The sequence below is a fragment of the Aristolochia californica genome, unplaced genomic scaffold, assembly GCF_029961685.1.
Source record: "Aristolochia californica isolate CCGP_79_NKW_82.1479 unplaced genomic scaffold, dmAriCali1.0.hap1 SCAF_8, whole genome shotgun sequence".
Classification (NCBI taxonomy): domain Eukaryota; kingdom Viridiplantae; phylum Streptophyta; class Magnoliopsida; order Piperales; family Aristolochiaceae; genus Aristolochia; species Aristolochia californica.
In genome coordinates, this window is record NW_027182279.1 from 4404873 (window position 1) to 4466115 (window position 61243).

Genomic DNA, 61243 nt, shown 5'->3' on the forward strand with positions numbered 1-61243 from the left:
TCCCAGTTACACCCAATGTTAAATAGTAAAAGATAAGTCCTAAACATTTGTTCCAGAAAATAAACTAACTTTGGAGTTTCACTTTGGAATATTTTTGAATGATGATATTTGTTGGAAGATATGATGTAAATAGGGTGGCACTGATATAATTAGTTTTCGTTTTCTGTCTCTTATTCACTCTTACTAGAGTGAAGGGTATTTTTTTAATTTTGGTACTTTTAATATCTATAAATAAAACGGGTTTGGATAAGTCCAAGACCCTATTATTCCCCTTCTCTTTTCTTTCCCCTCACGTGTTCTCTTGTCTCCTCTTTCTTGGACATGCACTCATCTTCTTCTCCCTTCTCTCTTTTTCTTCTCTCCTCTCTTCTTTCTTCTTCTTCTGCCTTCTCTCCTTTGCCTAACGATGTTATCTATGGAATCCTAAAAATCAATAATATTAAAGAAGAAATATATAGGCATCAACCACCTAGCTTTGTAGTTGAGAAGGAGTTAATATGGAAAGGAGTTAATATGCAAATTGAGGAAGTCTTTAAATGGCAAAAAACAGTCTCCTCGGCTTGGTTTGACAAATCTAGCCAAACAATGTTGCATTTCGTATTCAATAGATACTCAATAGATCATTCTATCTTTGTCAAGAATTCCTTGAAGGGAAGAGTATTATTGGTGGTTTATGTGGATGATATTGTCTTAAGTAGTAATGATGAAGATAGTATAAAAGAAGTCAAAGAGAAGATATGCAAAGAATTCAAAACGAAGGATCTGGGACTTCTAAAATATTTCTTGGGTATTGAGGTCTTCCAGTCAAAGCACAGGATTATATTATCTCAGAGAAAATATGTTTTTGATCTACTTGAGGACACATGAATGATGGGATGTCCACCAACAGACACTCCTATGGATGCTAACACAAAGCTATATGCAAGCTCTAGAGAACATGTTGATATAGGAAAGTATGAGAGACTTGTGGGAAAACTTATTTACCTCATAGTAACCAAACCAGATATATCATATGCTATAAGTGTGGTTAGTTAGTATATGCATAAACCACAACTTACACATTGGCAAGCTCTGGAAACAATACTGATGCATTTAAAAGGAGCTCTCTGGAAATGACTTCTCTATAAAAATCATAGTCACTTCAACATTGAAGGTTATGAGGATGCAGATTGGGCTGGATCACCTGATGACCAGAAGTCCACTTCTAGGTATTGGATTTTAGTTGGAGGTAACCTGGTTACATAGAGAAGTAAGAAGTAAAATGTTGTTGTGAGGTCTAGTACAGAAGCAAAATTCAGAGTTATGGCCCATGCAGTCAGTGAGCTTCTATGGATTAAATCTCTTCTTACTGAATTGGGGTTCTATAAGAAAGCCTCTATGAAATTATATTGTGACAACCAGGCAGCCATTCATATTTCTTCAAATTCATTTTTTCACTAAAGAAAAAAAACACATTGAGGTAGATTACCATTTTATACGAGAAAAAATTCTAGAGGGAATTTTATCTCTCAGGCATATTTCATCTCATAGATAGATGGCAAATATTTTTATAAAGTTGGTGACATGCAAGATACAAATCACTATTTGCAACAAGTTAGGCATCTATAATGTTTTCTCGCCCCCAACTTGAGGGGGGTGGGGGTGGGGGGTTCAAAGACGCATGTTAATTGGCACAAATGTAAATTAAGAGAGAACTTTTCTCCCATGTCAAGAGGTGGCAAATGAGGTAAAAAAATGGTTTTTCACTAGGATACACAAGAGTGTAATTAAGTAAGATGATGGTTGTCTACTTATGTTCTTTTCTTTATAAAGCTTGTAGCCCTAAGGGCATTGTAGTCATTGTAAACCTCCTGTACAACTGTAAATGAGAGACTCAAAGGTATGGGGTAGAGCATTAAGTCTCTCCTCTTCTCATAAATTCATCCCTAGACAATTCTCTCTTTTCCCAAGCTCTCTCTCCACCTCTCTCTCTCTAGTCGTCTCTCTCCTTCTCCTCTTTTCTTCTTTCTTCCTTCCTTTCCTTCTCCTCTTCTTCCTCCTCTCTTCCTTCACCACCTTGATCGAGTTTCTTTATCATGAGATCCTAAATCCAACAATTCGTTCTAGAGAGATAGAATGTAACATCTTGGAAATGGACTTTTATGTTTTATGCCCCACTTTGGAGATGCATAAGAAAGCCTGGAGCTTTCAATCCTTTGAAGAAAATGGCATAATGGAGTTGTCAAAGACCATATTGAAATCGAATCTTAATAGTAGGAATCTCCCTTGCAACATTACCTATGGAGATCACCTGGTATTGTCATCCCCATAAAATCACAATCCTAAAAGGAGTCAAGAAGCTTTTTTTGTTTGTCTTTCTGAATCATCGTTGTCTTCACTATCAAGAGAAAATAGGATTGATTGGGATTGCTAGGGTTTGGCCTTTGGCAACCGCCCCAAATAATAAGTTAAGGGTTTGATGTTGCAGAGTGACTTTGGTGGAAGATTGAATAGTTGTAAAGAATTGAATAGCTATATGTGGGTGGCCATCAAGTTTTGACTTTTGGTGATTTTTTAGGGAAAGATTAGAGTAGCCTAAGAAACTCACAAATGCGGAAAAAAATTTACATTCCAAAATCTTAGAGGGTATTATTTCAAGAACGTTGATGAATTATGATGGTTCGAGTATAAGCGAGACCAAGATAACAGTGGAAGACATTTTCACACATATTAACAGGGAAAAAAATAAGAATGAATAATCAATTTAAACAAAGTTAATGGGCTAACAAATAAACAATTGACCAAGAAAATTAGAGAAGAGAGACAAACAAGGACAAACATAGACATTCGGAAGTGCAATTCCAAGAAAAAACTAAAAACTAAAAGGAACCAACAAAAGAAAGCCTACCAGGATAAGAGGAAAATCATTGTCTTTGTAGGTTGACTATGTCAACTCACAAAACCTACTATGATACCATGTAGAAATTTTAGGGGAGAGAATAACTCATTCATTCTTTTGAGTTAAACAAAGTCTAATGGTTCTATATTTATCAGAGAGAAAACCATAGCATCATAGTAAACTTAAACTACCCATATCCTAGTTACAATCAGAATAGAATGCCTAATAAAAAACATAGTAACACAACTTATAGAGAACATATAAAACTAAAACACCTCCTTGTATGAAACTCTTTGTTGTGAGACTCATGTAAGACTCCCACATTAATTCTGCCTCTATGAGATTTCTTTATATGTGAGTCACATGAGACTTACATATTTATTTTTCAACATCATCCCCGTCATTGAACAATGGGCATCCTATCCCATTATATTCCTAAGGAAAAATTCTTCTTTGTCATTTGTTGATTTTATTTCAAGGCTATTGCTTCTCCTAGAGAGAGAAAGGGAGAGAGACATTGGAAGATGGAATAAGGTCCATAGAAGTTGTAACTTGGAATACAGTTGCACAAGGGAGAAGTGTCTGATCTAAGGCTTTTGCCTTCTCTCTATATGAACCAAGTCCCATTAAGGGGGCTAGTAAGTTGATTTTGGAGTATAGGATTTGATTTTGCATATGAGTTTTTAAAACAATTACAATCCAACTAGTCCTATGAATTAGTTTGTCCTATGATCTTGAAAGTGCAACATCTGGATAGGTTTGTATTTCAAAAAATCAGGTCTTATTTCCCTAATGTTTAAATTTTATAGCCACTTCCAAAAATTCTAGTCAAAGTTCATGGTTGAATTTGTGGCCTATCTTCTGATTGATTTGTGGTAGGTTTCAATGGTCAAATTATCAATTATCATGGTTAATTTGATGTCTGCCTTTGATATCTCATATCCTTGTGCACCTTGCATTAGTTATGATTCAAGCACTTATGCAATATTTATCCACTCCATAATTTTTGTCATATTGTGTGCAAACTCAGATCTATCAAGCTCTCATGCCATCTTGTATTTTGAAGACTTTCTTATCTCATAAGACTAATTCCTTGTAATTCTGTTTTGGAACTCTTTATTTCTATTTGGACTTTTAACTTGCATGGTTCGAATTTTGTGAGAATTTTTTTTTCCTTTTGCGTTGAGAATTAAGCAAGTTATAAATCCATATGTTTGAGTTATTTGGGTTGGCCTTCTTATTTTTCTCTATATGGGTATTTTGTCCTAGGTGACCTGTTTTTGCTCTTAAGTGGGTTTGTGTTGCCATCCAGAGTGACTAGTTTTCTTGCTTAGTGATTGTTATTACTATTTTTTGTTTGAACCATCTTTGTATTGATTTCAAATTTTCTTATATCTTTGAGTCACCTATATTTTTTCTACCCTTTTTTGGGTTTTATCCTCCAATTATGATTATGAGAGTCCTTGTCGGCTTTAGCATTTATTTCTAGTACATCTCAAGGTGGTTTTGTTAGTTAGGGAGAGATAGATAATATGAATGTTGTAGTATCTTGAGTTTTATTTTGTTCAATCTCAATTCATTCTTTGGTGGAGTAAAGTTTGAGCTCTTTTGGTAGATGAGTTTTCTTGTCTTCCATATAGTTGAGATGTATGCTTGCCCTATTAGTTTGGCTACTAACGACTTTTGGTCAATGAGTAGAACCCTTATGGTGGGAAGTGCTCAAGGTCAATGCACGTTGTGCCTGTAGGTGTGTGCATTGTGCAATTTGGCAACAATTGCTCACAGCCTAGGTTAAAAACATAGACAAAAAGTTGCAATATATATTAACCAAGATCCACTTGATTGATGCATGTTTCCCCCAGTTTATGGGAAAGAAAGAATGTAGTTATGTTATTGCTAAGTACAAGTTCAAAAGACAAAGACCATCAGGGTCTGTTTGGAACACCATGGAAAAGAAAAGAAAAGAAAAGAAAAATGATAATTTGACAATTATTATTCCCCAAAATAGTTAATGAAAATGAGAATTTGATCATTATTTCATATTCACTAACTATTGTTGGGAATAATAATTCTCATTTTTTTCTTTCTTTTCCAAGGGCTCCAAACATACCTAAAAGCCACAATTTCTTGAAGATAATTTTAAGTCACATAAACCATGGATTTTTAAGATCAATTTAGCTTTGAAGATTAAATTTATGTTTTATGCTTAAAATAGAGAACTATGAGACATTTTGTAACAAACTGAGGTTATATGCTCCAACTTGGGGGAGAGCATTAGAAAGTATAATTAGGTTTAGTTTCTCGTTTACTTTATTTTCTTGGAAATTTGTTTCATATAAAAAATAGTTTCCTAGGTGGTTTATAGGGAGCAAGGACGGTTATAATTTTTAATATTATTTAAGTTATATATAAGGGAGAAGTGGCTATAAACCCAAATTTCTCTCATATTTTCTCGTTGCAAATTTGAATATCATCAAAATATTGAACTTCAATACAATATCCTGTTAACCGTTTTATCATGAGAAACGGTTTCTCATTAAGTATGGTATCAAACTGCTACCAGCTCCCTCGGTAACACGATGCCATTAATACCTTGATGGGAGGTTGGCACAGTTACGTTTTTTGGATTCAGTTTGGTCCCCTGTCTCGTCACTCAAACCCCTTCAGTTGAGCCATCGCCGAGAGTGTTTAGAGATCGGAAGCGCCGAACAGAGAACAGAGAGAAGGAATCTGAAGTGTATGGAAGGAGGCATGATCTATGCTTCCATTTAAATTTATATGATGAATTTCATGTCGTTAGAAATTCATGTTTAGACTTACATATCCTTGACACACACCATGTCTAAGAACTGTATCAATGTATACTTATTACTCGATATACCATACATATAGAGGTACCTTTGGCAAAATCAAGCAAGAAATTCATAAGACCATTTGAGGAGAAAAAACAGCCTCGAGTTTTTGATATTACAGTCCAATAGGCCCTGGTTTTGATTTTCTCACGAGACACCTCATAATTGATATGAGCTGAGGAAAGCACACCATGTGCTAACAAGTGACAAAGAAACAGGTTCATCACTTCCAGTATAAGAAAACGACTAACTGCCATGTTCTTTTCCTTCTTTTCTGCCTCATATACTGTTGAAGTAGCCAAAACTCTTCAGCATTTCCCATGCACCGTTCTCTTTCATCTTTTTGGACTCTTTGCCCTGTGTAAAGCTGCTGAAAACTTATCAGATACAGAAGAGAGATGATAAATAATGTGGCTTTTAGTTCTTGGATTGTTAGTTATCTTTCTTGAGAAGCTACTTTGAATCCTTTTATATAAATTAAAAGCTTTGTCTTCTTTATCGAACGACCCCCACATGGGAGCTCTATCGACGTCGTCACTGGTTCCTGGCTTTCAGGCACTCCTCAACTAACTCAAAACTACCAATCACTTGCTGTATCTTCCATCACCAACGATCATTCCAGCAACAGACTACCAAAAGCAGAACTAAATTTGGCGATTCCCTCCAACTGCAGGCCTCCTCTCCTGCATGATTTCTTGCCCATGTGAGAAGCTTTTCTCACCGCACATTTCCTATATAAATGACACCCACTCACAGCTCTACTCAACCCACGAAACTGTTCAATCCTTCACCGTTCCAATTTCCAATGGCCAACTCTGCTAGGATAAGCTGCATCTTTGGGATCTTCTCCCTTTTTCTTCTCCATTGTGGGGCTCGGAATGCACCATTTGGTGGATTTGTTAGAACAAGAGGCACCCAGTTCATGCTTAATGATTCCCTGTTTCTCTTTAATGGGTTTAATTCATACTGGATGATGCATGTAGCAGCAGACCCTGCAGAGAGGCCAAAGGTATCTACCGTCTTCCGGGATGCTGCCGCTGCCGGTCTTACAGTATGCCGGACATGGGCATTCAGTGATGGAGGCGATGGTGCACTACAAATTTCTCCAGGAGTTTATGATGAAAGAGTCTTCCAGGTTTGTCATCTCATATTTTAGGGTTTCAGCTTCTTATGAAAGTATTATAGTTTCATTGCTAATGTTAAGGATGGCCAATTGCAGGCACTGGATTTTGTGGTTTCAGAAGCTCAGAAGCATGGCATTCGTCTCATTTTGAGCTTAGTGAACAATTTTGGTGACTATGGAGGAAGGCCACAATATGTAAAATGGGCACAAAACGCTGGAGTACAAATCAAAGGTGATGATGATTTCTACACTAATCCTGTTGTCAAGGGTCACTACAAGAACCACATCAAGGTAAAACTAGTATTATGAGCTTCTAAGCTTGAATTATTATGCATTTAAGAGGCATATTGTACTAACAGGCCTACATATATTTTTTTGGTGCAGAGGGTTGTAACAAGGTTCAATACCATCACAAAAACCATATACAAAGATGACCCAACCATCATGGCATGGGAGCTGATCAATGAACCTAGGTGCCAGGCTGACTACTCTGGTAATATAGTTAATGTAAGTCCATTTCATCCTCTACTTGAGATTGGTATAAGAGATGGCTTCTTCTTCTCTAACTTCTTTTACCACTAAACAGGGCTGGGTTAAGGAGATGGCTTCTTACACAAAGTCTCTAGATCAGAAACACTTACTTGAGATTGGTATGGAAGGTTTTTATGGTGATTCGGTGCCTGAGAGAAAGCGATTTAATCCGGGTTACCAAGTTGGAACTGATTTCATTAAAAGCAATCTATTGCAGGAAATCGATTTTACCACGATACATGCATATCCTGATATATGGTCAGTTAAAAACTGTTTCACTCTTTGAGTACTCATTACATCGTTCTAGATTTATCAAGTCCTTCCTACTTAATTCTCACAGGCTATCTGGACAAAGTGATGAATCCCAACTCGAGTTTATGCAAAGGTGGATGATGAGCCATTCCACAGATTCGAGGACACTCATAAAGAAGCCACTGGTTTTCACCGAATTTGGGAAATCGAAGAAAGACCCTGGGTTCAGCATCAATGGCAGGGATCACTACCTGGGTGCAGTTTATAGGAACATTTATAATGCTGCTAGAAGTAGCGGAGCAGTGGGTGGTGGCTTGGTCTGGCATCTAATGGCGGAGGGAATGGAGTCATATTATGATGGTTACGAGATTATTTTGTCACAACAACCGTCAACAGATGGTGTAATTGCCCAACAGTCTCACCAAATGTCAACATTGAGTCATACATTGAGCAAGCCTCATGTGGACGAGCTCAAGACCTAAATTATACTTGGTCCAATGGTCATAGATTGGGGATTATTGTAGTTGTTTATGTAATCCCTCACAAAGAGGTGATAGTTTAGGTGATCTCTGTTTCCATCATAAAATAAGTCTGCCAACATTATCGTTTTCGTTCTTCTTAGGATTGTAGTCTAAAGAAGCTTTAGCTTGAGTTCAATGGAAACAAAGACTAGCACCAAGTTGTTCCAATTTGATGTGGTTTTCACGTAAAAATTCAAATGCAAAGATAAAATGGTACGAACACTTATTAGAGTTTTGGACGCATAACTCTTTGTTCATTCATTGTGGATATGGGTGGTATCGAGTTGAGCCAAACTCGAACCTGAATATATTTGAGTTTGGCTTGATCCGAATACTTTCAATTCGAATTCAAACTTGAGCTTAACCTCAAACCTAATGCAAAAAAAAATTTATAAATTTTTTTTTGTAAAAGAATTATTGAAAAAATTGATAGTGTATGCCTATTTGATACTCTTCATTCAAAAAACATTATGCAAAGAAGAATTTGTTCAGACTAGACTGAATTCAAATAAAATTATCGTATGGTAGAAAGTTTCCCTGTAAATTTTTTTCTTCCAAAAATAATTATGGTGGAAAGTTCCACCATAATTATAATTTTTATTTTATTAAAAAATATTTTATGATAAAAATTCACCTAGAATTATTTTTTATTTTTCTGAAAATATTTTAAATAGAATGTTCCATTAAGACATATAACCGAGAGTTTTTTAATTTTTAATATTTATTGATTTAAAACATCTAAACATATACAATAAATAAAAATAATACAGAATAAAATATAAGAAAAAATTATTTAGGTACTAAATGTGAATGAATATATAATATATAATAAAAAATTCAAATAAAAAAATTACATAAAAATAAAATCCAACAATAAAAAGGGTCATCATGAGATTTGGGAAGTTGGAGGGCACCAAGACTCATCTTCTTCTCATAGCCAATCCTTAGACCCAATACCTGGTTAAACACCTGCTACCTGAGTTGCTACGACCATATTTTGCATGTCTTCCTATTAAAGTTGGATATAATATTAACAATTTGTATAAATTTATTTCAAACAAGAAATAAAGCAAGGAGTTGATCATCCTCTTGTTTATTCTATTCTTCTCCATGTTCATCCTCCTATTCCTCTTTTTTTTCTTCTTCTTCTTTTTCATCTTCGTCTTCAATATAATTATGATCAGATTCTACTTGCATTCAAGGCGAATACTCCCTAAAGTGGCTATTATGTGTGCTCAAGTGGAATATCAATCCTGACCAATATGCTTTCTACAACATCCTTTTGCACACTATGAAGCCACTTGGAAGTCAAGTCATTCTTGGTAGGTATCTATTTCCTTAATGGCAGTATTTTGTTGCTCCAAAATATCAAACACATTTTAGTTAACCATATTTTGCATGACACACCATGGAAGACCATATTTAGAGCATCTATGTAGAAAACTTAAGTCACTTAATAAACTAACACAAAAGGGTCATCATGGCACCATGGGCGAAGAAATGTTGATACTCGGGAACCAGTCATCCATTTTGATGCATGCATTTTATTAATTACATCTAACTACTTACATTTTAGCAAATAAAAAAATTCTTTTGCCAATAGCACAACTCTATTATATCAATCACCACCGCATAATAAAAAAGATCATTATCATCATAGTACCCCTATACAACAACACCATTGTTATGAATTCTATAGTATGGTTTGTGCTACTCAATATGGATTGACATATTGTTTATTATGCAACTTGAGTAGCAATAATGATCGATGGGCAAACATAAAGGTTGTGGATGTCATTGTGTCTATCAAGACGACCTTCATATTATTATATCTTGACCTATGGTAGAGAAGATCATCAATACGATTACAGAGATGAAGGATTGCATTTTATTTGTTAAACCATAATAATAGTACTTTATTAACCTTATCTTTGAGCCACTCAACAAACTCTTCTCATGTCCTTAGTCCACCTTTTTCACACCTTCAAGAATAATAAGCTCTTTATATTCACTATTCATCAGATATCTTATAATAATGATGCTCATTTTGAATATAAAAGCAAGTGCATGTAAAATGAACGTGATAAATTACTTATATGAAATATACTTTGATCTCATCACAATTATTCGCTACAACCCAAAGAATCTTCTTGTATGTAGTTGGGCCAAGCTCAATTTGCTAGTTGTATGTGAGAAAAAAACTTTTTTCCTTTATGTACTTAGAATCCGCATATAGTTTCTATTGGTCAAGTTGAATCTCATTTTCACTCCATCCAATTACATTGTATAGAATGTCAAAGTTTCATTATCAATATATGTCACAGTAAAGATCCTTTTGGTTGATATTTATTCCATAATATATTTTTTAACTTATAAAAACCTATTAAAGTAGGAGAAATTATTAGAATGATAAGATAATGTTGATTACCTCTCTATTAGGTACATCAACCGATACTGCACTAGACCACACCACAATACTTCTTGTGGTAGGTGACCTTTAGATGCACCATAATATCAATGAATGCAAACGATAAAGTAATTTCTAGCTTACATAAAATGGAAAGATGCCACTTTGTAACTTGTTCAACTCATCAACCCTTAGCGTCTTTGAGCACAATTCAAAAAATAAATCCCAACTTAATAATTGGAGATGCCATGTTCATCGACAAATCAATACCTGATATGAAAAGAAACAACCATTGCAATGTTATATGTCATGACTCTTCATTCTTGATAGATGGTGGATGTCGACATTTACACATCAAGTTATGTTTGAAGCATACCCATCTAGGAAGTTAATAATCCAAAGCCAAGCACAAACCTTCTTCTTCTAATCAAAGGACAATGGGTATGTTTCAGTAGGCATGCGTGTCTTATCAATATCTTTAATCAAGTGGAACTATTTTGTAATCCACATTTCTTCCATATCAAGTTTGGCATTGGGAGAGTCATTTAATTTTCCAGTCATGACTCTTCATGCCTAATAGATGGTGGGAGACGATATTTATGCAATACATTATGTTCAAAGCATACTCATAAGGGAACTTAATAATCCAGAGCCAAGCACAAGTTTTTTTTTTCTTCTCCCCTTCTCATCTTGCTCGAGGTTCTAAGCATGGGGTCCTAAATTCAACATCAATCATCTTTTCAAGATCAAATATCAGTAAAACTTCTCATCAAAGAAGGGGGAGAAAAACTTGCCTTTGAACAATACGAATCCTTGCTTCACCAACAAGAGTCCCATGTGAAGCTTGATAAAAAAATTCAATCTAACACCCTCTTAACTTCGGGATCCTAAACCCATTACTCTGATACTGTGTTAGTTTTTGAATCCCATGATAAATAACATGAACTAATCAGTCAAAGGAGAGAAGGAACTGAAGATAAGGAAGAAGAAAAAGAAAAAGAGAGGAGAGAAAGAGAGAGAGAGAGAGAGAGAGAGAGACGACTTGAGAGAGTTTGCGAAAGAGGGAAGGAGGTTTAGGGATTGAGTGATGTGCCAAATCCTCCCCCTCATCATCTATTTATAATAATAAAAAGTTACATATTCACAACTATATCCTCTAAGAAGGGAAGAAAGGGACAATAAATAAAAACATTTTACATCATTGCCACTATACTCGAGTTACGTCTTTCAACACTTTGAAAATATAGTTTTGAAAGAGTATGCATGTCATATGCTCAAAAACAAATTCATTCCAAAAGGTTGGACATCTGATGACTATCCTCTTATGAAAACTAGAGTTCATGAGATTTTTTTTACTTTTACGTAGACTATGGGCTTCAACTCTTCATTCTTCTTCAAGATGCTTCTTCAATATGATTATTTTGGCTCGAGGTCTTCTGTTGGATTCATTGGTTCTTCCTCATAAACTTTTTAATTAAATCACTTGAAGGAAACCCATGAAATATTGTGAATTTCAAATTATCAACAAACGTAGTTTAAGTTTTGTTATCATCAATATCTAGGAATAAGTCAACCTTGGTCAACAATTCAAATCAAAATTACACAATTGATGTTGCCTAAATGCAAACCATGCTCTTTTCTCTGCCACACTAAATCATATCTTTTGGATCCCAATTTATTTCTATTAGTCTTAATTAGTTTACCAAAAGTTCTTTTTAATCCAAAATTTGACCATGGTCCATAGAAATTTTGAACTTACAAATTACTTGATCATGTGTGAATGGCCCCTTAAGTGTAAGATTCCAATGACACTTGACCATGTGATTACTAGGGTGTCTATTTAACCTATTAACCTGATTGTTTGTCTGTTAGTGCCATTTATAAATAGATTTACAACAAAAAGCGTTCTTGATTAAAGATTTAGGTAATTATACTGGTTTATCCATTTTACCATTTAGGCTTTTTACGAAAATAACCAATTTCAAAAACATTTTGAGAAACAACGACACCATGAACTTATTTTAAAAAATACCCAACTTTGATCGGTCCATTGCACATGCGTACAATCAAAGGTGACACATAAGCTTTCACTGCTTACGTGTTGCCACGTCAGTAGTACAATGAGAGTAGATGAACACATCGACTGCCACGTCATTAAATGATAAACTTTCTTTTTGCCTTGTCATCACAGGAATGGAGATTGTCTACACTTGCGACCCCCAGGATGTCGAGTACATGATGAAACGAATTTCACTAACTTCGTCAAAGGCCCCAACTTTGTTGAGATATTTGACTTCCTGCGTGTTGGGATATTTAACGCCGATGGGGAGTGTTGGTTCATGCAGAGGAAGATGGCGATCTCACGGTTCATGTCCAAGAGGTTTCAGAGCTTCTATGCGGAGAAGAACCATGAGGTGTTGAGGGAAGGCCTCTTGCCTGTGCTGCAAAATGTTGTCTCAGGGGTTTGACGCTGGATTTGCAGGAAGTGTTCAAGAGGCTTTATTTTGATTCTATTTGTGCCTCTGTATTAAGAACGAATCCTGGCTTTCTATTTGTGACTTTCATGGAGAATGGATTTTCAATGGCACTAGATACAGCGACTCGAGTTACTTTCTTGCGGCGCTCCGTACCAAGCTTCTTGTGGAAGACGATGCGGTTACTGGGATTTGGATGGGAGAGGAAATACGAAAACAAGATCTAGCTGACGGACAAGCAAGTGATGATCTGCTATCGGCGAAAAGGAGGAGAGGTGTTAAATAAGTAAGAGTTAATATTTTAATTTTTATTAGATTTTTTAATAATTTATTATTTTAGATATAATGTAATAAAAAGTGTATTCATAAATTTGATTTTTAAAATAAAATAAAAATTATTCAATTTTTTATTATTTAATGACCTGGCAGCTTACGTGGCATACGACGTATCAGAATAGTGAGATGGCAGTCGTTGTGTTCACTTACTCACATTGTACTGATGACATGGTAGCTTATGTGTCACTTTTGATTGTACACATGTACAGTGGACCGGTGAAAGTTGGGTATTTTTCAAAATAAGTTCATGGCGTGGTTGTTTCTCAAAATATGTTTTTGAAATTGGGTATTTTGGTAAAAAACCCTACCATTTATTATATGGAACATGTACCCATATAAAAAGCTATCAAAACCATATAATTGCTATGTGATTAGTAGGAGTATTTTTAGCTAGACCTAAGGGTGTCAATTTCACTCATTAACCTATTTTTTGTCTTTTTTTTGCTATTTATAAATAAATTTAAAATAAAAAGCCTTCTTGATTAAAATTTAGGTATTTCTACTTGTTTATCTATTTAGAATTTGGTTTTGGAGGAGGAAAAAATGTTAGATGGCCGATTGGTAGGAAGCAGAATAGTACAAGGCACACCTCCATTAATGCTCTCTATAAGTTCTTAAGCAATCCATGTGGTCTGAGCTTCTCCTACTACACACTAAGGACTCCTTTCATACTTTGTTTTCACAATGGTAAAGATTAATTAGGTTTACTATGAAGATAGAAAATTAAGGATGAAAAAAGAAGTTTTTTTTAACTCCCCTCTAAAGATTTTCTATGGACTGAAAGTTTTGGGAGTTGACAGAAGTTCTGATAGACACAAAAGGAGTCTTCTTTAGTAATCTGTTTGTATCGTTTTTAAATGAGGATGAGACTTCCTCAAAACAAGTATTGTCCACCTCAAACCGTGAACAATCACAATAAACCTTCCCAATAAATGACTTTTCTTTCTTTCTAACAGTTCCTCGTAAAATCATCCCTGCTCTTGGTTCTCTCTTCCACAAAACTTCCCACATACGAAGAAACTTAATCAGAAATTCTGCAGAAAAGGAGTAGTATAAGAACCACTTCATTACCTCTTCCCGTTTATTATTACCATAAAACTTTTTTTTTTTTTCAAACAGAATTGGTTTCATTGGAAAATGCATCCAATTTTCCACTGGTTTCCTTTCACACACTACAATGATATTTCTAGTTGACGGGAACACGGATCACATACCAGACAAAACCCAGAAACACAACATGCAACAAATATAACAACCACATTAAAGAATGAAGTCTGAGATAAACTGTTCATTTGGAAACAAGATTCTGAGGCATAAAGATGTCACACGACATTTACAGCAAGCAACTTCCTCACTACATTGGAAGCTGCCGAAAGTGAGTTTGTTGTTTGCCAGAGGCAGGAGATGGAAACTATCTACTCAAAGAGCAGCAGCATCCATCCTCCCCATCTTCTTCACCTTTTAGCAACTGCAGATCTTCGTCATATCTAACATAAGAGTAGTTACCATGACACACTGAGTTCAGCACCTCTCTTCCCTCCACACTTCATCCATATACATAGTAAGTTAGATTTACATATATAGATGTTAGATGCTGGTTGACTAGTGCAAGAGAAATGCATTGGTTTTTTTTTTACTTCCTAGACACTAACGGTTAGAGTCTTGCGTCCAAGAGAAACTGTGCAGGTTCAGCTTTTGCTGCATAACCAAAATTAAATGTGTTATATTTCCTGTGAACACCAGTTAGTTTCCCAGTTGCTGCCTTCTGATGAAAATCCACCATCAATCTTGAGCACTCTCTGCAATCCAGAAGGTAGACGAGACAAGAAAAAAAAAGAAACTAACCAAATTAGTCAGAGGAAGAAATTTGCACAACTCGTGACTCAACCAAGTATATCCAACTGGAACACCCTGCCCTAAAGATGCTTGTCCTAGTGGGTCACTGGCAAGAAGAAATAAAACATAATCAAATAAGCTAAGAAAGGAAAACTCACAGAAGCTGATCTTCGGCATAATTAGAATGCCACTCACTAACCCTAGACCAAGTTCTGTACCGGCTAAGAGTACACTGAGCAGTGTACACTGCTGCTGCAGCTAACAATGAGGGAGGATACTTGAGCATTTCATACTCAACTAAAGAAAGTTCCACCATGAAGAATGAAAGGAGTTCCAACTGTCGAAAAATCACTCTTAAGTCAATGTTCAAGGTAGCTGTAAATGAGTCATGAAAATATAGTTCTATTTACCTTTCTATCAGATTGGGCAGCCTTCAGGAATCTCTTCATGAACACATATGGGGTTGGTACTGACATGTTAAATTGAAGGGTATTAATCATTAGCTTCTCCTGCAAGAACCAAGTTACAAACATATAATGACTTCCAAGGAAGGGACCTTTTAACTCTTTATAAGGGGAAAAAAGTGAGAAATTACCATTGCTAGTACTTCTTCCCGGGTGTAAGCCCTATCCGAAATAAGAATTAGATCCTCAACAACTGGCACAGTTACTTCCTCATATTTGCAAGCCAAAAGCATAGCTGTCACTCCTACCAATTGAAGCTTCTTTCTCACAACAGACTGGCGTTCCAAGAATCTATCTATGAGATTCATCGTTAAAAACAAGGTCTCATCCAAAAGTTCAAACTTGTAGTGGACCTGTAAAAAAAACATGAAATAATTCAAAATTCTATTTGTCTGAAAACCATTAAGAAACAATTCATTAGAAACAAACAAGGAACCTCAATTAGCCAATCGATCAAAATGGCCCTCATCTTTTCATTTATGTCAGATTGCTGTGACATGTAGTTTGGACTAACGCAGCTCAAACCCTGCATAGAAGGAAGTTTGTCATTAGTGTAGTTCACTCTTACAATGTTACAGGATCCAAAACTAAAGAAAAAAAACAGACACCCAAAAAGTCTTGAGAATGATATTAAAGAGTGAATGAGAATCAAGAATAAGGCACACAGGCTCTCAAAGCTCCTTGAATACAATACTGAAGAAGAGTGAGCTTTTGAAAATAGGCCACTGGTAGAACGAAAACTGATAAACATGTAGATAAACTTTCCCCCAGTCTAATATAGATCTGTAGGAATTAAACCAAGATGTGAAAGAGACCAGTATCTCTGAGACCATCTCTAATCGTGTGCACTGAAGTCAGGCTTGTTTCTCTAAACCAATATTTCTTCCCATATATTTTCAAGTCTAGTCCAAGGGGCTTGGAATTCTTATCTAGGTGCTCTATTACAGTCATGAATTCTTGATGTCTCTCAGGTTTTTGCACTGCTTGGGAAAAATGGCACATATCTATTATCATCATGCTATCCAATTTGAAATTTGTAGGATTAAAATTCACCTCAGTTTTTCTGTAGTAATTATAAATATCTTCAACGTACTCAACAACATCAAGCGGGTTCTTTTTGTCACAACTGTCTATATCAGGGATAGCTTCAGCCTCTAAATCCTCCATCTCCACCTCCTCTAGGTCACAGTTATCCTGTAAAAAATAACGGCAAAAGTAAAAAACTCAAATCTCAAATTATCCCCTATAAAGAGAACATCTTGTACTGTCCGGCTGCACATACCATTGCATCCATCTCTTCCAACATAGCTTCGGTGTGTTTCACATAAGAGGGCAATGCCGAGTCACTGGTCTCCATATCTTCATCGAGATCATTAACTGTAATACTCTCAAACCGGTTCTGCGATGAGTCTGAGGATATTGTTTCTTTATGTCTCTCATTTTCAAGTACTAGAGGGCTTGGATTAGGAACCTAAGAATAATGAAGTAATCGAAAACATTAAACCATTCCGTTGATTGGCAAGCTGCTTCTTACAAAAAAAAAAAAGACTTTTACCTCGTGTCGAGGATGCTTGTTTGCAAGTGAAGCAGCAAACCTCCTAAACAGTAAAAGAAAAGAAGATCAGTCCTCTGCCTCTGAGATGAATATAGACGTAATTGATATCAATTGCAAGCACTAAAAGTAAAACACATGCTGACCTAGTAATCGGCCGATGTCCTACAAGTTGCTTAGTCTTTTCCTCAATGCATGGCTTTCTGAGAGGAATAGAAGACAGGAAATCAAATTTAGAATTAAAAAAAGAAAAAAAAGAAGAAGTTTCCATCCTCTAGAAGTAAGAATTTAGTTTCAGTATATTACTCTGGCAATCCCCTTTTATTGACTGCAGGAGGAAAAGGTGGAGCCCCCACGATGTTCTTGATATCCCTTAGCGCTCTTCGGCCGTTTCCAGTATTTGTGGTGAACTTGGAAACCCCCATTCCATTACCTTTCAAATAAAAAAAAAAAATTGTTAAAAGATAAGAGTATGGAGTTTTTCTCAGCTAACGCGGTCGCCTCAATTTGATTCTAAAATTGACTCAGCCGAATAGAACACAATGAGATCTACGTACTTCTTAAATTTGAAGGTATCATCACGGCCGGGTTGTTCTCACTATACCCATCCATTCCTATACTGCAGTAATCCACAAGAATTATTCAATCAAGATAAAATATCAACGAAAACTTTGTATTGGCAGAAGATCTAATCAAACAGTCCCATGGGAGCTCAAATTAGTCAGCATTGCTATCAGAGTAAAAGAAACGCATAAACTATGGAACTCCAAATCTAAAAAAATAAAAAAGACGAAAGCGAAAGTTTCTTCAGCAAAAATGCCATCAAAAGTTAATCACAAAGGGCATCCGAATTCATCAATTTTAAAAGAATCGATAAAGCATGGAAACAAAACCACTCCGAAGACCGATCGATCAGCTATCAAAGAATAATCTAGAACCCGACATCAACAAACAATTCAAACGCAAAATTCTACAAAACCACGAGCCAATAGAACACAAGACCCACATCTGATTCAATGACTAAAACTGACGATTACCCAAAACCCAGCCCCCCAAAATCTACGAAGTAAAAGGAACTGAATCTAATCGACCACCAAAAGAATCAAAAGAATGAACTACCTCCACTGAGAGAGCCTCTTCTGATCGTCGTGATCGGGTCCGACCTCCAGGGCCAAATTCCGATCAGTGGCCTCCAGAAAGTGAGGGAGAGCTAGGACAAGAGCCCCAATGCGGGACTGACCGGACGCATTTTATCTTTCTCTTTCTCTCTCTTTCTTCTTCGATTTTTGGTTACGGTTAGTTCAAAAAAAGAAAAAAAAAGAAAAAAAAATATTTGCAATAAAAGTCAGAAGAAGCTCGAAAGGCAATCGGAAACAACGGATATATGTCCGCACATGCAGTGTTTAAACCCAACGGCTAGTGAATCATGGCCGTTGGATGGAGGCTTTTAAGAGACACGCCTGTCGCTGTTGGTCTCAACGGTAACCTGACCATGTGCTTTCAAAATTTTGAGTTCCTCACCGGTCTTCAAAAGGGGAATTCTATTACGTACTCTTAGGGTTTTATTTTACGCATGGCCGGATTCTTTGACACGTGTCATATTATTTTCTTAGAATCTTCTTGTGGGCCCGTTTCTTCTTGAAATTTGGGCTCGGCCCATTATTTAAAAATAAAAAATACAAGTCAGTTCACTGGACTTAGGCAGAAACTACCATGGGGAGTGGTAGGACCCTTTGATAGCTCTTTATCAAAGTGGCATCTTTATATGATATGTGTCGCATCTTGATTCATATCCAATATGCTTTGTGAAAATATTTCTACCTATTATTAAAGTAAATGTTTTTTTTTTTTTATCTACGTTTTCTTTCTAAAAAATTTTTTTTTAGTTTTGTATTTACGTCTATCATTAATTAAAATTAATTAAAATGTACGCTATTGAAGAGCAGATATGAAAGAGTTTTATATGACTCTCACAGTAAGAAGTCTCACAGATCCAAAATTAATATGGTAGAGTCTTATAGGAGTACCTAAGGTCGTGTGGTCTGATGGTATTCTCTTTACAACCAGGAGCGTCCGATCGTGACTTCGAATCACACTACACCCTCTAAAAAAAAATAAAAAAAAAGAAGTTTCAGTTAAAAGTGTTTTAGTTAAGTTACTTTTCTATTTATGTTCAATTGTTTAATTATACTAAGACTGATCTTTAAGGATTAGACTTTGGGTGTAGTTCGGACAAGGGTAGTTTAATTATAATCGGATTTTACTTGTTTCCTCTATTATAAACAGAAACTCATTGTACTCAAATTATAATCCAGTCAATAAAGTTTTTCACTTTTTTCATAAATTCAACACATCAAGAGATTTTGAAAGAATAGCCATTTTTCTATTACATAATACACTATTAAGTTTTAAGAAGTAGGCTTATATGCATCTACTAATGTTTGATTGACCCCGCAATATCAAGGGATCAGTTACTTTGATAAAATATTAATTCAAGATTATTATCTAATATTTCTTTATATGCAAACCTGTACAAAGAATAGAGCTAAAAATAATATTTTTTGTAAAATTTCTACCCTTATTTGTTACAACTTATGTTACAATATACTTCCAAAAAAGCAATAATAAACAACAAATCATAACTCCTAAATTAGCCATTGCAAATTTTTTGGTTTAGTACTTATTGATATAAAAATAAATTCTTATCTTAAAAATAAAAAATCAAATTATTTCATTTTTATTTTTATTTTATTACTATATATGGACTATTATAAATTATTATAATTTTTTTTATAGGATAAATATAATAAATTAGATAAAAATAAATTAAATATATTTAAAAAGTGACTTATCCTAAATCAGTCATTACAGATTTTAGGGTTTAATACATTTTAATTATCGGATGATTAATATCTTCATCGACTCTGTAGGAGGGTGATTGCCAAATTTACTTTGCATGGGTAGGAAAGCAGATTTGAATTGTAATAAGCAAATTCACAACACTTTTAGTTGCACCAAAATCAACAAGATGTAAGAGTACTTATGCCTAGGTTCATTTCAAGGATGAGAATCAAAATCACAAGATTCATGCAAAATGAGATTTTACTACAAAGTGCAATTGATTCATTTGGCCATGAGATGCAATCCTCAACGTTTTGAATGAGAATGAAAACATAAGGACCTTTGGTCCCAAATATGGCTATCCAATGATGTAGATGCCTACCATGCTTATTAGCATCTTTTGACTCATGGATTCATCCAAACCATTAGCTTTCACCAACAATGTGAAGCTAAGAAACATGCTGGCCTATTTTGCTTATTCCAAGCATTCATAAGACACTAAGGTTGGTTTGTGTGATAACATATGTATCTCTTAGACCAAAGGCAAGAGGCTTCTTGAAAAATCACATATCACTCCCGTTGCCTTTCTTAGGTGCTCATGGTTATAAAACCTATGAATTTCAATTTTTTGCTCAAAGTTAAGTCCTAAACACTTTTAATAGCTTTAGGCAAGTTACATTTGTTTAAAGGGTCATATTGAACATCTTTCCTCTAATCCTCAATGTGCAACTATGGGAGAAAAACTATTTTCCTATTCTCATTTTGAGTTAGATAATCAACTTGAACTCATTTTTGGCTTAGGTGACTTCTCAAAAGGAGGTGAATTCAGATTTAAAATTAAAACTCTAACGTTCGTACAAGGTTCAATCAAAATCAATGATAAGAAAAATTAAATCATATGCTCACAACCATATGAGACAATGATTTTTTGTTCTTGTTGTTCCCCTATTGGTAGTCACTATCCAAGAACCATTGTTTGAGAAAATTCCACTAATGGCTATATTAGCTGGAATATACAAAAAACTTTTAGGCTCCCTTTAAGCCACATGTTATCCCCAATTACACAATTGATCTCTCCCAAAGAGATTCAATACAACTAGATTCCGACTCTAGTGGGTCACCCTCTCTGGATTTCGGGCTCTAGAATGCCAATTGTTCTAGCTTTAAGGTACTAGAAAACCTCTAAAAATAGTATAAAAATTAAAATCAAACTTACAAAACCTCTAAAAATAGTATAAAAATTAAAATCAAACTTACAATCTTTCTTATGGAGAGATAGCCTTTCTACACCTCCAAAACTTTAAACATGTGAGACAAGTTGTTGGGAGCTTGATGGAACTATTGAATACAAAGAAAGTGAAGAGAAAAAAAAGACTTTGGGTAATTTAGATGTTTTTCTCTTCTAAAGGGTAACATGAGAATTTGATGCTCAAAAATAAACTTTGGGTATGCCAATATAAGCTCAACTCTTGATCATGGGGTCCTATTTATAACTTTCCCAACCAAACTAGCCGTTTTTTGTACGTTACCAAAAAGCTAAAAAAAATGTTGATCAATCCCTTAAAAGGTATGATCAATCAACCATGTATGATGACTATGTTTTTTATGTTCCTTAAGCTTATTGATCGATCAGGGCATCAATCGACATGTTCTCAATCGTTCAAAAAACTCATTGATTGATCAACCCAATTCGATTGATTGATCATGTTGTATAGAACCAGTTATGCAAAATATTGTATAAAATAGGGGATAATCAACCATGATTTATAATGGGGGGGGGGGGGGGGGGGGGGTTAGTTCCCCAAATGGATACATGAAGATCAAGTTCATGTCCAACATGAAGATCATGTCAGTCATGTACATGAACATCATCTTCGCACTTGGTGTTAGTGTTGACGATTTCATGTGCACTGGAAAACAGTTTCCAATGTTAGTGCCCCAACATGAGAAAAACATAAAAAACAAGAGAATCTCTAAACCTTTACATTACACTTAATTACAACATAATCCTTAAACCCCAAATTAGGTAAAACAACCATTATTACTACACGAATAAGTTATTTAATGTATAATTAAATATATTAATATATTTATTAATTGAATTAGATATTTTATTGTGCATTAATATGGTAATTACATGAGCCAATGAAATACGCACATGATTAATTACAAATAATAAACAAATAACGTTATAAATAACAAAAATGAAAGTAATACGTTGAGTTATTAATTTATTAATAACATATGATATACTTTAACCTAAAAATGAATAATTTAAGAGAAACAATTGATCTAATCATAAATTTAACACACTATATATTTGTACATAATATATTTTATGTATCATTAATTAATAATATATTATCACAAAATTTAAAACCATTGGTTTAATTAACTATAGCAATTGGATAATTATGCCAAAATAATTTATCAAATATTTATTTAACAATATTTTAATTATGACTATTAAATCACTATTTTAATATAGTAATTATAAAATAAATATATTAAATAAATAAAAATAATTATTTTATAAATAAAATTTATAAATTTATGATTTTGATGACGATAGTTTAATTTTTTCTCAACTTAGGAAAAATTAAACCATCGTCGTCTTCCTCAGTGGCGAGCCGGCGGGCAACGGCGACGGCGATAGGCCAGTGGGCAACGGCGATGGTGGCGGGCAACGCCGATAGAGGCGGCACTCCGACAGTACGCAGAGAGGGAGAAGAGAGGGAGGCTGAGAAGCTCTGCAACAGATGCTCAACCTCCCGTGCTCTGCGACGAAGGTCGAGAGGGAGAGGAGAGGGAGGATGACTGTTAAACCGAAGCCAAATGCTGAAATCAAAGCCGAATGGGGAAATCGATGCCGAATCGAAGTAGAAATTAAGAAATCGAAGCCCAAATGTCAAAATCGAAGAAAACCGAAACTGAAACAAGGGAAATCGCAAGAAATTAGAAGATCTTTTGGGGGAAAAGATAATAGAGTGAGGGAGAAGGGAGTGAGATGCCGAAAGGGAGAAGAGAAGGAGAAGAGACAGAGACATAAGAGAGAGGGAGAAGCGAGAGGGAGGTTCAAAGGGAGAGTGAGTCCGAGAAGGAGAGAAGGACGCCGTAGAGAGGGAGACCGGAGAGAGAGAGAGAGACTGGAGAGGGACAGTGGAGACAAAAGAGGGAGCAGAGAATGAGAGAGGGTTGCGGAACGAAAGAGAGCAGCGGGAACCAGAGAGCGAAAATGAGAGCGACGGTGTGCAAGAGACAGAGGCCCGAGAGAGCGTCCCGCTAGTGTCATGTACATGATTCTCAAAATCGGACGGAAAACGCTTTTCGCCGTTTACTCTTGGGACATGAACTCCTGAGTCATGGATAATCATGTACATGACATGATCTTTGTTGCTCCCTAACGACATCAGGACATGAACTGAGTAATGCGCTTGATCTTCATGTCCTGAGTCATGTTGACTAACCCCCAAAATATCTTTCTGGTAGCATTCTAGACGATTGATCATGCCGAGCCAATGATAGGTCATGCTTTATAAGTTATGCCAGACTACATTCTGGATGATCAATCAACTCATAGGTATGATCGATCATGCCATATGCCAATGTACTATTTTGACATATAAGCATTATATAGCGTATTCTAAGGGTTTTTCCATTGTAAAATATTTATATGCAGTTGGGTAAAACATGGTTTTCAAAATATTTCATGCCCTAAAGCTCTATAACATAGATGTGCTTGAAAAAATCATAGTTTGGTTAGCTATTTACTTATATAGATAGAGTTCTTGAGATTTTCTTATGATGCTCAACCCCAAGTTTTCAAATCTTTGATCATCTCTTTTGGGGGGTTAGTCCACAATGAACTTGAAATGAAGTGAAGAATTCAATTCATCTTAAATGAATTGATTCAACTTCAACTCATCCTTGGGTTTGTGTAAGTTCTACTCAACAACAATCATCAATGTGTTTTTGCTTCAAGTCTTGATTTTGCAACTTGATTGATCATTCTTTTTGTCATGTGCTTTTGCCATAGACCTTTTAATATATGCCTAGAAGGCTTGTGCCTCAAATACATTGATAACACTGCTAGTAGCACACTTTCAAGCTGCCTATTTTATTTTCATCAAAATAATGGAAATCAATACGATTATACCATTGGTCTGACACTTATGCATCTAAATGATTAGTCCACTATTCTTAAATTTATTATATATCATTTTGAGCTAAAGGATGAGATTCTAAAGTCTTTTGAATGATAATGGAAGTTGAGATCAATTTGGCTTTGGCTACTTCAAATTCTAAATTCAAGGGAGTTCTCAATGTACATTCAAACTATGTAGCAAATAGTCCCCCAAAGTCATTTTTGGCCGTATATTAAAACCATGGCAAGTCAGCAAGGCATGGACAAGTGGTAATTTCAGTTCACGTTTTCCTATATACCTATGTCATGGTCAAGGAAAACCAACAACTTCATTGACTTAGTGCCTTAAAGTCAAAGTCACTTTATTAAAAGAATATTATTTGCATGAATTCAACTTTTGACAAGGGATATAAAATTTTGAGTTCAAGGTCAAAAGTCTTTAGCGAGAAGCACTAAACTATTGGATTCAACAATTTAAACTTATAGTTTCAAACAATTCTAAGATCTCAAAATTAGACAATTGAAACCGATGCTACATAATAGTTCAATTAATGTGGAAAGTAACAATCTTAAGATAGGCATAATTCCATACAACTAGATCAACTAGCTTGCTTTGAATTGATTTTAAATTCCAAGACTTGAAGATAAAATTATTACACTTAGCTCCAAGATGACCTCACCCTTTTGGTCAAATTTTGCATGTCCAAATGGATTTAAAATTTTGGGACTATGCTTGAGCTTGAAAGCACTATTCACCATGGAGAAGATAAATCTCATGAATATCCCATTGATCTCAGATTCCAATTAATTTAGTCTTGATTATAACAAATACTTAAGATAGTAATGGTGCTCACTAAGTATGCCTTGATAGTATAAAAAGCCCAAGAATTTCTAGTAGCACAACCATTTGATAAGCCAAAAGGTATTTGAATGGTCCATGGTATAAAAGGATTCAAGTAGCTCAAGCCAGAAGTACACCTTCTAAACAAAAGAGAAAACACTTTCAGGAATAAACATCTAGGCTAGTGTTCAAATGACCCAAAAGAATGTTCAACACAACAAGAGAAACAAGCTCATTCATCAAGTTGACCATTTGAACAATGAAGAGAAACAAAGTTCTTTGCTTGAATCCATTCACATAGACATTTGAGTGGCTAGCTAATAAAGGCATGAAGAGAAAAAAGAAGAAATTACCTCGACAACGAAGACCATTTGACTAGGCCTACTCCATCCAAACATACAAGAGGGAGTATAGCTTATGTTCAGAAGCATGCAACCATATGTCCTGATGGACCAAATAAAACAAAAGTGACATCTTATAAAGACCATAATGACACACACCCCCTCAATGTTTTCGAATAATGCTGACTATAAGGGTTGCGGGAAGAGATTCTTTGTTTTGGTTTGACTATGATAGATCTCAAAAATCTATAAGTGACCTATCTATGTGATTAGAAGCTCACAATTTTTTTTTTAAGAATTCTCTCACAAATGTACTAGGGATTTCTTCAAGTTTACAAAAGAAACAAAATGTTCATTTCTATGCTCAATTGCTTAATTTTAGAATATTGAGATTTTGTTTATATAAGTTGATCTCACCCCAAACTTCCATACTCTTGACTCCTAAGCCACCAAAAATCACTCCCAACGGTGATACACTTTGAAATCAAATTTGATGAAAGACTTTAGAATTCTAAAAAGACGATCCCCAATAGATCTAAGTATTTTTTGGTGAGTGCTTTGAAATATTTGTTTACATAGCCCTACTGCGTCTAGAGTCATTATTCTTTTACTTTGAAGTGATACTATTCATTCTAGGCAACAAATTTGAAGGGGGTGTTGCATTGTTTTAAAGGTTTGGAACTGCAATTTAGAAATCCAAGTATCTACATGCATGTATTTTGAAATCAATTGATTATGCATGGTAAGTATAAGTGAACTAGATTTGTTTTACTTTGAAATCAAATTACCTTGTTCAAATCATTACTTGTGGGGCTTGAATTTGAAATCTGGATTAATGCAAGCTACTTTTAAGTGTATACCCCTATTGTAAAACCAATCCATTCTAAGCTTTAATTTTGTAATCAAGTCTTCAAGGATGTTGAAATTTTTTGAGAAAGAAAAAAATTCATTGATTGTGTGTAAATTCAGTGCATTAGGTCTCTATTTATAAAAACGAAACACCTAGAATTAGAATATAATTAAATTGCCCTTTTTCCCAATTACAACTAGTATAGAACTCCTACTTAGAACCAAATTAAAAAACTACTACAAAAAACTAATAGAACTGAAAGACCTCATAATTGAAATACCCTTTTGTGATATTTCCCCCCATGAGACTCCTCTAAGACTCTGCCTTGTTGATTCTTTCGACTTGAAACTTCTTTTTGTGAGTCATGTAAGACTTTTTCATATTCGCTCTTCAACAAAGACTTATTGAGCAGTTGTTACAAATTGTAGGCACATAAGACCAGTTGCTCTTATATATTTATGCTTGTGTTGTAAAAATTTTCTAATCAAGAGGCATTTGTAAATGGTTAACTGTAAGAAAGAAATTTTTGGGCATTGGTCAAGGCATGTGTAGGAAAGACCTACCCTCATGGAAAATTGATTGAGAAACGCCTTTGTGGTCATGGATTAGCTGATAATAAACCATTTGTAGTTGTGTTGCTTACTTCACTGGTAAAATCCCATTTGAGGGTATAAGCTAAAAATCCTTGATTACTACTATGAAAATCCTCGTGTGGGGGTTAGGTAAGAGAGCCTAGAGGGCTTTAAATGTTTTTGTAAATCTCTTTGTTGATCTAGGCAATTTTGCGTGGTTTGCTACTACAAATCCCTTTATGGCTCTAGGCATGAAAGCCTAATTTATGGCAATAAATCTCTATGAGATTGTGCATTGCATATTTAACTATTGTTTTCAATTGAGTATGAAGAGTCCAAACATTATAATTGGCTTTAGTCACAATTCGCTTAGATGTCATTTAGCTCCTCGAATATAGTGAATTAAACTCTAAGGTGTAAAAAATTTGGGAGTGGATTAGCAACTCGAGTTTGGGTTGTGAACCACTATAATCTTTGTGTTTGTTGAGTGATTTATTATTTATGCATTGCTCTTGATTTTGAAATTAATATTGCACATTGTAATTGTTCCAAAGTGTGGAGATACATAAAACCAAGTAAAATGAACATATAATTAGTAAGAAAATCAACAAACATATTCACCCCCTATAGGTTTGTTTGTCACGAGATCTAACAAGTGGTATCAGAGTATGATTCCTTTAAAAGCCTGGTTTTTAGGTTGAGTGCTAAAGACCCCAATTGAGAATTAGGACTTCAGCACATTAGTCCCTATTCTTATAGGAGTATGTAGATATGGCAGCTTACGATAGTACTACCTTTTAAGAGGGTTATGAGCCCTTTGCCCTTCTAGTGTTTGAGGAGAGCCAATATCGAGTATGGGAGTATAAAATAAAAGTATTCATTTAGTGTAAGAGTCTTAACATGTGGAATCTATTTGTGATGAACCCCATCTCCCATATCAAAAGGTAAATGGCAATGTCATGGGATTATTTCTTAGTGCCATGAGTAATGAAGTAGTAGGTTTAGTTTCATTTTGTAAATCAGCTAAGGACATATGAGACAAACTAGAGTTTAAATACTCTAATAACACTAAATGTAGCCCATCTCGAACCTATGCTTAATTGGTAATATCATCTTAGATTAAAATGATGGAATTAGGTGTGAGAATAATGATGGACCAGACTTGGGGTATTATTATCCTTGTTGGACAAATCAAAGACTACCCTTAAAAGAAAAGTCCAATAAAGTGAAGAATTTAGTGAGCTGCTGAATAAGTTAACAAAAAGAATTAAATTATTGGAATATGAGAGTTCTTCAAGATTAGAAGAGCTTGTGAAAGAAAATGGCAAGCTTTCTTCTATATGTAAAGAGCTAAATATCTATGGTGAGTTGTGAAATGAGTATGATAATGTGTGTGGAGGGACATCATAACTCTAAGAAAATAAGTTTTTAATTGAATTTCTTTTAAAGAGAAAAACTTCACTAACTTGAAGTAATTTGAGTACATAGCTATTTATAATAGAGGAAATAAGTAGAATCCAATTACAATTAAACTATCCTTGTCCAAGTCACACGAAAAGTTAAACACTAAAAGATAAGTCCTAGAATATTTGAACAATTGAACATAAATAGAAGATTAACGTCACTAAAATACCTTTAACTGTGACTATTTTGTGAGACCTCCCTCCATGAGACTCTTCTTAGACTACACGATATTAATTCTGGCTCTATGAGACTTCTTACTGTGAAAATCATGTAAAACTCTTTCATATATGCTCTTGAGCACTCCCCCTCAAGTTGGAGTTTATAACTTCAGCTTGCAAGGAAAAATATTTTTGGTTTTCAATCTTCTTTTGTTGAATAAAAAAACTTCATCTTTTGTGTTCACCTTTTCTTGAATATTTTGGTAACATAAAAGTCACCCCAACATGTGGAACAAAATACCTTTTTCTTTTACTTCTTCTTCTATTAGGGATAAAAAGGACATAGAGACCTAGCTTGGACAAAACATAGTGGGAAAATCATTCCTAGCCATATGGGTAAGCTCCGTACACTTGTCAAAACAATCATAGTCTGAAACACACTATGCTCAATTTTAAAGGTGGAAAATATCGCAATTTTAGGGCACAACAAAGAGACTACTCACTTTTTAAGAGTAGGTCAAATATAAATCACCTCTTGGGTTAAGAATAAAAGACTAGACTCAAGTTGGATGTAGGGCACACTCCTATACTTTTTATGTAGTGGGTCTAGTCATTATCTTGAAGTGATAAAAACACAAGAAGATAAACCAAAGAATTACTAGTGGAAAACAACTTTAATAGGAAGAAGGCGACTATACAATACTCATACTTCTAAAGTAACCTCTCTTTTTCTTTTCTTTTTTGAAAACTAGGGAAGAGTATAATGGTAGAAATTAAACAATTTGACCAAGTATAACTTTTTGGGAATGACCACAAACTTTTGGAGTTAACTATGTGGAAGATACACAACCAAATAACAAAAATGCAAAACTTGAAAACAACGTTGAAGCAAGATATTGCATATCTTGAATAAGCACATGAGAGAGAGGAATAGTAACAAGATTTTACTAGCTTTATCTTGGTAGAAGATCAGCCAAAATGACCAAGCTCTATTGTGAGGTGGTAAAGCAAGACCCCTCCTTACCTTACTCTCTAAAAAAGCCCTAAAAATCCAAGGGCCAAGTCCCATCATGCCGGTGCTCCATATGCACATGATGGACACAAGAATGCTGATTTCATAAACTAATTCATAATCCTATATTTGTGTGGTTAATAGAGGCACTACCTTACCTTTAGCAAAGTTAGCGGGACAAGCAACTAAGTGAGCTATAGCAAGAATACAAATGGACCTAGGGCGCAAGCAAGAGCTCAAAGGAAAGAAGCCCTAGAGCCAAGTGGGACACTCGTATCCGCCCCGTTAGTTTACGCCCGTTGATATGGAGGGTAGGAGGGACATGCCTTAACTGATGTAGCTGCCGCATATGGTCTAGACACCAAAAAATCTATTGATAGAGTGGAAGCAAACATGACGAGCCAGGAAGTCTGGTTGCATGATAGGAAGGTAGATGAGGCCTCCAATGAGTTTTTGATCAAATGTGGGATCCTATTGCAAATCTCCCTCATGTGAAGAATACAAAACATTGAGCTTTAAGGGAGTGTCGACCCTCCCCTTATGGTAGTATGTGGCGATCAGCTCTCCCACCTGTCCCTGTTGTCTGTTCCAGGCCTAGCTTAGTATGGAATAAGCATAAAGGTCTAAGTTTTAATGTTCTATCAATTGAGGAGCTTTAGTTTTTTTAACAATGTAACAAATAAAAATAGTTCAAACATTCGTAGTGTATTTCTTTACTACAAGTTTATTTGTAAGATTCTTCATCTATCCTTCACAGAGAATTATTTCCCACATGTAACAATTACATAGTTCATTTAAAGGTGGGTCCAAAAATTTATTGATATATGACATTTATTGATAAGGATAAGGATGTATTTTGTTATCATGTCAAGCAAGGAAGCCATCAATCTTCTCCTAAATAGTGCTTTTAATTAGGGGAACTTAATTCACACAAGATAATTGAGTAGAGCCAATGAAATCCCTCTAGTTGATTATAAGTAACCCATGTGAGTTTAATGGCAGTAGAAGCAGAAATCTATAGTTGATATATGCTCCTGAAGTTAAAAAATTTGCAACATATTGAAGAGGGTTAGTATGAGTGAAATACCTTTGACTCATAATAACCCATTTAAGCTCAATGGTCCTAGAAACTTAAATCTATAGTTAACACCTAAACTAATAAAAAAAGGCAACAATATGCTACTTCTTCAACCCCCAAAAGTACAAAGATATTTATAGTCATATGTTTCTTGAAGAAAAGAAATATGTACTTGACAAACTAAGTGTGTGATCTCATCAATTGACATATAAATTGACAAGCTTAGGTCCATGTTTTTTACCAAAGTTTTGAAGTGACATTTTAAGTAGAAAAATTAACAATAGATGAAGTAATAGAGGAGTGGCTTCATGTCTTCCAATGTACGTTTAATATGTAAATTTTTTTTGTATAAGTTATAAAATTAAACACCCAAAAAAATGAATAAATTAAAGATCATTCATGACAAATTCATGTCTCAAATATGATTTAATATGATAAAGTAATAATAAATCAATCAGGTATGGGCTTATTCACATGATCAATTAATAAACATGTTGGATTCAGGTTTGACATAACATTAATACTTCTATGTATTAAATGTTATACATAACATTATAACCTTTCCTATAAGACTTCAACGACATTAGCCAATTAAATTAGGTTCAAGCGAACTCTCAGACTCAGAAAACACTCAAAACCTGATTGAACCAAGTTGATTGGCCAATTCAATTGGTGAACCGATTTAACCCAAGACCCTACTTGGTAAGTTGGGTCACACGTTAGAGTCGAACAAGGCAAGTGGTCCTATAGATTGGGGGTGGGGGTGCACCTCTCTTCTCCAATACCATAAAACTAGGGTCTTCCCAATTGATAAAGATATAGAGGGAGAAGCATGACTTCTTGTAATTGAAAATTTGATGATTGGTGAAAGATTTCTTCCCTTGTTTTAAAAAAAAGCATATTTTTTAATTTTTAATTTTTTAAATAATTAATGGCAATTAAACATGGGTTGAACTAGACCCATCACCTCCTTTGGCAATTAAGCATGGGTTGAACTAGACCCATCACCTCCTAGTTGCCGACGGTGGACAAGGCATTTACTCAAGCTGTACCATCCGCTTGCATTTAATTATATTTAAATTTAATACTTGCACCAATTTCCTATGACCGTCTGAAATTCACTCTTTTTTATTATTATTCACGGCCTTAAAATTATTATTTTCCTTTACTCAGCCACGTGCCCTAAGGGCCCAGCGGAAGGCCGGAAATCTCGCTGACCCATGCCCCCACACGTCACAACCACTGCTCGAGTCTGCGGTGCGTCTCACCTGGAAAACTTCGTCCGTCGTGACCGTCCGTTCGTCATATAACCGCTTTTCAAAGTTCAAAACGACCGAACCCGCGAAGTCCACTCCCCTTCTTTCTTCTTCAACCGAATAGCCGCGAAAAGGCATGCTGCCACAGTGAGAGAAAAAAAAGGTGTTACGGGCTTGGATTAAGCCCTGACCCTATCCTTTTTCGTCCCGTAAGGAAGATATGAGGGTTAGGGTTTCCATCTCCCCTGCTTCCTCCCATTTGACGATGCCAGTCCTCGGTCTTTTCCTCTGATTCGAGAACTGGGTCAGGAAAAAAACTTTTGATTTTTTTGTGGAAAATAGTCCTAGTTTTGGTTACACGATTGAACGGGAAGATGGAGGAGGAGACAGGGAGGATCGCGGGAGGAGAGGAAGCGAGCGTGGAGCAGATCGAGAAAGGGGAGTTGTCAGAAACCCTGGAGGAGGCGAATCCTAGAATCCGGGAGCTGATTGATGTCGTTGAGTCTGTCACTGGGTTGGGAGATTTCAGGAAGACCTTGAGGAAAGAGTGCTTCAATCTTATACGCCGGATGAAACTTTTGTTGCCCTTTCTGGAAGAGATTCAGGATCTTGAAGGGCATATTCCAGTCGATGCTGTCAAATGTTTGAGCAGTTTGACTAAGGTGTTTGCTTGCGCGAAGAAGCTGTTGGAGTGTTGTCATGATGGAAGCAAGATCTATCTGGTTAGTCTTCATAATTTCTTGTGCTTTCTCTGATTTCTTGCAAAATTTCCTTTGTGCTCGAAACCTCCAACTGGAAATCAGAGGAATGTGAGTGAATTGCGAACTTATAATCAATATATTCTCTCACCTTTTGGTTCAGGTATTGGAAAACGAGGCGGTAATGGGTAGATTTCATGGAATATATGACAGGTTGCGTCAGGCATTGGAGGGTATGCCGTATGATGAGATGGAGATATCTGATGAAGTGAAGGAGCAAGTAAGTATTTCGCATTATACTTCAGCTTTATTTTTTTACATCTCTGAGAGGGAAGAAAAAGGGTGTTTTGATTTTATTTATTTTCATAGCATCAGTCTCAGGAACAGAACTAATGAATCTGATGCTGAAGGCATAAAAGAAGAAGATTTATTTATTTTTTCCCATTCTTTTGGATACCTGTTTCTTTTTGGAATCCCATTACTTCATCTATGGTAAACAAGTTATTATACTATTCAGAAAGAATAGATCAATTAGCGTCTCTTTTGAAGATTTTACCTTGTGATCTGAGTCACCAAATATTTTCAGATAGAGTTTATGCGGGTCCAACTCAAAAAGGCAAAGAAGAGAACAGACACTCAGGACATTGAACTTGCTATGGATATCATGGTTATATTCTCCAAACAGGATGACCGGAATGCCGATATCGCCATTTTAGAAAGGTTAGCGAAGAAATTGGAGTTGCATTCAGTTCCAGACATGGAGGCAGAAACAGAAGCTGTAAGAAAACTCATAAATCAAAAAGCTGGGCAAAGTTCAGAGAGCACTGAGCATGTCATAGACCTACTCAACCAATTCAGAGAGATTGTCGGTCTTGAAAAGACTGATTGTCTTGAAGATCCTGCTGTGCGTAAATCACTTCAAAAGTGCCCATCGTTGCAAATTCCCAGTGAGTTCCTCTGTCCAATTTCACTGGAGATCATGACGGATCCTGTTATTGTTGCTACAGGACAGGTAAATGATTTTCTCTCCATATGGTGTTTGCGTCCATTTTTAACCCATGTAGAGAATTCCCCTTCTTGGTAGCGTAACAGAAGCTCTTTTGCCTTCTCAGACTTACGAAAGATCCAGCATCCAGATGTGGTTGGAATCCAACCACCGAACATGTCCGATCACTAGGCAACCTCTGGCCCATCTGTCACTTGCTCCGAATTATGCTCTTCGTAACTTGATTCAACAGTGGTGCGAGAAGAACAATGTGCAATTTGCCCGAGAAGAAGACGACTTCGACCTCGGAGAGCTCCTCTGTGCACGAGGAGAAAATCTCTTCACTGGTTCAAAATCTCTCGTCTAGTCAACTCGAAGTTCAAAGAAAAGCTGTTACGAAGATTCGAATTCTATCCAAGGAAAGCCCAGATAACAGAATCGCTATTGCTACTAAAGGTGGAATCCCTCCTCTCATTCACCTTCTTTCTTATCCAGATTCCAAGATTAAGGAACATACCGTCACAGCCTTATTGAATTTGTCCATTGAGGAGGAAAACAAGAAAAGTATCGCAAAACAAGGAGCGATTCCGGCCATTATTGACATCTTACAGAATGGCACCGTGGAGGCTAGAGAAAACTCTGCTGCAGCGTTGTTCAGTTTATCCATGATCGACGAAAACAAAGTGCTCATCGGGTTGTTAAATGCCATTCCTCCATTGGTGGACTTGTTAACAAACGGGACGATCCGAGGTAAAAAGGACGCTGCAACTGCTTTATTCAACCTGTCTCTTAACAACGCCAACAAAGCAAGAGCTATCGAGGCAGGCATCGTTCCGCCTCTGCTCAACGTGCTCGGCGACAGGAATTTGGGTATGGTAGACGAGGCTCTCTCCATCTTCCTCCTCCTCGTCATGCATCCCGAGGGCCGGAGCGCCATTGGGAAGCTTTCTTTCATCGAAACTCTTGTACAGTTTATCAGAGAAGGGACCCCCAAGAACAAGGAATGCGCGTTATCTGTTCTTCTGGAGTTGAGTCTGAGTAATTCTTCTTTTGTTTTGGCTGCTCTTCAGTTTGGTGTCTATGAGCATTTGACTGAGATATCTAGGACTGGAACCAATAGGGCCCAGAGGAAGGCAAACTCTCTGTTGCAGCACATGAGTAAGTGTGAACAAGTATGATATAATTCAATTTGTTAGATTGGTACAGTCTTTGATAATAGAAACTTTACACATCCCAATTCCCAAAAATTAAAATAAAATAAAATAAAGGTTCTTCAATCTCTTGCCATTTGATACTCATATTGCATAATAAATACCACCCTTACTCAATTGTAAATGTGTGATTCAGTTCATCCTCGAATGTGGTTCAGTTCAACATCTAACAGTTAATAACTAGCCGATGCACGTTCTATGTAGTTTGGCCTGTGAGTGTCAAGATGTTCCCCAAACCAAGGGGTCGATTTTTATTTCGATCCTGTTTATTTCCTCTCGATACATAGATATACATAGGTTGAGTTATAAGATATAAAAATTACAATAATACCCTTTCATGATACACAAATTATAATAATACCCTTTCATGATACACAAATTATAATAATATACGATAACATCCCCCCTCAAATGGATGCTGGTAAGTCAACCAATAACAATTTGCCAACCAAAAATTTATGCCGTTGTCGAGTCATGGCTTTGGTGAAGACATGGGCCACTTGGAGATCTGAAAAAATGTAAGGAAGAGATATCACCCGACTATCCAAGGTATCACGGATTGAATGACAATCAACCTCAATATGCTTGATGCGTTCATGGAAAATAGGATTGGTGGTAATCTGAATAGCACTAGTGTTATCGTCATGAAGAGGGGTAGAAGTAGTCTGAGGGAACTCAAGCTCCGCAAGAAGACTGACAATCTCAAAACAAGTAGTAGACATGGCACGATACTCAACTTCAGAAGAGGATTTAGAAACACGATGTTGTTTCTTACATCGCCAAGAAATTAAGGCATCACCTAAAAACATACACCAACCTGTAGTAGAGCGACGGGTATCCGAACACCCAGCCCAATTAGCATCACTATAAGCAATAAGTTGAAGAGAGGAGCCTGTAGGAAAGAATAACCCACGAGTAGGAGAATCTCGAAGATAGCGGATGATGCGTCGAATTGCAGCAATATGGAGATGACGAGGAGAGGACATAAACTAACTGACCTAATGAACGACATAGGAGAAGTCGGGGCGAGTAGTGGTCAAGTCGATGAGACTCCCAACCAGGCGCCCATAGAGAGTAGGGTCATCTAGAAGGTCCCCTTCATCTTTCCTGTATTTGACATTTACCTCCATAGGAGTATTAACAGAAGAAGTATCCTCCAAACCAGCCAAGGTAATATATTGAAGATACTTATGCTGGTTTAAGAAAATACCATTGGCCCGATGATGGACTTCCAGTCCTAAGAAGTACGTGAGCTGACCAAGATCTTTCATATGAAAAGTGTCATGGAATACCTGCTGCAACTTGGTAATCAGTCCAGAGTCAGTGCCAGTAATAATGATGTCATCCACATAAACCAGGAGAATGACCATGCCTGTGGCAGACTTATGATAGAATAGAGATGGATCATATTGACTCTGTGTAAACCTGTGGAGAATAAGGGTGCCACAAAATTTCTCAAACCAAGCCCGGGGGGCTTGCTTAAGCCCATACAAAGGACGACGAAGCTTGCAAACTTGATCAGGAGAGGAGGTAGTCATACCCAAGGGGGGCTTCATGTATACATCTTCCTAGAGGTCACCGGGGAGAAAGACATTCTTCACATCCATCTGATGCAGTGGCCAGGACTGCGAGGCTACAATCGAGAATATAGTACGAACCGTGGTCATCTTGGCAACCGGCGCAAATATCTCATCATAATCAATCCCATATTCCTGTTTGTTGCCCAGAGCTACTAGGCGAGCTTTGCACTGATCCAAAAAGCCATCAGAGCAAAGTTTGACAGAGAAAGCCCATTTACTTCCAAGATGCTTAATTGTGGGAGGGCAAGGAACAATATTCCAAGTGTGATTCTCCTCAAATGCTCGAAGTTCTGTTTGCATTGCATTCTGCCAACACTCATGTGTCATGACCTGTTTGTAACAAGTGGGAGTGAAAATAGAGGATAAAGTAGTGACATGAGAGACAATGGAGGAGAAACCATACCAATGAGGAGGCATCGAAGGATGAGTAGACCGGCGAAGAGAGGTGGAAGCTGGAGCAGGAGTAGGATCAGGTGCTAGGACAAGATCGTGAGGGGGCATAGAGGAAGTAGAACCAGACACATGTCCACTACGTCTTCCATACACAAAACCAAGTTTGAACCCTCCCACAATTGTCGGAGAATCATCAAAGCAAGGTAGAAGAGAGAAAGAGGCAGATGGCAGCTCAACATGAGATGGAAAAAAAATTGATTTTCAAAGAAAACCACATTTCGAGAAACACGTATACGACAAGCATGTGGATCATAACAACCATAACCCTTTTGAGGTATAACATAACCAAGAAAAGCACACTTAACAGATTGGGCTGTAAGTTTATGTTGTTCATGAGCAGGGAGATGCACAAAACAAACACAACCAAATGTCCGAAGATCAAAATAGGAAGGAGAATGGTTAAACAACTTAAAGAAGGGAGAAACATGATGTAATGTAGGAGAAGGTAAGCGAGAAAACGCTTCACACAAAAAATGAGAAGGAACAAATGATTTAAGTAAAAGGGTTAAGACCACATCAAGAAGGTGACGATTTTTCCTCTTCACAACACCATTTTGTTGCGGTGTCGAAGGACAAGAGCGCTGAGAGACGATCCCTTTACTTTGAAGAAAATCCTGAAACTCATTAAACATGTATTCGCCGCCAGAATCAGAGTGCAAGACCTTGATGCTAGCAGAGAATTGAGTCTCTAGAAGCACAAGAAAATGCTTAAATACTAAAAAAACTTTGGCCTTAGCCCGTAGAAAGTAAATCGACTACAGTCATCAATAAAGGTGACTACTTGCAATGCTGGGGAGAGGAAAAACATAAAGAGGAAAGAGTCGTTCCACTTGAGGCCCCTTCGCGATCATCATCCCGGACACTTGATCCTACACAACACAACCAGATCGAGAGAAATGGACATTACAATTATTATCGACCAATTGACCAACAGAAATAAGATTTGTGGAGAGGTAAAACATCAGTTAAACAAGAGGAAAACTCACCAACAACACTGATAGGCAAAGAACTGCCATCAACGGTGTTAATTTTCTGATTTCCATCATAATTTTGACATTGGAAAGAGAAACAACAGTATTGGTCATATGATTAGAAGTTCGGGAGTCAAAATACCATGTCTTAGAAGAAACTTTATGATTACCTAAGAGCCCAAAAATAGAGAAAGCAAAAATGATCATCTATTGTACCATCTCAGGAGTGAGGATGTTCGGGTTGGCTGAAGTTGTAGGTGCAGTAAGAACAACCGGCGAGGCAGCAGGCAATGCAGTAGAACTAGAGGCACCAACATAGGTATGATAAGTAGTATCCGACTTCCTTTCAGGTTGAATGGGGCAAGTAGAGATGATATGACCTAGTTTCTTGCAATAGCTACAGAACTTCCTAGGGCAATCCTGAACAATATGATGAAAAACTTTACAACTATAGCACTGAACAACAGGTATGTCTCTTCCCTTATTCCTCCACTGGGTTGCATAAGCTACAGTAACAGGGGCACTAACATTAGCCCAATGTTCGATACCTGCCTGAGTTGCTATACACTGCTCCTCACGGAGAAGTTCACTGAAACAAGCAGCTAGAGATGTTACAGGATGACGATTCATCAAATTAGACCGTGCAATTGCAAAATCGAAACAGAGCTTCATCAAGAATTGATCTCTCTTGCTAGTTTCATGCATTACTTGAATAGCAGAGAGAGCTGTAACGGGAACAGTAGAATAAACAATGTCACCATAGTCAGCCCAAAGGTTTTGAAAACCAAAAAAAATTCCTCGATGGATAGACTTCCTTGTGTGAAATTAGCCATCTCATACTCCAATTGAAAACGCCAAGCCGTGTTGTCTTGATGGTAAACCTGGACGAGGTAACTCCATATGTCAGCCGCATTTCTATAAGGCCGCAGATTGAGAACAAAGTGAGGCTCAACAGAGCCAAGGATCTAGGTCATGACGCTTGCATCCTTGACTGTCCATTTGGACAAAGCCTCGACCTCTCGAGGTGCAGGATCAGTCCCATCTATATGACCCCATAACTTCTTTCCTATAATAAATAAACGAAACTGAAATTCCCAGGCACAATATTTTTTACTCGTGAAACGGATAGGGAACAAGTCTAACCTATCAGAGGACATGATAAACCCCTTCTTTCTTACTGAATCTAGGACTGAATCTACAGAAGGAGTCGGTAGAACGTTAGTGAGGAATTTCTTCAAACACCTAAACTGCACTGTTACAGACCCTTACAGGTTCGCACTATGAGCGCGAGATGATTCCGCTGGCTTTCCTCTTCTTGCTGGCTCTGCTTTGAAATAATTTCGCGATAGAGAGTCTCAGACCACGACAAAATCACAGATGCCAGAAGCCATACCCATGCCTCCCTTCCCACGGCCAGACAATGTTGTCTACGACTGTCGAAAGTGTCAATCAAATACCAAAACCGAAATTCTAAACCTGAAAATCGTAACGACTGTTGGAATTTCCCGTCGAACTCCATAGAACCCTCCCCGACGATCAACTTGCAATGCAAAGGACTCCGTGAGAGTCCACCAAAACCAAATCAAGAACCGATAACCTAAATCCAAGATACCACGAACTGAGAAAAAGGAAAATAGAACTCACCCGAAGGAGTAGTTGTCGAGGACCTCCAACGTCGAACCGAGATCGCCGAAGGCGCCGAACAAGCTCTTAAAAAATTAAGGGCTCGAAACCAAACTCTGATACCATGTCAAGATTTTCCCCAAACCAAGAGACCGATTTTGATTTCGATCCTATTTGTTTCCTCTCGATACATAGACATACATAGGTTAAGTTATAAGATACAAAAATTACAATAATACCCTTTCATGGTACAAAAATTACAATAATATACGATAACAGTGAATCATTATTGAAAGATCAAGAGCAACTCATTAAGAATTTTTCGAAAAGAATATGCCTATAGAAGTTCAGTTGGTTGGAAGCCTCCATTATCCTACTTATTGATAGATAATTTTTAGCTTCAAATGCAACAATCTACATGCAATCACCAGAACTATAATGTCAAATAACAGGCTAAGTTATTAGGTTTTCATTCACCTCCTTCGACAATATTTCAATACATACTGGTTCTCAAAATAATGGGAATTTAGTAAAATTCCCAAAATAATTTTAACATACCAGAGAATGAGCCTATAACGAGGTGATAAATGTTGAGCCTACTTGTCAGCCACATGTTGGAAGAAGCTATACTTGGTGTTTTCCATACTTTTTAGAGTCAGTTTGCACCTAAGATAGCTCTTGAAACAACAACACCAACTTAATAATGAGAAACAACTATGGATTCGTCAAGATGCAACTTGGTATTCTCTTCAAATTTCTTCCAAATATTCTCTGCATAATCTTCTTGTCTTCCTGGGTTTGTAATCTGAAGAGGAGTTATCTTGATAGCGAAAGAGGATGGGCATGAGCCCAAACTAAGTCCATGAAGTTAAGAGAACAGGTTGCTAAGCAGGAACATATTGTTTTCATTGGATATGGAGGCTCAGATAACATAGATGTTGAAGAAGCAGAATTAAAGCAAGGGAAGTACCGGGCAAACCTGAAAACACAACTAAGCTAGAACCTGCAGAAGTAAAGAAGAAAGAGTTGAAGCAAGCATGGCAGTGTTGCGCAAGGAAGCCGCAACAAACATGGCATCATTGGAAGCTCAGCAGCAGCAGCAGCGTTTAACCCAACAGAGACTTATTGTGACGGTCGAATCGGAATGCACATATCACTATAGGGTCCTACGAATCCCTTCTCCCTTCCCATCGCTGAAAATTGTCAGAGCTCACCAAAGCCATTGCCGTCACCACTACAACCTCTCTCCCAGTCGCATACCTCAATTAATCAAAAGGCTTGCCATCTTCGAAAAACTCACCATTGTCGAACCCCCGAGGGACATCTAAAGCCACCGCTGCCGTTGTCATCACTGGTAGTGGTATTTTTCCCTCCTTCTTTTCCGTCTAGCTTTGATTACTATAAACCCTTCATCGAGATAACAGCTCGCCACCGTTTCTATCACCGCCATTTCTGTCGTAGCCGCCAGCTGCTTGTCGGCGACGTCCAGACTCCCCCACCTTCGTTGTCTCAGTAGAAACAAGCCAGAGAGACCTAAGTTCATGGGAAAAATTATTTTCCCCCTCCGCGAGAAGCTTTTTGGTATTAAAGCTCGTGCGAGTTCACACATGCAAATTTCGCATGTGCGAAAAAACCATGCATCTTGAAAAGCCTTGACTGTCTTTTCTTACTCATGGCTTCTGAAGAGACTCAAACCACTATTCCCAATGCCCATGATCCAACCAAATCTCTTATGGTGCTCAACATCCACAATTCTATCAAACTCACATCCACTAACTATCTTTGCAGGAAGCTTCAGATGGAAGTCATTCGTATCGATTATGATCCATACAAATTCGTTGATGGTTCCTATCCTTCATCCTTAGCCACAAAGACTGTCAATAATCTCGCTGTTCCCAGTCCCGAATACTATAATTGGCTTCGTCAGGACAAGCTGATTTTTGGTGCTCTGGTCGGCTCTCTAATGCCATTTCACATTTCACTTATAACTCAATCAAGGACCTCTCATGAAGCCTGGAGTACTCTGGCCCACACTTATGCCTGACCCTCATATGATCACATCAAGCAGATTAAGGAACTCAAGCATGTCATTAAGAGATCTCAATCTATTACAAATTATATGCAGTTTATTAAAACATGTGTTGATGAACTTGCGGCCCTATGAACACTATGGATGCACAGGATCTCACTGAGAAAATTTTAGATGGACTCAATGATGATTACAAACCACTCGTTGATATTATCAATGGTCATGACACGTCGATTTCGTTTGAAGAACTGCATGCAAAATTCATCAACAAGGAACTCTCGCTACATGTCTATCAACTTCACTCCTCTTCACTTCCAACTTCTGCAAATCCAGCCAATTCTCACTCCAATTATGGTAAGTTAGGTAATTGTCATCAACGACAACTTGGGGTTTTCTCCTACCACCCATTGACAGCTCCACCTTCTGGTTTCACCAACACCAATAGAATGGTCGATATAACCCTCGACCCTACCTTGGTCGTTGTCAGTGGTGTCGAAAAAAAGGATGCACCATTCCACAATACCCTAACAACTACCAACTCTTCTACTAGTTCTACTTAGCTTCTGGATAGTGGAGCATCGCACCATGTTACCATGGACTTGAGTAATTTCTCGTTTCACATTTCTTATGATGGCATTGACCACATTCTGATGCATAGGTCTCTCTATTACTCATACTGGTTGCAAATTTCTCTCTACACCCTCACATCAATTTTCATTAAATAATGTTTTTTGTGTTCTTACTATTTAAAAGAATCTTATTTCTATTTCTCAGTTCTGTCAAGCTAACAATTCTTCCATTGAATTTTTACCTACTTCTTTTTGTGTGAAGGATATTTACACGGGGAACACACGTTTGCAGGGTTGAACTAAGGATGGTGTGTATGATTGGCCTTTGTCCTCAATCAAGTCACCACCAATAATCACATTTTCCAGTGTCAAGACCACTTCGTTTGTATGACATCATCGCTTAGGTCATCCATCGTATACCATTTTCAGGCACATAGTGTCTACTTTTCAGTTAGATTTATCGCATCCTCTGAATTTTAACTTCAATTTTAATTCTTGTCAATGCAATAAGAGTCACAAGTTACCACTCTCAGTCTCTTCTCTTGTATATTTTTCTCCTCTTGATATTATTTTCTCAGATGTATGGACCTTTCCTATTACTTTGATTGATTATTTCAAATATTATGTTATTTTTGTTGATCACTTTATGAAATATATTTGGTTTTACCCTTTCAAAATAAAATCTCATGTGTTTGATACATTTGTCCATTTTAAATCTCTTGTTGAAAATTTCTTTGGTAAATGGATTAAAACACTATATTCTGATAATGGAAGGGGTTTTACAAGAAAGTCCTTTTTTTGGCTACCAATGATATTTCTCATCTCACGTCTCCTCCACACACCCCTAAACACAATTGGTATTTCGAACGATGACATCGCCATATTGTCGAGACTGGTATGTCTTCCCTTTCTCATGCATCCATACCGTTATCTTACTAGTCATATGCATTTCCGCTGCTGTCTATCTCATCAACTGTCTACCTACTCCCACACTTAATCTTATGTCCCCATATGCCAAAATTTTTGGCACCCCTCCCAACTAATCTAAACTTCGTAGTTTTGGTTATCTCTGTTATCTGTGGCTCAAGTCATACTCTTCCTACAAGGTCACTCCTTGTTCGTCCCCTTGTGTCTTTCTTGGGTACTCTACCACTCAAAGTACCTTTTAGTGTTTTAAACCCACCACCTCTCATCTTTATAAGTCACGTCATGTTAAATTTTTTGAGTTCATCATTCCCTTCACTACACTTTAATCTCACCTAGACCATCCTTCATTTGACACATTATCCCACCGATGTTCCTTTGTGTCTTTACTTTTGGCTACCGATATATCTACCACATCTTCAATCCATACACCCTCTGTATGCTCCAGTCAAGACCTCACACCTAACCCCACTAACCACCAAACCCCACTCCACCACCTAATCCCACTCACACATCTCTCTCATTCACCGAACTACACCCATCATTCCTACCTGCTTCCTCACCTCCCTATGTTATTGTCGCCAGATCCAGGAACAACATTTACAAGCCCATCCAAAATTAAACCTCACAACCCAACTTCCTACATATGTGACCAATGAACCATCAACTGTGACTCAAGCTCTCACCCATCCCAAATGGCGTCAGTCTATGTAGGATGAGTATGATGTTCTTGTTCGGAATGGGACTCGGGAACTTCCTCCCTTGGATTCCTCACAGAATATGGTTGGTTGCCAATGGATTTTTAGTACTAAATTTCTACCTGATGGCTCTATTGATAGGTACAAGGCTTGCTTAGTCGCCAAAGGGTTTCACCAACACCCTGGAGTTGATTATCATGAAACTTTTAGTCTCGTTATCAAGTCTACCACTAATCGCATTGTTCTTAACCTTACAGTAAGTCGTGGCTAGTAGCTTCGACAACTTGATGTCAATAATGCGTTTCTCCAAGGTACCATGTTTGAGGATATTTTTATGGCACAACCACCAGGTTTCATTGATCGTGATCATCCCCACCATGTTTTTAAACTTTGCAAAGTTATCCACGGTTTCAACCACTTCAATGTCAAGAAAGTAGGTCAATGAGCTAAGATCCTTGAGCAAAAATCTCTAACCAAGAGGGTGGATAAATATTGTCATAGCTTGATCATTGTCTCTTGTAATAATAATGTTGTCCACATAGCCCAGAATATATAGCACAATAGTATCTGTGAGAGAGATAAATAGAGAAGAATTTGTAAGAGAGTTGGTGAAGCCAGAGGTGATAAGAAACTGACGCAACTCATTATACCAAGCACGTGGAGCTTGCTTGATATATTTATGATCTCCTTGCTAGCACACACATGAAAAATGTAAAGCCTATAGCAACACCTCTTGCTATATCCTTTATACTCACACTTCAGTCTGGCACGACACTTTCTGATCCATCTGAATATCTGACCGTTGTTGGTAGTCTCTAATACTTGTCTCTTACGTGCTCTGACATTGCTTATGTGTGAATAAGTTATCTCAGTTTGTACATTGCCCTCTTTCTAACCACTGGGATATTGTGAAGTGCTTGTTGCACTATCTTTGTGGGACTCTGGATCATGGTATTGTCTTACATTGACAATTTTCTTTGTCTCTCCATGCATTTTTTGATGTTGTCTGAGCAGGAAACAAGGATGAATTCACTTCCACATGTGCCCATCTTATTTACCTAGGTCGCAAACTTATCTCTTGGAATTCTAAGAAACAACGAATTGTGGGTCGATCATCTACTAAGGTGGAATATCGATCTGTTGCAACCACTACAGCTGAGATCCGGTGGATCTGTTCTCTTCTCAGTGAACTGGGTGTTTTCTTCCATAACAACCAGTGCTTTATTGTGACAATGTCGGTATTATAAATTTGTGCTCCAATCTAGTATTTCACTATTGCATGAAACAAGTTGTTTTGGATTACCATTTCATTCGCGAACAAGTTCAAAGTGGCGTTCTTCGGGTTACTCATGTCTCCTCTGGTGATCAGTTGGCTAATGCTCTCACCAAACTGCTTCTGTGAATATGATAACTTTTCTTGAAAACCAAGATTGGACTTTCCTCTCAGAGCTCCATCTTGCGGGGGCATGATAGAGATAAAAATAAAACTGAGATAAGCTTACTCCAATGTAAACACTAAATCTAGCTACATATGTAGCTGAAGAGTTAGTCTTTGTAATCACTTAGGAGTCTGTGTAAACCTGTCTATAAATACCTTAGTCCACGTCAATGAAGATATGGTAATTACTTCCCCTTTTCTCATCTTCTACACATATCACTAGAGGGTCCTACAAATTCTTGATCTAAAGAAGAGAGCTGGAACGGATTGAAGCTCCTCCTAATCTAGTTTTTGAGACCCATGTTCCACCTCCTCCATCATATGACGAAGCCAATGGTGTTTTTGCTTCCCCAAACAATGTGTACGTGAGCAGCTCAGACCTTCCCTTCAGCCAGAGCATTCTTGGAAAGGTGAGAAATCTACCGGTAGTAAGAGACAGAGTTCCAAGTCGAGTCGCAAGCTTGCACCTCGCAAACGACTTTCAAAACATCTCTCCTACCACAAACGATGTATTTCAGAGTGCTTGCGACACCAGTCTCAATTATTCTGGATCCCAACAGTTGGTTCCGAGTTATAAAATAGAGACGTGTAGTAGACTTTGTCTAGGCTTGTAATTTAAAAAATGTCACTTAGTATCATGTAAATAAACACCTTTAAATCCAAATTTCTGCAACTCGATAAATATAAAGGGTTAACTTGTTTCACCAGCCAACAGCTCTAAAAATAAACTGAAATTCTTAAATCATCCTCACAACATATAGGATAGCCACTCTTATTAGTCTATTTGTAATGATACATCTTCATTACAGAAGGCAGGATTTGGAGGCAAGGTAAGTCAGCATTCTTCTGTGAAGCAATGTTCTTTCCTTCTTGTAACTTGTAATGAACTCTGAAACAGGAATCTCCCCAGAAAGAAACTTATGATACAGCACTTCACAGCCATTTGCTGCTATCAAAGCTTCCCCTGAAAGAAATAGATCATTCCCAGTTCAAAATAGAATGGTTTTTGTAAAGACAAACGAGAATCCAGTTTATACCTCTCAGTCTGTCCTGAAGTGAACTGATAGAATAGACAGAATTTATCTTTTCCTCCAGTTTCTTCAGTTCGTTGAATCTTTGATGAGCCGCACTGAGCTCCGCTCGGATGACAGTGCACTGTCGTCGTCCATCCATATCTGTTAGGGACAGAACAAAGGCCAGGAACTGCACTATTTGTTCATGTTTACTGCATACTTACCTGGTTCTTGAGCTCAGCCAACTGTGCAGCTTTTTCCAAGTTATTACCTGCTAGTTCATTTTAGTGGGCAGTAATAAGGAGGGAGATCCCAAAAGGGATGAAGAAATTAAGATGGATGAAAGGACGCACTTGCAAGCTCTTTAACATGTTTTATTTGATCATTATATGCCTGAAAGGATCACCAGATACTCGTTACTATAGTGGGTTTAAACTTAACCCAGAAAACAAGTGAAGAAGATGATGATGATGATGATGATGGACATGGTACTAATAATGACTAAAACCTACCGAATCAAGATGTCTGATGGGTTCAAGAGAGTGAAGAAATTCAGTGTATTCTTTCTTGTCAGTAAGAAGTTTGTGAAATTCTTCAGCACTGCAATTTAATTCAGTTGAAACAAGGGATCAACAAATATTTGACATGATTAACCGACTAGAAGGCTAGCTGAGAATCAGAAGAAAAATGGCAGAGAATCACATTATTATATATGATGGAGAAGATAGCAAGTGAAATGAGTTTAGGCCGTTCCTCACCTCTTATTTTTTAGAGCATTGGAGATGTTAAAGAACTGTCTATTGGATGGAGGGTAGTCACTCATGTGAGGAGATTTGCTCATTATAGCGGTCTTCTATCAACTCTGCAAGCAAGCATGCAAATCAATTACTGTGGGCGCAGGTATTCTCTACGAAATATGAAGTAATTAGCTGATGTCCAGCGAACAAAAGAAGGGTGAAAGAGAGCGACAGAATCAAACTGTGAGAGAAAAAAGCAGATATCGTACAGGTTGGCCAGCGAATAAATTTTTTAAAACGGCTTAGGGGAAAGAAGAAAGAGTTGAAAGTTGTAGAAGGATAATGGATCTAACGTACCTGAAGTTGTATCAGAGGTTGGATATCTGAGAATTGTAAATATAGAATGTGATAGAGGGTGGTTGGTTTGTTTCTTGGCTGCTGATCGACTGCTACGAACTACTGACTGTCATACTCAATAGAAAGTGATATAGGGTGGTTGGTTTGGTTTTTTACTTGAAAATATTGTATTTAAAATTAGGCAATTCTATTTGAGATCTACATCTATATGATTGTATTTAGAATTAATTATCTTAGATAGACTCTTGTTTGGATTTGTTTCCTTTCTCTTAATTTCTCACAAATCATAACCTATGGTGTTGATTTTGATCCACTTTTTTAATTAATAGAAAATACTTTTCACCACAACAAAAATTCTTTCTGTCCTCAGAATTTCTACTAACAAAATTAATGGTGTTGACACAACCTTTGTCTGCAAAGTTAAGAGATTTTAATTTCTGCCCTTGAAAAATCATTTTGCCACGAGAGTCTTGTCTCTATCTGTGAAATTTATTTTCTACATGCAAAAGATTTTCCCACTAGGGGGTAGGAAATTGTTTTTCCACTGAAATAACTTCTTCATAGGTAAAACATTTTCCATCTGAATACTCTCGCCCCCATGAAACGTGGATATTCCGCTATAACAAAAGCTCGAAGACCATGCTTCCATCACCTGAATCAGAGGCAGAAGACCGGTTAGGCGAGAGATATAATAAATTCAATGTAAACTCTCACCATCAATCCGTGGTGAATACAGAGATTTTAATCAAATCTTACATTGTATCAGAAGTCCAAGTTGACCTCTGTCGCACTTCTTCAACTATGTGTCCGCCATCATTGCAACTCTCCTGGATCTACAGATTCTGAACTTGCCCACACCGACATAGTCGCGGCCCTTGCTACTAGCATCGGTTCGAGATACTGAACCCCTCCTTGTCCACCCACAAATTCCATCACAACGCGAAGGCCACCTGACATTTCCACTTTGGCTATAGTCACCCCCTTTCTTGGTCTAACCTAGTACGAGATTCTCCGCCGATTTCATCATCATTGCATCCCACGACACTACCTTCTCTTCCATGAGATCACCGAAAACATCAATGACCTTGCTATTCTTGATCGGAGTTCGGATTGCACACATCCTCAACTTTAGGAGGAGAGACCACAGAAATCGGTGTCCCACATGTTCAAGTCTGAAGGCTTGTTCCTCCATGGGTCGAGGCTTCTCCAACCCAAGCAAGGGAACCCAGGTTCGCATCGGTCTGTGGTTCAATCCTATGCCCAACTCGGTGTTAGGTCCCCAACCATGGATCAAGTAACTCGGCATGGGAATTTGAATCCAGCATTGTAATGGAGTTGTTGCTCTCAGTAAGGAGAAAATGACCCTCCTTTCCTTACCTCTTATCAGTAAGATTGAAAAGGAGTTTCCTTTTCTTAACCTTCTTGGGTAAGGGATGAAATCCCTTGCTGTTCTTGGCTAGGAAGGGTTGAAGCCTTTTTGCTGCTCACGTCTAAGAGGGTAGGGACCCTCTTGGAAGGTTGTTGCTATTCACGTAGGAGGGATTAGGATTTCCTAACCCTGCCTTGCTTGGTTAGAGGCTAAAGCTACCTCTTTTAGATGTGCTGCTAGGTTAGGGATTCAAGAACCTCACTTTCTTGCTCTTAATGAAGGAGAACAATTCCCTCTTGCTGTTGTAAACGTGGAAGAGGCTACAACCTCAACTTGAACTTGGAAAACAGTAATTCAAGTCCTTTTCCTTGGCTTGGATAATATCAATGCAAACCAGAATTCAAGGAGAGAAAGAATAAACCCAAATCAAGAGAGAACTATACCTGGAGCTCGTCAAGGAGACCTCCCAACCCTAGAGTTCGTCAAGGAGAACTTCGAACCTTGTTTAACCTAATTCAATACCTCCATTTTTTCTATTTTTCTACCCTCTAAATAGGGTTTGACGTCATTAGAGTTTTAGGGCTTAAATCGACAATTTTTCCCCTACGTCATGGATCATTACATAATTAATGAAAAATATACTTAAATCAATATAAAATATGAAATTTAAACGTAATGAACTCAGTGAGTCATTTTCGCCTCCTTTGGGTGACTCGGTGTGCTATTGAGTCTTCAACATCTGCCACCCCCCCCCCCCCCCCCCCCCCCCCCCCCAAAGCTCGTAAGATGGGTAGACTTGTTGGAAGTTGGCTAGCTGCTCCCATGTCATATCTTCTTTTTCGTTGTCCTTCCAATGTACTAGAATCTCCCATTGGTCATTAATATGATAAACACGCAATATCGTAGTCGGAGTAAGAATAACCCGTCCATTGTCCACTGGAGGAAAAGACAGGATTGCCAACGGAGGTGGACCCTTAAAGCGTTTAAGTAAGGAAACATGAAACACATCATGAAGTTTAGCCGTTGTGGGAAGTTGCAATTGATTGGTGACTGACCTGATGAACCAAATAAGGCCCAAAGTACTTTGGGGAAAGTTTATGACATTGTTGGCCTGCAAAGGAGTGTTGACGGTAAGGATGGAGTCGTAACTAGACATAGTCACCTTACTTGTATGTGATATCCTGGTGTCCCTTGTCGTAGAAGTCTTTCATACGAACTTGTGCTTTTAGGAGGCGATCCGAAATATTTTGTAGCACCTGGTCCCTTTCAATGAGTGCTTAATCAACTGAGTCCACGCTGGTGGAGCCCGGAGTTTACGAGAGAAGCTAAGGAGGATCTCTGCCATATAAAACGCTGAAGGGAGTAGACTGTAAAGCGGTGTGGAAGGAAGTGTTGTAACAATATTCCACCCACAATAGCCATTGGACCCAGTTTTTAGGACGATCGCCCACCAGACAACGGAGATACATTTCCACATTGCGGTTAACGACCTCTGTTTGGTCGTCTGTTTGAGGATGATATGATGATGAGAACTTCAACTTGGTGCCGCATAGATGAAACAATTCACGTCAAAAAGTGCTGGTAAAGACTGCATCACGATCACTGATAATCGATTCTGGAATACCATGTAAACGAACAATATGTTCGAGAAATATCTGTGCCACTTTGGATGTTGTATATGGGTGAGTCATGAGAATAGAGTGAGCATACTTAGAGAATCGATCCACCACCACAAATAATATCGACTTGCCTAAAGATAGTAGAAGACTTTCGACGAAGCCCATAGAAATATTGGACTACACCTGTGTAGGAAGTGCCAAAGGTTGCAGAAGACCCGCAAGACTTAAGTGTTCGACCTTGTTACGTTGACATATTGGATATGATGTTACATATGTTGCAATGGAGTTCTTCATAGCCAGCCAATAGAAATCTGCTTGAATGCAATGTAATGTTTTCTAGATGCCTTTGTGAGTGTTGTTATGGTATGCAGATGATGGCTGAAACCAAATCTGAAGTGTTTAGGATATATAATTGCGAATTGTAATAAATAAGAGAGTCCTGAATGGTCTACCTAGAGTCCTGAATGGTCTACCTAGAGTCCATGCCCCCCTCTGTAATTTTCTTGTGCATATTGAGAAGAACTGGATTGCTTACATTTTCCTCCTTGACCAAGTCTAAAGGAAGAAAACAAGGCTTGCTGATAGCATATAGAAGTGGCGGGTCTCCAAATGTCATGACAAGGTGTCGACTGCCTTGTTTAACCTGCCTATGCGATATTCCACTATAAAGTTGAATCCCATCAATTTACTTATCCAGTGTTGTTGAGGAGAAGTCATGAGGCGATAGCCCAGCAAATATTTGAGATTGTAATGATCAGTCCAAATAAGAAATGCACGACCCCATAAGTATGGGCGCCAATGTTTTACAACTTTGGCCAACCCAATTAACTCCCGTTCATATGTTGGCAATTTGTGATGTCGTACTGCCAACTGTCAACTGAAATATGCAATAGGGTGAAAGTGTTGTTGTAGAACGGCCCCAATGCCCCTACCTGACTGGTCATAGTCGACCTCAAATAATTCTTCAAAATTAGGAAGTTGTAGAATTGGAGTGGATGCAAGAGCTAATTTGAGATCTGAGAAGGACTGTGTTGCCTGATCATTCCAAATAAAGGAATTTTTCTTGAGGAGATTTGTCAATGGTGCTACAATCGGTCCATAGTTTCTGATAAGCTTTCTATAATATCTTGCCAATCCCAAAAACCCTCTCAAAGCAGAGGTATTCATAGGTTGCAGCCAATCGGCAATAGCCTGAATTTTCTTGGAATCAACTGTGACCCCCTCATGGAAAATAATATGGCCAAGATAGGCCACATGTGATGTCGTAAATGAGCATTTCGATTTCTTTATATATAATTGATGGGCACGTAACAATTCAAAAACCAATCATAAATGCTCTAAATGTTGATGTCCAAACTGGCTATAAATGAGTATATCATCAAAGAAAACAAGTACAAATTTGCGAAGATAGTTGCGGAGTACCTAGTTCATTAACGCCTAGAATGTGGATGGAGCATTGGATAAATGGCATGACCACAAATTCAAAGTGGCCGTGATAAGTGTGAAAAGCCGTTTTCTCGATGTCGCTGGATGCATGTGAACCTAAAGATATTCGGAGCACAAGTCCAATTTGGTGAATATATAAGACCCGTGCAATTCATCTAAAAACTCCTCCACCACAAGAATAGGGAACTTATGTTTCATAGTTTGGGCATTCAAATCCCGATAATCGTGATAGAATCGCCATGAACCATCATGTTTTTTAACGAGGAGGACTGGTGACAAAAATGGTGAACGACTACTGCAAATAAGGCCTTGCTGGAGCATTGCTTGGCACCGTCTTTAATTTCATCTTTCTTGAGATGTGGGTACTGATAAGGTCAAATGACCACCACTTCTGATCCCTGTTTTAAACATATCCGATGGTCATAGTGCCTCAAGGGAGGCAGCCCAGAGAATTCTTCCAGGAAATGTTCTATATTGCTGTCCATATTGTTCAGTGAGTGAATTGTATGAATGTGATGTGGCTTGTCCACATGATTGCCCTGTAATAATACTTGTTGTCCGCCCATTTCGAAACTTATAGTTAAAGCAGTAAAATCCCCTAAAAAAGGGTCGAGTGTTTGCAGCCATTTAATACCCAAAACCATATCGAACCCAGCCAGAGGTATGAAAAAAATTCAGAATGAAAGAAAGTTACCGATTGAGAACTTAACTTTTTTGCTGATGTCGTAGCTAGGAACTTTTTCTCCATTGGCAACCGAAACAGTTGTGTGGAAGTATCTATAGTTGAAGGGGTTGAGTAGCGGTCCAACTGAGAAAATTATGTGTACTTCCTGAACCCACAAGGCTTACAAGATCAGGGTCCATCACTCGAATGTGGACTTGCATCGTTTTGGTGGATTTCTGTCCTGTAATGGCTTGTAGAGAGATTTCTGGTGGATCTTCCTCAATAGTATCATCAAGCTGTAGTGGTTCTGTGATTTCATCGACCTCTAACCAAAACAACCTTTTACATTGATGGCATGCCCTGTATGTTTCATCACAATTATAACATAAGTTTTTTGCCTTGCACTCAGCCATCTCCCCACTAGTTAATTTTCGGATATACTAGGCGAGCGGGTTGCTGGGCCGTGTATCTGTTGTAGGAGTAATACTGGGATGATTTATGACTTGTTGCCTTGCCGGAGAAGCTAACTGAAGGTTAGTGTTGCACCTCCCTTGCCAGCTATTGGAAGTGTTCCGGTCCCCTTGCTAAGCTAGTCTCCTGTTTTGAAATTTTTGTCGAAGTTCTAGTGCACGAGCTAGATTCATTGCTCGAGCTAAGTCAGCAAGTGCGTGGAGCTCCACCTCTAACCGTAATGCCTCAATAAGACATGCCATAAATAAATTGACCTGCTGCTCTACTCTAACCATCTGACTGGCTCGTGCCAATTTTTCTTGGAATAGTTTTTTATATAGTTTCACCGTGCCCGTTTGTTGTAACAACACCAAATCTCCCAAGGGGTTACTGTGGGCTGGCGGATCGAACCGGATAATGCATAACTCCTTGAACTCTTCCCAATCCAGCACCAATTTATCCAACTTTATTTGATGAAACCAGAGTTGTGCCTCATCGAGCAAGTGGAAGGCAGCCAGTCCCACATTATCAATTTCTGATATTCTTTGATGGGTAAAATTTTTTCGCACCTATGTAACCAAATCAAGGGATCATCTGAACCATTAAAAGTAGGAAAATCAAGTTTTGTATACCTTGGTACGGTGCCACCTCCTTGGTTAAAATTTCCCGTCTGGCCAAGGAACGCAAGACGCCCAATAAACTGGTCTCCCCCTCTGTTGAACGAGTTGTCCTCTCCTCTTTGCTCCGGGGTTCAATTTCTTTCAACTTAATATTTCCCATCATTCTAGACCGTCTATCAATCTGAAGATGCATATTTGGAATTTGTTCCAACTTCTCCTTGATGAGGGCAAACTTTCTTTTATTCTCTACTTGTTTTTCTTCCTGTGCCTACTGCCCTCTGATCATCAACTCTTTTAACTCACCATTGCTGGGCTCCCTCATGTAACCCTGCTCTGATACCAAGTTGTTATGGTCCCTATCCATGGATCGAGTAACTCGGCGTGGGAATTGTGATTCCACCATTGTAATGGAGTTGTTGCTCTCGGTAAGGAGGAAATGAGTCTCCTTTCCTTACCTGTTATCGGTAAGATTGAAAAGGATTTTCCTTTTCTTAACCTTCTTGGGTAAGGGAAGAAGTCCCTTGCTGTTCTCGGCCAGGATGGGTTGAACCTTTTTTGCTGCTCATGTATAAGAGGGTAGGGAACTCTTGGAAGGTTGCTGCTATTCACGTAGGAGGGATTAGGACTTCCTAACCCTGCCTTGCTCGGTTAGAAGCTAAAGCTACCTCTTTTAGATGTGCTGCTCGGTTAGGGATTCAAAAACCTCACTTTCTTGCTCGGAATGAAGGAGAACAATTCCCTCTTGCTGTTGTGAACGTGGAAGAGGCTACAACCTCAACTTGAACTCGAAAAACAGTAATTCAAGTCCTTTTCCTTGGCTTGGATAATATCAATGCAAACCAGAATTCAAGGAGAGAAAGAATAAACCCAAATCAAGAGAGAACTATACCTGGAGCTCGTCAAGGAAACCTCCCAACCCTAGAGCTCGTAAAGGAGAACTCCAAACCCTGTTTTACCTAATGCAATACTTCCCTTTTTCTATTTCTCTACCCTCTAAATAGGGTTTGACGTCATTAGAGGTTTAGGGCTTAAATTGATAATTCTGCACCTACGTCTTGGATCATTACATAATTAATGAAAAAACATACTTAAAGCAATATAAAATATGAAATTTAAAAGTAATAAACTCAGTGAGTCATTTCGGCTTCTTTTGGGTGACTCGGTGTGCTATTGAGTCCCCAACACTCGGTTCACAGAGATTTTTAAAAAAAATCTCCTCTTTTCAAAGTTTCCAGCCAACTCCCTCGTCTCTCTGTCCAATCCACGACATTGATCTCGAAGGTCAGAAACGTGAAGTAGTTGGCCGCTGAATATTTTTCTCATCTTCTCCCCTTTCATATCCTAATCCACATGATTACCATTAAACTCTCCTCCACAACCTACCTCCTCTAGAAAAGCCAACTTCTTCCCCTTTTTAAGAGCCAAAATCTCCTCGGCTATGTGGACGGAACCCTCACACCACTACCTCAGTTTGCCGGCACAGATTCTACCACCCCTACTGCCGAATATTTGGCATGGAGAGCAATGGATCAATGCCCTCACTGAGGAGGCAATGGCCGAAGCCCAATCCTCTTCACTGAACGTGAGGTTTGGCTTGCGTTGAAAAATGCCTTCTTTCATCAGTCGAAAGCTAACAAAATTCATCTCAAAGACAACCTTAGTAGCTGAAGTGTGGCAATCAATTCGTTGCCACTTACACCTGCGTTTTCAAAGGTCTCTATGACCAGCTTCATGCGATCGGTAGCCCTGTTGACAACACAGAAAAACTCCACTGGTTTCTTTGTGAACTTGGTGCCGATTTCTCCATCTTCTCCATACAAACCGCCCTCCTTCCTTTGCACACAATTCTACACCCATTACTCAATCTGGATTTAACTTGTGTGCTATTTGTACCGATCAAGTCGATGATTCCTTGAAAGCCATTGATTCTTTTGCAGGTCCCTCCTCCCCGCACTAGGTTTCCAGTCCAAAACCTACTGAGAAAGAATCACTCCTCCTGCTCCTACTTCTGAGTTTCCGTTGGGTTCTCACCATACGCTTACACGAGCTAAATTTGGTATTTATAAACTCGCCATCAGGCCAACCTCGGTATCATGGGATCCTCTGGACTTCTCTCCTCTCTCTTTGTTTCTATTGCAACTAAGGGTTTCAAATATGTTGCTTGGTTTGTTACCATGTATGAAGAGGTTCAAGCTCTACAAAATAATCACACCTAGATTTTAGTCCCTCAGCCTGCCAACACCAACATTATGGGCTCCAAATGGGTGTTTTAGACAAAATATCTACCTAATGGATCCATTGAGCGTCTCAAAGCACACCTTGTTTCCAAGGTGTTGGTCTTGACTACACTGACACCTTTAGTCCTATTGTAAAGGCTACCATTGTCCGAGTTGTGTTCTCTATTGTTGTTACCAACAAATGGCCTTTTCACCAACTTGACGTCAATGATGTGTTCCTCAATAGTACTCTCATTGAAAAAGTTTATATGGAATAACCTTTTGGATACATTGACCCTCATTTTCCTCATCACGTTTGTGTGTTGTAGAAAGATTTTTATTGTCTCAAGCAAGCTCCTCGTGCCTAGTTCCAATGCTTCCGCTCTTTTATCACTCAACTTGGTTTCTCTTGCAGTCGTGCTGACATTTTTTTATTTCATATGCACTTAGATATTATCTATCTACTCCTTTATGTTGATGACATCATTGTTACTGGACACAACTCAACTCTTATAACCAGCTTCACTCGTAAGCTCAATTCTGAGTTTGCCACTAAGGATTTGGGTCCACTAAGTTACTTTTTTGGCCTTGAGGCTTATCCAACTACCGATGGACTATTTATGAGTCAGCTCAAATATGCACGGAATATCTTTATTCTAGCTCAGATACTTGATAACAAACTTGTCCATACGCCTATGGTCATTTCCTAGCATCTATTCGTTGAAGGTTTTCTATTTTCGGATCCCACTCTTTATAGGTTTCTCGTTGGTGCACTTCAATACTTGACCATCACAAAACCTAACATTGCCCATGCAGTCAACTCTATTAGCCAATTCCTGCATGCTTCCACTGAAAATAATTTTCTTGTTGTTAAGTTTAATATTTGTTATGTCAAAAGTACCATTCACTTTGGCCTTACCTTTCGCCCATCTGCTACTCCTTGTGCTGTAGTTGCTTACTTTGATGCTAACTGGGCAGGTTGTCATGACACTCGTCGCTCTACCTCTGGTTAATCAATTTTTCTTGGAGATAATTTGATTTCTTGGAGTGCTAAAAAGCAGCCTACGATATCATGTTCCAACTATGAATCTGAGTATCATGCGCTTGCACACATTGCAGTTGAACTTCTTTGGCTTACTCATCTCCTTTGTGATCTACATATTCCTATTCCACAACGCCCTCTTCTCTTATGTGACAACAAAAATGCAATCTTCCAGAGCTCCAATCTGATTTCTCTCAAGCGAGCCAAACATGTTGAATTAGATTATCATTTCCTTCGATAACTTGTTGTTGCTTACAAACTTTACATGTAGTATGTGCCATCTCACCTACAGGTTACCGACATTTTCACCAAAAGTATTCCACGTCCTTTTTTTGAATTTTTTCGCTCCAAGCTTCACGTTTATTCCAATCCGATGCTTAGCTTGCAGGGGGTTTGATGAATATCCCGCCGTAACAGAAGCTCGAAGACCAGGCTTCCATTATCAGAATCAGAGGTAGAAGACTAGTTAGTCAAGAGGTAGAAAAACCCGCTTACCGTTGTAAATTTTCTATATAAATTCAATGTAAACTCTTGCTATCAATTCTTGGTGATTACAAAGATTTTAATCAAATCTTACATGGTACACTTCTACTAGTGAAACTTTTTTCGTCGAAATAATTTTTCTAGTGGAATTAATTTTTCATTGGAAACATTTTAAACTCTTTCCCAATGAAATTGGTTTTGGATGGTACAAATTCTCTTGTGATGTTAAATTCTAGGGTCACATAATTTTAAGATGTTACAAGGAGAAGAAGAGAGAAGAGAAGAGAAAAGAAGAAAAGAGAGAAGAGTGCTAACTAGGGTGTGAGAGTGAAAGAGAGAAGACAAGTGGAGAAGATGATGAATAGATGACACGTTGAGGCCTAGTGTATCCTCCTTAATCCACTTGGTATATGTACTATCTTCCTCCCTCATCTAGAAGAGGATGTGGCTTATTCAAGTGACTCAACAAGTCACGAGTGATGAGAAATCCCTTAACGGATTGTGACCAACTCAAGTAATTTAATAATCCCTTAAGAAGAATTGTGGTGATTTTGAGTAGGTCATATTTTCCAGCCATATTAAATCCAATATCTTCAGCAATGAAATATTATTCACTAAACAAAATATCACCACTCAAAGACTTTATGAGCTGAAGTTGTGGCTTCAAGAATCAATATTTTACTTGCCACTATTAAATCTCTAATAAAATAGAGTAAATAAAAAATAAATATGATTAATAAATAAAAAAATTATATTAATAACATAAGATAGATTTTTTACATGGTATTAATTATAATATATTTTGACAAAATTAAAAATAATTAATTAATCAAATGCATACTTTAATTATATTTTATTTACCAGAGACTTAAATATGAAGTTTAATATAGTAATAAAATTGAACAAAAATAATAAATAAATACATATACAACTTTATTAATAACCTAAAAGAAAGATTATTCAAATAACAAGTTCGTGCCTTTAATATTAAAATCATCAAGTTACAAGTTTAGTACATATAAACAACGCATGTTCAAAAGTAATAAGATACAACCATCATTTATCGTTCCACATGGAAGTCGATATGGCATCTCGAAATTGTGCGGTTCTTGTGGATTCTAATGCACTCTGCCTCCGAAAGCATGTTACTTGGCTACCCACATCCTCAAGACCATCGCAATTAGGGGTAGCATCGAGCTGAGCCAAGCCCGAACCTATCTATGTTCGAGCATTGCTTGATTTAAATATTTCGAGCCGAGCTTTGAGGCGAACTTCGTCTCGAGCCTAAAATTGTTATCGAGCTCGAGACCAAAAATTTTAACCGAGTTCGAGCCGAGCTCGAGCATCAACATACATTTAAAATTTTTTGAAAAATATATATCAAATAAATTTTATATAAAATTATGCATATATTTTACATAAAATTGGACATGATCTCTACATAAAATTAGGCATAACCTATATATATAATATATGTATAAGATTGGGCATAACCTCTTCTTAAAATTGAGCATAATTTATGTATATAATACATGTATAAAATTCGGCATGACCTCTACTTAAAATTGGGCATAATCAATATACATAATACCTGCATAAACACTCCATAAAATTGTCTATACATTCCATAAACACTCCATGAAATTGTTTATACACTCCATAAAATAGTCTAAACACTCCATACACTGCATAACATTATAAATAAACTCCATACAATAATCAAACATAACAAAATTAAATGAAATATCACTATCAATTTACAATCACCCAAATAAAAACTATAAATCCATTATAAATTTACAAACTATAATTGTTTCTCTTCATGCTAGAAAATAATATACGTCCCTGTATGAGCAAAATCTCCACCTATGACAAAAAAAAAAAAAAAATTAGAGTTATACTAACGCAGAAAACATATAAAATATTTTATAGTACATCATGATTTACTGACCTTTATGTAGTCAAGCCATACAGAATTACATGTAGTAACTCGTTGTGTGGTTGTATCCCAACCGAACCCACTAGTGTTGATACAGCTTGTTACCGTTTGGTCTGTTTTCTTCCATGATCTTGTTCGATTATTCACCTCCTCAACAGTTTTTTTTTATTGACTGTGTCTTCATTGAACTTATTAACACAATCCATATATACCTCATGCTTCCATACCCCGTTAGGCAACTTGTTCCCTAGATTAACCTGCTCGACCAAGAGATCGAGTATTTTGCTATCGTCTTCGAAGGTCCAAATGTCATATGTTCGACCAATCGGTTGTCTTCTTATAGCTATTTATAATCTAAATCCAAGACGATCCTCATAGAAAAAACCTTATCAGACAACCTTTACCCATCACAGAAACATAAACCATAAAAAATAGAATACCATGTGGTGGATATGTATAACACCAGAATCTCCTCACCAAATGGAAAAAACATTCCATAACACTTCAAAAATTCTCAACAACATTCTCAAACATTTCAAAATTAATTAAACTATTTTCACTACTGCATATGGACTAAACAATGAGAAAACACACATATCAAGTCCAAATTCACCGAACACCCCTTGTAGAGCCCCATATAAATTTGCCGTCACTACGAACTGTACCTCGTCAGTGATGGGGGTCAGGTTTTGTTGGCTAATGGACGTCCGTGTGGGCGACTCAGCCTTGTTTGAATTGGACTAAAAAACCCCTAATAAAACCTAAACCATCAAACCCCAAAGTCAAACCCTATCACCTACTAAACTCTAAACCCTAAACACTAATTCCATAACATAATACCCTAAACCCTAGACCCCCTAAACCTTAGAAGCCCTAAACCCTAAACCCTACACCATAATTCCAGACCCTAAACCCAAAAAACCCTAGAGCATAAAAACACAAAACCCCTCAAAAACTTAAAAACCCTAAACCCTATCACCTAATAAACTCTAAACCCTAAACACTAATGCCAAAACTTAATACCTTAAAAGCCCTAAACCCAAAAAACCCTAGAATTTAAGAACACAAAACCCCCAAAACCTTAAAAACCCTCAACCCCCTAAACCTTAAAATCCCTAATCCCTAAAATACCTTAAATCCTTAACCATAAACCCTAAACCCTAATTACATGACCCTTAAATACCGAGCAGCAAACGCTAAAAATAATTCATACACGAATCAAGAATTTAGACTATAAACCGTAGCCCTAAATCCCACAATAATGCACAAATAACCCCCAATTAGGCACTTAAAATAAATTTAAATAAAATAAAACACTAATTTAATGAAAAAAAATTAGGGTTTAGGCATACCTTCTGAAATTTGGGGAAAACCGAAGCCGAATGGTGAAATCGATGCCTAATCGAAGTAGAAATTAAGTAATTGATGCCCAAATGCCCAAAATAAAAAAAAATCGAAATGGAAGTGGGGAAATTGAACGAAATCGGAAGGTATGGGGAAAGGAGAATAGCCAGAGAGAGAAGGGAGTGGGAGGCCGAAAGGGAGAAGAGAGGGAGAAGATAGAGAAGAAAGGGAGGTTGGGAGGGATAAGAGAGAGAGAAGTGAGAGAGAGCGAGTCCGAGAGAAGAGAGGGAGTCATGGAGATGAGAGAGGGGGTGCGAGAGAGAGGGTGAGGCCGGAGATGAGAGGGAGCTGAGACGGTGGCTGGAGGCGAAAATCCGATCGATTTTATGGCAGCAGCAACGTCAGGGGAGCAGGGAGACGAGAGAGGGAGTGCGGGAGAGAGGAAGAAAAAATGAGAAATGACGACGCGCAAGGGGGGGGTCGTGCGTCCTTCAACTCAAAGAAGATCAAACAAGGCCTTCTTCGAGATGAAGAAAATTAAACCGTGGAAAAGAAGGACCCATTCATCCCCTGCATCGAGATGAAGCCTCATCTGCGCTCCACTAACGACTTCAAGTGTTGAAGGGCGTTATGCGGTTGAAGATCATCTCGTCCTTCAAGTTGACTAACGCCCCCTTAATGCCAAAAGATGAAGTAAAACCAAGAGACAATCAACCTAGATTCATGTATAACGTGTTACAATCCAGAATTAAGCTAAGAGAGCAACAAATGAAGAAAGGAGAGCACATACCAGAGTGTTGTTTTTCTTAAATCCGAACCTCAACTCATGTATGAACTTTGACAAGAATAAACCTTATGTTGGCCTATGCAATCTAGAAGGATTCTCATGTCATTTTTATTCAAAAAAGAATCACTAAATCCAAAAGAAGATAAAATCAAATTATCAAATCTTACTTAAAGTCAAGTCAATTCCAAAGAAAGA

The 61243-nt window shown here is 37.6% G+C and overlaps 4 protein-coding genes and 1 long non-coding RNA gene across 5 annotated transcripts; 2 read left to right on the top strand and 3 right to left on the bottom strand.

Annotated features, from left to right (window-relative positions):
• The first annotated feature begins 6535 nt into the window (after window positions 1-6535).
• Window positions 6536-8118, top strand: LOC137938195 (mannan endo-1,4-beta-mannosidase 5-like). Its single transcript, XM_068783188.1, has 5 exons — window positions 6536-6865; window positions 6950-7144; window positions 7238-7360; window positions 7440-7642; window positions 7725-8118. The coding sequence occupies exons 1-5, from the start codon at window positions 6536-6538 to the stop codon at window positions 8116-8118; spliced, it is 1245 nt and encodes a 414-aa protein (XP_068639289.1).
• Window positions 8119-14612: 6494 nt separating this feature from the next.
• On the bottom strand, window positions 14613-18558 carry LOC137938670 (G2/mitotic-specific cyclin-2-like). The gene is made up of 12 exons (XM_068783657.1): window positions 18346-18558; window positions 17784-17845; window positions 17533-17659; window positions 17373-17429; window positions 17230-17272; window positions 16957-17145; window positions 16728-16868; window positions 16111-16200; window positions 15806-16027; window positions 15621-15719; window positions 15369-15547; window positions 14613-15173 (listed from the first exon to the last, which is right to left on the bottom strand). Exons 2-12 carry the CDS (start codon window positions 17836-17838, stop codon window positions 15029-15031), a joined length of 1347 nt encoding a protein of 448 aa, XP_068639758.1. The 5' UTR covers window positions 17839-17845; window positions 18346-18558; the 3' UTR covers window positions 14613-15028.
• Window positions 18559-32157: 13599 nt separating this feature from the next.
• On the top strand, window positions 32158-34644 carry LOC137938196 (U-box domain-containing protein 15-like). Its single transcript, XM_068783189.1, is given in 5 exon segments — window positions 32158-32505; window positions 32645-32761; window positions 33068-33493; window positions 33594-33743; window positions 33745-34644. Coding segments are annotated over 5 exon segments (1941 nt in total).
• Window positions 34645-45741: 11097 nt separating this feature from the next.
• Window positions 45742-46135, bottom strand: LOC137938198 (vacuolar protein-sorting-associated protein 37 homolog 1-like). Its single transcript, XM_068783191.1, has 2 exons — window positions 46000-46135; window positions 45742-45926 (listed from the first exon to the last, which is right to left on the bottom strand). Exons 1-2 carry the CDS (start codon window positions 46133-46135, stop codon window positions 45766-45768), a joined length of 297 nt encoding a protein of 98 aa, XP_068639292.1. The 3' UTR covers window positions 45742-45765.
• Window positions 46136-46199: 64 nt separating this feature from the next.
• Window positions 46200-46554, bottom strand: LOC137938176 (uncharacterized). Its single transcript, XR_011109870.1, has 3 exons — window positions 46488-46554; window positions 46329-46368; window positions 46200-46246 (listed from the first exon to the last, which is right to left on the bottom strand). It is a non-coding gene; the product is annotated as an uncharacterized lncRNA (long non-coding RNA).
• Between the last annotated feature and the right edge of the window lie 14689 nt (window positions 46555-61243).

Excerpts from the sequence above, each read along its gene's own strand:
- LOC137938195 (XM_068783188.1), top strand. The coding sequence starts at position 6,536 with ATGGCCAACTCTGCTAGGATAAGCTGCATCTTTGGGATCTTCTCCCTT. Across the intron at positions 7,145-7,237 it reads ACTACAAGAACCACATCAAG|AGGGTTGTAACAAGGTTCAA; the intron begins GTAAAACTAGTA and ends TTTTTGGTGCAG. Across the intron at positions 7,361-7,439 it reads ACTCTGGTAATATAGTTAAT|GGCTGGGTTAAGGAGATGGC; the intron begins GTAAGTCCATTT and ends ACCACTAAACAG.
- LOC137938670 (XM_068783657.1), bottom strand. The coding sequence starts at position 17,838 with ATGGATGGGTATAGTGAGAACAACCCGGCCGTGATGATACCTTCAAAT. Across the intron at positions 17,146-17,229 it reads ACAAGCATCCTCGACACGAG|GTTCCTAATCCAAGCCCTCT; the intron begins GTAAAAGTCTTT and ends CATTATTCTTAG. Across the intron at positions 15,548-15,620 it reads CTGCCCAATCTGATAGAAAG|TTGGAACTCCTTTCATTCTT; the intron begins GTAAATAGAACT and ends ATTTTTCGACAG.
- LOC137938198 (XM_068783191.1), bottom strand. The coding sequence starts at position 46,135 with ATGGATGGACGACGACAGTGCACTGTCATCCGAGCGGAGCTCAGTGCG. Across the intron at positions 45,927-45,999 it reads ACTTCAGGACAGACTGAGAG|GGGAAGCTTTGATAGCAGCA; the intron begins GTATAAACTGGA and ends TATTTCTTTCAG.